General features: G+C 45.3%; 2 protein-coding genes across 2 annotated transcripts; both read left to right on the top strand.

Annotated features, from left to right (window-relative positions):
• Positions 1–28,993: 28,993 nt before the first annotated feature.
• Positions 28,994–32,281, top strand: LOC133899914 (probable serine/threonine-protein kinase PBL28). Its single transcript, XM_062340948.1, has 8 exons — positions 28,994–29,218; positions 29,996–30,019; positions 30,108–30,236; positions 30,378–30,719; positions 30,841–30,956; positions 31,068–31,328; positions 31,592–31,789; positions 32,048–32,281. The coding sequence occupies exons 1-8, from the start codon at positions 29,140–29,142 to the stop codon at positions 32,114–32,116; spliced, it is 1,218 nt and encodes a 405-aa protein (XP_062196932.1). The 5' UTR covers positions 28,994–29,139; the 3' UTR covers positions 32,117–32,281.
• Positions 32,282–35,990: 3,709 nt separating this feature from the next.
• LOC133900406 (RNA polymerase sigma factor sigB) lies at positions 35,991–40,295 on the top strand. Its single transcript, XM_062341534.1, has 6 exons — positions 35,991–36,311; positions 36,995–37,552; positions 38,528–38,758; positions 38,854–38,994; positions 39,562–39,759; positions 39,837–40,295. The coding sequence occupies exons 1-6, from the start codon at positions 36,111–36,113 to the stop codon at positions 40,128–40,130; spliced, it is 1,623 nt and encodes a 540-aa protein (XP_062197518.1). The 5' UTR covers positions 35,991–36,110; the 3' UTR covers positions 40,131–40,295.
• The last annotated feature ends 31,794 nt before the right edge of the window (positions 40,296–72,089 follow it).

Here is a 72,089-nt window from a genome sequence, read left to right as displayed (position 1 = left end):
ATGCAGCACGGTTTGGTAAAGTTGCTCCCGGGATCAAATCAATTTTATGCTCAATCAATTGAGTAGGTGGTAATCCTGTGGATATCTCAGTTGAAAATACATCCACGTACTTCTGCAATAGGTTAGTAACAACAGGAGGCAAAGAGCTAGATATATTCTCAAGTGAAATTAAGGCATCTTTGCATATCAAAGCATAGCATGATAGCTCATTTTCGTAAATTTCAGCAAGGTCAGATTTAGTAGAAAGCATGACACACCCTTTCAGTTTAATTCCATTAGACTTAGAAGTTGTTGTCACTTTCTCCTTTTTGGGTGGAAAAATATGTTTCGATACTTTCTGATTTTCAAATTCATGCTCATACTCTTTTCTCTTATTTTCAGCTATCTCTTTTTAACATTTCATAATTTCAGCAGGGGTTAAAAGTAGAAAAGTTATATTCTTTTCTTTATGCATAAGGGTGTAATTATTACTTCTACCATGATATGTTGCATCAGTATCAAACTCCCATGGTTGTCCTAACAAAAGTGAACATGCTTGTATGGGTACTACATTAAAATCAGCCATAGTTGTTTGCATTACCTTCACCTTACCGCTATTGTTGAACCATTGAATATGCTAAGAGTGAGGATGTGTTCTTGTTGGCAAGACAACCTTATTGATTAAATCTGAACTTACCAAGTTATTGCAGCTCCCTCCATCAATAATGACTCGAACAGGGTAATCCTTGATGTTGGAGCAAGAGTTTATCTTGCCCTAGCAAGTACGGCAAGAGTTTCTTCTAAGGAGGAGACTCAAGCTTGGAGACGAAGTTTAAGAGGAAGGAATGCGATGAATGTATTGATGGTAGAAAAAATAGATCGATCTGGGAGGAGTATCAAAGCGTGACTTGGTGTTTATTCATCTTTGTGTCTTTCTGCCATCTTGCTCGTGTGGCTAGCCCAGACGACCATGGCTCTTATTTATAGGGCCATGCATAGCTTGGTGTACAAGTTATCATAACGTACAAATATCTAGGATCAGATCGATTTACTAAGCCTTATCCCGGATAACTACTTTCTACCCTATCTGGGAGATAAATATCCACCGTAGTAATTATCGTGGTGCCTGCCCCCTGAAAGGGGCAAGCCGGTCGCCAACTGTGGCCCGTTGCCGCACTATCAGGGGTGTTAGGATAGCCTCCATTATGCCAGGGTGTCAGAGCGGTGTCCACCAGGCTAGGCATTTAATGCCGGTCACCTCCTTTAGGAAAAGTATGACTGGTGCTCCCCTTCTGGTAGATCTTTCTTGAGGCCTGATGACTCACCCTGTAGCCTCCAGGAAGTCGGCCTGAGCAGCTGGAGACGGGGCCCTCGGGAGGCGTGGCTCCGGGGACTGAAGACTTTGGAAGGCAGGACTCCGGACGGCTGGGGCTTCGAGAGGCCGAGGCTTCGGGAGACCGAGGCTTCAGGAGATCGAGGCTTAGGGAGACTGAGCCTTTGGGAGGCTGAGCCTTCGGGAGGTAGGACTCCAGAAGGCTAGGGCTTCGGGAGGCCAAGGCTTTAGGAGGCCGGGCTAGTTAAGCCAAGGGGCCGTCGGGGGTCCTTAACAACGACCCCCAACAGTAGCCCCTCACGAGGGCCGCTAGCGGAGCAGTCGGGCCTGTGGTTCCTTTGGAGTAGGGCCTCCGGCCGCCCCTGGCTTGTGGTTGATGGCTCGTGGTTCAAATATTGCTTGGATTATCTTGAAAGGTTTGACTCGGGTGACTGGAACGATACAGTGGATGACATCGGTGACAGGGGGCATTGAATGCGCCCTGGGGAAAGGCACGATCTTGCCCTGTCAGGCGGGCATGGGACGCGTGGTGTCTTGTCATTGGGGGGTCATGGGGGTCGGTTCTGCTCGCTCATGATTTTTTCCTGGCAGGCGAAAGGACTGGGTATGCGCCCGCCGCCTAGAGGGGCAAGTTGCTCCTTATTTTTAGAAGGAGAGGGATTCCCCAAAGCGACCCTTTCGCCAACTCCTCATTCTCATCTGCCTTTTGTCTTCAGCGTCTTTTGCTTTGTGTGAGTCGTCCTTTGATCCTTGCTCTTCCTCTCTCTTGTAATCCAGCGCCTTTTGACATCCTCCTGTGGTTCGTATGGCTGGCTCGAGTAACCCGGGTGGGGCTGAAACTTGGGTGGTGAGTGAGATCATCGTAGTAGCTGCGGCGGGGGACCCTCATGTGGCGCCGATTTTCCCGTTGTTGATGGGGCCGTCGCCAGGGGTGGAGCTCTGGTGTGCTAGCAAAAGTCACCCCCAGCAAACCACCACGCTTGGGGTGTCTATCATCTGTGACGAGGAGCTTGACCGGATGGTTAGGGAGGGGAAGATTCCCTCCAGAGCCGTCGCTTGGCCTCTGCTGGGCGAGGAGGTCCCGAAGCCTCTGGCCCATGAGGTCATGGTGTTTGAGGCCTTCTTCGAGGTGGGCCTGGGTTTTCCCTCAGTGCCGCTACTCGAGGAGGTGCTCTGCCACTTCTATGTGGAGCTTCCGTAGCTCCACACCAACGCGATTGCCCACCTGGCCACCTTCGAGTGGGCCATGCGGGCCGAGGGGTATGAAGGGAGGGCGGATTTCTTTGCGGCCCTCCACTTCGCCAGCTGCCAGCTGAAGTTGATGAAGGTCGAGGGGATGATGAGGCCCCTTAGCTTCGGGAGTGTCAACTTCCAGATACAGCCACAGTATTACGAAGGCTATTAATGGTCGGTGGTATACCGACTGGTTGCAGCAGTGGTTCTACTACAACGTCGGCCTTGCATCACCCCTTCGCTCCATAAACCAGGATATTGCGTATGTTCTGGAGCCAGAGACAGAGATTACGGATGACCAATTTGCCTCACGGCTGGCCCTTCTCTAGAGGGTGGCCGAAAAGATGAGCATACGTGACCTCGTGGAGGAGTTCACCATATTGCGCATTCGGCCCCCTCAAATGGGCTAGAACTGCATCTTTGAGCAAGGTGCGGAAGAGTGGTCGAAGGTGTACTCCGACCCGCCTGTCAGTACTGGTGAGTTCTCCTTGTAGTTTGTTTTTTGATCTGCCGATGTAAGCCATCTTTTTCTTCCAGAGAGGTACCTCCCGCTGGAGCACGCGGTGGAGATCGTAGGTGATCCTGGGCCCCCTACTTACACGGAGCGGGAGTGGCGGGTGGCCCTAGCACAGAGATGGGAGCGATACAACTGTGTTTGCTTTTATCTCGGAGTGGGGTCTCCGGCATGGTGGGATCCTCCAGAGCCTAAGACCACTGGAAAATGAGCGCGTGCAGCCAACCCCAATCCGTGCAAGGACAATCTAGGGCCGACGGCCTTCTATCTCCGGAGGCTCGCATACTAGTTCAACGGCTAAGTCGTTGGAGGTGCCCCTGGTTTGCAAGAATCGCCTGAGGCGGGTTGGGAGCGTAAGCGACTAGTCCAGAGGCGAGGGCCAGTTTGGCGGTGATGACTGGAGGAAGGGCCGGGTCTCCCTGGATATTGCGGGTCATGGCCAGAGCCGATGGAGAGGAGTGGCCTCCGTGGACTACGATTTTGGTATTGTCAGTTTAGACGTCGAGGATGTTACGGGCCCTCCTGTAAGAGGTTTGAAGGAACTAGGTGGGGCGTTGTTTGCTTCATTAGCCATATCCTGTTTCGGTCATGCACCAGGATCTTGATTTGTGTTTCCTGGATTTTTTTGTAGCGACCCTCGAGGTGGATGCATCCTTGACTTCACCCCCCGAGGCCCAGCAGGGATCGGGAACTCCTCTGGAGGTGTCTTAGAAGGCCATCCTGGGGGATGTGGCTTCATTTCTGCGGAGCCCTGTGCTAGCTGGTGACCTGTCCTTGGTGGTTGGTGGTGGAGACACCGTGCCCTCCAATGAGCCTCAGTTTGGAGCGGTCGAGGGGGCCTTGGCCTTGGGGTCTTAACCCCGGATGACTTTGTGCTGTGCTCGGAGGCGTCAAGGGCCCTCGCTATGGCCTCCTCTCTTCTCCGGAGTGGAGAGGTCGAGCGATCGTTGGCCCAACATCCTTTGGAGGAACTGGAGGTGCGGTTGGTAGCGGCGGCCCTTCAGGTTAGTAGTATTGGTTACGATTTGTCGGGTGCAGTGTTTGGTTCTGAGTAGCTCATTCTGTCCTTTTTCTTTCTTCTGTTATGACTTGTAGCAAGTAATTTTGATGAGGGCACTAGGAGGCGAGGGCACCAGACCTTTGACGTGGCCCATGACGAGGTTCGGAGCCTTCGTCAGGCCTTGGAAGAGGCCCAAAAGCGGGCAGAGTCTGTGGAGGGTCGTCTTCAGGAAGAGATGGCACTTCGCGAGCGTGCAGAGGCTGAGGCGTGGAAGGCTGTCGAAGACCTCCAGCATGCGAGGGAGTTTGCCGATGCAGCCAATGCAGCCCGTGTGTCCGCCAAAGGCGACATTGACACCCTTCGAGCGGCGGTGGGTAATATGCAGTGAGAGTTGGAGGAGGTTCAGGCATCAAGGGGGCACTGCGTTCGGAGTGCGAGCAGTTAATGATACTTGCGTCGGAGGTGGCCTGGATTACCTCTGATGCTTTGAACAGCCTTGGGGCTCGGTGCCCGTCACTGCTCTCCGACTCTGAGGCGTCAGTTATGCCGCTCTTCTAGCTTCGATCTGCTGCAAAGGTCATGGTTAGAGCCATGGAGGTCTATGCGAGGTCCAGCGCTCGTGTGGCCACTGTGCTTTAGCTGACCCTATTGAACCAAATGGGGGTTGGACCCCTCAAAACACTGGACCAGCAGGTAGTGGACTCTGTGGTCGAGGGCATTCAGCCAAAGGCACCTTCGGCGGAGATTCGCGCAGCCCAGGAGAGCATCCGCCGTGGTGTATGGTCGAACCATGGCTAGAGCGTGACATTGTGCTATATGGCCAGTCAGGGGACTCCGGGTGCCTCGGGGGGCCTTCGCCTGGGTTCTTTGTTAGGAGGTCCAGCCCTTCATCCGGAGCCTACGAGCGCACCGTGGCCCTCTGGAGGTTCTTTGTCTGGCGCTGTTGCCCTGCTGGAGCCGTGTGTGGATGCCCCGGAGGTGTAGCTTTGCCACGGGCTGTCTTTAGTTTTTTTTCTTTCCCAAGGGGGGTCAAGTTTTCGCATGTTGACTACCCCCTTATGCTTCACGTATATGATCTTTTCCTTATTTGATGGAACCATGCCTATCTTCCTATGGTTTTCCTGTGTTGTTTCTGGAATGTTTGTGCCTTTGAGTTTAACTGGAGTCCAATATGCATGTATAGGTATGGCGGCCCGAGGCCGGAGGAGGCCTCGTCCGTATCTTGGATAGTACCTCCGGGGAGGGATCGAGTGCGTCCGGAGCATCGGGGCTATTTCGTCCGTTCGACAGCGGATTCATTTCGCTATGCCCCGTGATTCCAAGGGGTGTATTGATCTGCAGGTGGCCACCGATGTCTTGGTCAAGGTCGAGTCGGAGGATGCCCTTGTGTCTGCTCCGGATGTATATTTGTTGCAAGGGACGACTGATGTGCAGCCTGAACAACCCGAGAGGTTACCGGCTCACACTTCCTATAACGCTTTGTCCTTCCCTGGGGTTTTGACGGAAGAGTGCCTTCAAAAATTCTTGAGCCTATCCTAGATGAGGTGAAGGTCTAGGAGGTACAGGCCGCGTAGGCCTCACCGGAGGGGTAGGAGGAGGAAGAGCAGGACTTCTCGGCCTTCAACTCGTATCCTTTCCCAGCGGAGTTAGGTCAGCTAGGCCTTAGAAATGATGGAGGGTGCTATGCCTGTCCGGTATGAAGGCACTACCTTCAAGATGCCGGAGCGGTCTTTGTCTATCTGCCATTTTAGGTTTTCTAGGCCCAAAGGATGACGAACGGAATGCTTGTCTAGCATGGAGACTTAGTTCTTCAAGATGCTAGAGCGGTCTTTGCCTATCCGCCATGTAGGTTAGCTAGACCTTAAAAATGGTGGACGGAATGCCTGTCCAGCACGGAGGCTTATGTCTTCAAGATGCTAGATCGGCCTTTGCCTATCCGCCACATAGGTTAGTGAGACCTTAAAGATGGCGGATGGAATGCCTGTCCAGCATGGAGGTTTATGCCTTCAAGATGCTGGAGCGGTCCTTACCTATCCGCCATGTAGGTTAGCGAGACCTTAAAGATGGTGGACGGAATGCATGTACAGCATGGAGACTTACACCTTCAAGATGCTGGAGGGTCTTTGTGGGTTTTTTTTGTTGTACCTTTAGAGAGGAATGAGCCTAGGGCCCCCTACACATAGTACTTGCAGAGGGTCTCCGCATTCCAACTGTGTTCGAGGGGGGTCCCTTCTGTATCGGCCAGGCGGTAGGAGCTAGGCCTGTTAGACTTGAGGACCAGGTATGGGCCTTCCCATTTGTTGCACAGCTTTCCCAGAGCTAGGGCACGTTGAAGTACTAGTTCGTGGGGTTTGAAGTTTCGTGGCACAACCCTTGGATCGTACCAAGCCTTAATTTTCTTGATGTAGTGATCGAGATTCTGAATGGCATGGAGCCACGTGCCTTTGGTGAGGTCGAGGGAGAGCTCCCTTTCTCCATCAGTTTGTGGAAGTTGTACCCTGAGTGACCAGCCCTTGACCTCTGTGGGGGTCATGGCCTCGTCTCCATACAGGAGGCAGAAGGGTGTGAACCCGGTGGCCCACGTTACAGTGGTGCGGAGGGACCACAAAACCTTGGGAAGTTCCTCGATTCATAGGCCTCACGCTAAGCCGACGAGGTGGCGATTTAGAGCGGAGATATGTTGTCGTTGGCCCTTTCGACAGCCCCATTGGACTGAGGGTGTCAAATTGCTACGAAAAATAATTCGATGTCGAGGTTGTCGTAAAATTGTTTGAAAGGCCCAGAGTCGAATTGTGTGCCGTTGTCCACTGTGAGCTGTCGTGGGACACCAAAGTAGCAGATTATGGTCTTCCAGAAGAATTTCTGGACATTTTTTGATGTGAGTGCAATGAGGGGTTCGGCCTTGACCCATTTGGAGAAGTACTCCAATGCCATCACTACATACTGAAGGTTGCCTTTGGCACGGGGAAATGGACCGATGAGGTTCATACCCCAACGAGCCAAGAGCCAGACGGGGGCGATTGGTTGCAAGGGAGTTGTGGGTCCTGGCTTCGGTGTCCCATCCATTGGCATCCTTGGCATGTGCAGACGGGGTCTTCTGTATCGAACATGATCATAGGCCAATGGAGCCCCTAGCGAAGTGCCTTACCGGCTAGGGCACGAGGAGAGAGATGATTGCCGCAAAGGCCTTAATCTATCTCACAAAGGAGGTTGGCTCCTTCTTGTTTAATAATGCAGGGAAGGAGGGGAGCGTAGATACCTGTTTTGTAAATGGCGCCATTTATGAGACGGTAGCCCTTGGCACGATGCTGGATGCGGTGGAGTGCAATTGGGTCATCCGGTTCTTCTATTCCTCTCAGGAAGGATAGGAGGGGAGCCCTCCAGTCCGTGACTTTGATGTGGAGGATGGCGACAAGCGTTTCTTCAAGAGTTCTGGCGGTCGGCTGGTGTAGGGTCTTGAGGAAGGTGCCTATCGGTGGGTCTTTGCCCATGGCTGTGGCATTTGCCAAGGCGTCTGCCTGACTGTTGTCCGCCCACGGTATGCTCCATATTGATATGCCGCAGAAGTGTGCCTCGGCCTTGCGAATGGCCTCGAGGTATGTTGTCATGTCCGGATGCCGAACTTGGAAGTTCTTGTTGACATGATCGGCGACGATCTAAGAGTTAGTAAAGATAATGACTCTGGCTGCCCCCAAGGCTCGGTCCTTTTGGAGGCCTAAGAGGACAACCTCATATTCAGCTATATTGTTGGTTGTGTTAAAATCCAGGCGATCAGCATATTGAACCTACTGGCCTGTGGGAGAGATGAGGATCACGCCGGCTCTGGCGCCCATGGAGCCGTATGCTCCGTCAGTGTAGATAGTCAAGATGTCTTGGGAGGATGTAGTGGTGGGTTCGGTGGGTGCCTCGTATTCGGCGATGAAGTCTACCAAGATTTGGGATTTGACGATGGTGCGGGCCACAAACCTTACCATGAAGGGGGCTAACTCTACCGCCCACTTGCCGATGTGTCTCGCTGCCTGCCTAACGAGGTACTCCTCTCAGAAGGTGGTGAGGGTTTAGGAGTTGTCGGTTTTATGTCCTCGTCCAGCGCCGTGTAGAGTGCACCAAAATTCTTCCTCGGAATACTAGTTTGGAGTGTGGCTTCGCTCTGGGAGGCCTCCGGAGCGTCCCAGGTCGCATCCCCTGGGGTGGCTTTTGTTCGGAGCCCCGCGGCCCGGGCTGATTTTGCTGATGTTTCAGCGTTGTCACTACCGCCCCCTTTAGGACCCGGCGGGAAGAGCCTCCTCGAAGCTCCTCTTTGCTAGAGGAGTAGGGGCTTGTGACGATCCGCCTGGGAGTGCGGCCTCTCGAAATTGGCACGGGAAGCCTCGCTAGCTTGTGAGCGCCTTCGGCGAAGTTTTTCCTCCTCCACCCGCGCATACTCCTCGAATTTACTCATGAGGACTTCTACCGTGCGTATTAGGAGTTGGTTCAACCGATCGTATGGGGGGCCTTCGGCCAGGCCTTGGGTCGCGGCGTCGATGATCGAAGAGTCTGATATGCCCCTAATCTAGGCCTTGGTCTGGGAGAACCTTCGAAAGTAGTCTCGGAGTGTTTCGTTTGGCTCCTGTCTGATAGTGAATAGGCTACCAGAGGTTACTCATTGGATGAAGGTGCCCTGGAAGTTGCTGCGGAAGAGGTCTCGGAGTTTGGACCAGGTGTGAATGGTGCCAGGGCCCAGCGCCCAAAACTAGAGTATGGCCATCCCTTCTAAAGCGAGAGGGAAGCATTTAGCCATGGTGGCCGGTCCACACCTGCTGGCCTCTATGGCTAGGGCGTAGGATCGGACGAACTCGTCAAGGTCCGAATCGCTTTAAAACTTGGGCAACTTCAAGGTTCGAAAACCCTATGGGAAGGGTGTGGCCTGCAGATCAGCCTGTAGAGAGTCATGGTCATGCAAGGGGTCCTCATGACGCCGGCTCCAAGGCTCCGGGGACCGAACGGGCTGGGTCCTTGTGCCGAGGGGTTCGTCTATTCATGGAGCTTGGGTCGGAACAGCGCCGGCCGTCCCGGGACCGGCACCGAAGGTGCGGGCAGCTTGCTGTTCGACACGTAGGTCTATCTGCAGTTCCTCCACCTGGGCCAGTAGTGCCGCCAAGCGTGATTGTCGCTCAGGCAGAACGGTGTTTTCAACGGTAACACCGGTCGCAGCCCCTAAGGGGCAGTGGGGGCCTCGCCTTGCTGCTGCTGGGTCTCCGGGGTAGAGAACCCTTCAGTGCCGTCTGCAGATGTGGTTATGGTTGGGTCAACGGTGGCCGTAAAGTTCTTGTCCCGCCCGGCTGGGGTGCCGTCGTTGGTGCCGCCTGCGTATAGCCTGTTGGACTACCACGCAGGCTTGATTGGGGGGTCAGCCACCATTGATGCGGCCTTAGTGGTCCTCTTCTTGGGTGGCATGCTACCCCTCTTAGCACTTCTGCGTTCGAAGTCCCCACGGACGGCGCGCTATTGGAGCAAGAGTTTGTCTTGCCCCAACAAGTACGGCGAGAGTTTCTTCTAACGAGGAGACTCAAGCTTGGAGACAAAGTTTAAGAGGAAGGAACTCCACGAATGTATTGATGGTAAAAAAAATAGATCGATCTGGGAGGAGTATCACAACGTGACTTGGTAATGTTTCACCTCTGTGTCTTTCTACCATCTCACTCGTGTGGCTAGCCCAGGTGACCATGGCTCCTATTTATAGGGCCGTGTGCAGCTTGGCATACAAGTTATCATAATGTACAAATATCTGAGATCTGACCAATTTACTAGGTCTTATCCCGACAACTACTTTCTACCCTATCTGAGAGATAAATATCCACCGTGGTAATTATCGTGGTGCCTGCCCCCTAAAGGGGGCGAGCCGATCGCCAACTGCGGCCCGGCACCACACTGTTAGGGGTGTCAGGATAGCCTCCATTATACCGGGGTGCTAGAGCAGTGTCCACCAGCCTAGGCATTTAATGCCAGTCACATTCTTACTGGCAAAGTATGACCGGTGCTCCCCTTCTTGCAGATCTTTCCTGAGAACTGATGACTCACCCTGTAGCCTCCGAGAAGCCGGCCCGAGCAGCTAGAAATGGGGGCCTCGGGAGGCGTGGCTCTAAGGAGCGAAGTCTTCGGGAGGCAGGACTCCGGAAGGCTATGGCTTCGGGAGGCAGGACTCCCGAAGGCTGGGGCTTCGGGAGGTAGGGCTGGTTAAACCAAGGGGCCATCGGGGGTCCTTAACAATGACCCCCAACACTTGACTATGAGGAACATCTGAAATAAATTATGGCATTATAGATTTTCCGCTTGCTTCATTTGAATGTTGAACACTTGCTGCACAATGAGGGTCCTATAATTTTCTGTGGCAGCGGCACTAAACACTTTCTCATTATCGATATTCATCTCATGTTCATCCTCATCACCTGTATGGTTAGCTGCAAGAGCATATTCATCCTCAACATCGCTAGTACTTACATATCCACCATCTTCTATTGCAATATACGCTTGCTGACTTGGGCAATCCTTTATGACGTGGCCCATTTCTTTGCATCAGTGGCAACCGAAGAAGAGCTCTTGCCTGTAGCCTGCACACTAGCAGATTTGCTTACCTCGGGAGCATGTGACGGTGTCGAAGGTGCTACTGAACGCACCCTACTTGAGAAGGGGGCAACATACCATATAGCTGAACCTGAGGCTATTTTGACTTGTCCCAGCATTGATTTTGAAATAGTCAAGCTTCCAAAATTGTTTCTTGGCCTCTATTGTCGTCCCTACAACTCTTTTTCTGCCAAATATGCAAGCTGGAACAATCTAGGAACACTATCGTACTCTTTGTAATCAACTATGTCCTGAATTTCACACCTTAACCCTCTATAAAAGTGTGCCATTGCAGCCTCTTCATCCTCAATAATATCACAACGCAACATACTAATTTGTAGCTCCTAATAATATTCTTCTAGTTTCTATCACCTTGGTTTAAGTGCTACCATTTCTTATGCAAATCACGTTTAAAAGAGGGTGGAACAAATCTGTTTGACATAGCAACTTTTAAAGTATTCAATGTAGTAGGCGCTAATCTGTCGGTACATACTCTATTCCACCAGTTGATTGCAAAATCTTTAAATTCACTAGTAGCTTGCCTAACTCCATGCACTTCAGGAATCAAATGAGCATTAAACTTTTGTTCGACCATCATCTCCCATTCTAAATACTTTTCAGCATCATAAGCACTCGCAAAAGATAGTATAGTAAACTTAACCTTAGCAAATGGGTCATCATTAACATGTGGGTTATGTTGCTAAAAAATATTACCTCTCATACTTTAACAGTTGAAGTTTAATCAGTTCTGTTGTCGTGCATCAAAGGCATCTTGTTCTTGCCTCAAAATTTTATCATCCGTGACGGACTCCTCTTGATCATGGGTTGCACCATGAGGATCCTCATGCCCATTGTTCGGTGGCTGATTAGCCAACCTATCAAAGCGTGTATTAAGCATTGCAATATTATTATTGGGTCATTGCAATGTAGTATTTGTTTCCACAAGATTCTTATCGATGTCGTCATTAATAGCATGGTGGTACTCATCCAACACTATTGTGAATTCTTCCCTCAAAACACACTCTTGCGCATCTGATGCTTCGCCTGTCATGGTTAGTAGTAAATAAGAGACAACAATATATTATCCTTATCAACTACTAGGTGGTTGAGGTGAAGGTGGAGTCATACACTCTCAAGCATCTTACCACGCTCCTGCAAGCGTTCTTACCAATCACAGCAGTTGGAACAACAGGTGGCTGGTTCGTGATACTTTATCGGGTGTGAATGAGGTAGTTGCAATGGCAGAACTGTTCTGACCAAGAGAAGGGGAGCTCAGACAAGCAATATTTAGTAGCAAGAAATAACAATAATTGAAATCAGATTAGCAAAGCTGAATAAAAATCCACAGTACTCGTCACAGTTGTTGGCCCAAACACGCTCCTAGAACTAGCTCAAGCAAGCTGAAAAATAGAATAGACACAAGCACAATGAAACAAAATTCTCAATGCAGACTAAATTCTCTTTCTTTCTGATTGTTTTTTTGGCACCCTTTGCTTCTTGCTTTCTTTTCTCTGTTTTTTCTTGCACTCTTTCCTTCTTGCTTCTTCTTTTTTTTTTTTTGCGAATGTGGCACATACTCAAAACTCTTCTACTACCTTTTCTAGGTCCAATGAGGTGAGTGGGACGCAAACTTTTTTTCGAAGAGTAGGGGTATAAAGGTAATAAAAAGATCTTCTCTCTTTTTGAACTTTGGCTTCCTCTGTTTCGGCTATGGAACTACTAGTCGACTTTGTTGGACAATGCTCGATATGAAGGGGGGGGGGTGTCCTACTAGGTGGAGTTGAACTTGAGTGGATGGCCGATTCCGACTAGGTAGTCGAACCCGAGTAGATGATCGCAATCGAACCCGGGTACGTGGTCAAAATGACTAGTGATCAAATCCGAGTAGGTGGTCAAAGAGACTTGTGGTCGAAAAAACTAGTGGTCAAAACCCGACTAGTGGTCACACTCAAATTGATGGTCGAACCTGACTAGTGATCGAAGCTGCTAGTGACAGGTTCTCGGCTATTGCAGACAAGGGAAAGCTGAGATACACAATGACTAAAACAGCAAAGACTCGACGCTAGAAACTAGAACACAATGACTCGGCCAGCAACAAAGACACCGATGATGGACTCAAACTCAACAACGCGAAAACTGAAATCAAAATTGCAAAAGGCAAACTGGTTTGGACAGTAGAAAAACTAAGATCTAAATCTGTCTGTGGGGCAATTTTTCGGACTCTAGGTAAAGGAACATGACCAAACAAAGGGGATAACTGAGATTACCTAACATGAAACATGGCTCTGATACCACTTGATGAGACTTTGTCCAATCTTCCAAAGGTAATATGATAAGTTGATTAGTGGAGTTTCGATATTGATGATCAAAAGGCTTCGACCCGAACAGATCAAGAACCCTTGCAACCATTACACCACTACTCTGTGGTTATCAACCATGCTACAACGTAGTTGACCTCGCCAAGAAGGTTTTTCCTGCAAGCGAATCGAGAACATAAGTAAGAATACGTAGATGCGATCTGAATATTATTGATTACCTATGATATACTCGAGTTCGGGTTCCACAAACCGAACAAGCGATGAAACTATATAAAACAAAATAATCTAAGCAAAACCTAAGCCTAAACTACGATGACTACCATATATATATAGAGGGGACATGAGGAAGTCAACCTAGGGTTGTGCATCCGTGGATAGAGGCTTACACAACCTGGACTCCAACCCCGACACGATTATAAGACCCAACAAGGCCCAAAATAGTGACATAGCACCTTATTTCACTGACTCTGACTAAGCTATAAGGAATATTGGATCAAACTAGATCCATTGGAAAGGGCTCATCATAAGCTTTCCACCAAGTCCAAGATCGCCTCAATCGGACTCCGTATGCGAGAGTTATGCCTAGGATGTCCTGGGACTCAACCTCGAGCTCTAGTAGACTTTAGAGTTCAACTAGGACTCGACTTGGAGTTTGAGTAGACTTGTCATTCGAGTGATGATGTCTAGGTGAACTTGTGGTTCTTCTCCCATATTCCTAAGCATTAAAACATCACAAGAATTTAGTAGTAATCCATCCAAGAAAGCATGAAAAGCGAGAAATAAGTTCACCTGGGGGTTTAATTATCATTCACGTGCTCTTGTAATTGGCCCTTATACGATTTGAGGATTATTAGTAGTGTTGCTCATATCCGAAGGAGTGATGCTCATATCCGAAGAAGTGATGCCCTCATTAGTAGGCCATCGGGATGAGGTGGCCCAGTACTAGCCCAGGAGGAAGACGGCAGGAGGATGCCATTAATGAGCCGCCCTCGTGTGTCAGCATTACACATAAGGAGAGAGATGAAAGTGGGATAGACGACATCGATGGCCGAAGAGGTACAGGCAATGTCACCGCTCTATTTTGGCCCCGCAGCGGTGAGCTCACTGGAATAGGGCATCCGGTTACCATTGGAGACGGCAAGAGCATCGGGAGGGAGGTGGTGTGGTGGCAAACTCGTTTTGCTAGAGAACAGAGTGAGGGTGGGGTGGAGGTAGGCTGGTGGCGGTGAGAGAGAGAAATAGTGGTGTGGGAAAGGGTGGCGGAGGTGGTAGGGAAGCTTTGGGTGGAATGGTGGCAGTGAATTTTGGCCTGCGAGAAATATTGAGGGGGAGGGTGGCTCGGCGGAAAACAGAGAAGGAGGGGTGGCTAGGTTGAGGATGAGGGATGGAGAGAGGTGTGGGAGTAGGTGGCGGGGGTGGCAAGGGGGCTCTAAGTAGCATTGTGGTGACGGAGCTTGGCCGAAGAGAGAGGTCGGGAAGAGGGGGCTCTTGACGGCAGCCAGAGGTCCAGCAAAGTCGGCGCTTCGGAGATCCAGCGGAGCCACGCTCTGGAGATCCATCAGAATTATGATCCGGATGGGTAGTGGAGCCCGTGCTCCAGAGTACCAGCCTTCGCACATATTTGCCTGAGCTTCGGAGGCCCAGCTGAACCACGCTGCAGAGCTCTAGCGGAGCCTATGCTCCGGAGGCCCAGGATCAGGAGGTCTAGCCTACGCATTGGACCCCTACACATGTGAGCAGGCTCCGAAGCTCACCGAACCCCTCCGCATGTGAAGGCCGAAGGCCCGCCCCGTTCTCTCTGCAAATATGTCTAGAGGCTATTCCTTCGGAGCACCGGCTCCGCTTACCATCCGAAGGGCGGCTCTGATGGGTCTCTAGAGGGTGGCTTCGCTGTATCTCCGGAGCGCTGACTCTTGGACCTCCGGTACACAGCTTCGATGGGCCTTTGGAGGGTGGCTCCACTGGGTATGCAAAGCAGAGCCTGCTCACAAGTGGGAAGGGTCGTGTATAAGGGCTTGCAATCCGGGCGTGCGAACGAAGGGCATGTCCATCCAGTCAGGTGAATGAATGAGTGAGGAAATTGACGAGCGTCCATTGGGTAGAGGAATTAGCACAGGAATTGGCAAAGGAATCTGCCGGGTGGATGGAACATGACTTACAGCTTTTTTAAGTAGGGAGATTAGAATAGAGAAAAATTAGGGTTTTGCGAGAAAACTTTTGGAGATGCTTTGAAGACTAATATTGTAACCCATCCATGCAATAAAGTACAATTTTTGTAAGTTTTCCTTTGTGCCTTTTGTGTTCATCATTTTGCGGTGATTTTTGGTAGATTGTTCATTCGTTGCGATTTGAATTGGTTTGATCGATCCAAAATCATCCTAAGGTATCAAGTTAACTCTATGAGAAATTTGGTTGGTCAAAATTTCGTAATTCTTGAGATATTTACGTTTGATCTATTTTCCTCACAATCTATCATAGTCTGCTTGCAAATTTTATATCTTTAGTTTTAGATTTCTGATCGACCTGATTCTTGTGGGAATAATTTTGTTTGATTGTCTAGTTTATACAAAAAAATTGAGGTCAATCCAATGGTTGGTTTTTTCTGTACATTGCTTTTAGTGACATGGTAGTTGTATGTCCCAAACTAAATTTCATGAATAAATTGAATATTTTATTAAGGTGATTTAAATTTTGAATTTAGTTTCCACAATCATTCAGCCCCCCCTGATTGGGTAATTTGCGCAAATTCGATCCTACAACAATTGCTATATATGTTTCCTGGGGGATAGAATATTTGCATAGAATGGCGCAAGAGACTTTCATCCATAGGGATTGGAGGCCTTCCAATATATTGCTGGACCAAGTTTCAAAACCAAGGTTTTAGACTTTGGGTTGGTCAAGCTAGCTAAAGATACAAATAAGCCCATGATGACAAGGGTTGCAGGGACATTTGGATATCACATGCCTGAATAGCTAGTATGTACACTTTTTTTTGAAAGAACAGGAGGGGAACGCCCCTACTGATTATATATATAAAGCGGAAAGAGAGTACAAAGAAAAGAAGAACAACAAGAAAGGAAAAAAGAAAAGAAGAAAAATGATTATGTCACACCCTGATTATCAAATTTCTCAAATATCTAAAATTTTCCGAGATTAGTTATAGATTAGAGATCATAGAATAAGAAAAATCCCTATTTTCTAAATTCAAATTTGAATTTGAATTAAGGATATTAATTGTTTGAATGCATTCATGTTGAAAATAGGAATATATGTTTTCTTGGGATTTTATTGGGTTTTATTTGAGCTCACTTGGAGTTTTATTTGAATTCTTTTGAGTTAAATTTTATTTTCAAAATATCAAAATGTTTTCATAAAGTTCAAAATATTTTATTTGGATTCTAGAGGTTTTCAAAAGTTTGGTTGAACTTCCTAGGATTAATAGGCTTCATTTGATGTTTTATTTGTATTTTATTTGCTTTCCCATCTCTTCTAGAAATTCCAAAACAACTGAGGAGAAAAAACCTAAAGCTAACCCTACACCAACCCAGTTCAAGCCTAGCCCAGCACCTTTCTCTCTCGCATGGGCCCAGCGCCAGCCCTCTCCCTCTAGCCCGCTCTACTCTCTCCCGCAAGGGCCGGCCAAAGGCTAGGCATAATCTCTTTCCCCGTTTTCCCTCACCTAGGCCGTGCGCACGCGCCATGCCAGTAGCCAGCATTCGAGCCGCTCACGCCCACTCGCTCTTCCGTTTTTCCTGCCAGAAGCGCCTCACTCCACTGCCACCTTCTCTTGGTCGCCGACAGGTAGGGCCCATCCCCTACCTTTCGCGTTCCTGAACAGAACTCTGTCTCCGCCGCCATCCGAATTCGGGACAAGCACGATGCCGCCACCCTAAATTGATTTCCAAGCCAAGCCACCACATATTTAAGCAACTGAAGATGCCCCTGTCTCTTGTCCCCATCGAGCCACCGTTTCCCGAGCTCGTTCTCGCCAAATCGCCGAGAGTCTACCGCCGCCGCAATTTGAGCCCGACCGACCTCGCCAATTCACCGCCTCCTCTTCGCTCTGCCACCACCGAGCCGCTCCAGAGCTTTGCTGTCGCCTCTGAAGTCCTTTGGTGCCTTTGTCTTCACTTCCCGGTCGAAGAACCCTTCCGCCGACGAGGTCCCATACGCCACCACCTCCCTCACCGCTGCTGGTCCCCTCCGGTGCCGTACCACTCGAGGTAAGACTCCAAATGGGTTCCTCTCCCCCTGTCCGCCGCACGCTGTTGAATTTTGAGGCGGGCGATGAGCTTTTTGCTCGGCTTCGACGACTCTCCACCGCATCCCGAGTCGGCGTCACCGTCTTTTATCTGTATCACCGTCGGTTTTCTCCCCAACTCTCCTCAGTCGCCCGATCCTTCATCAAAAGCCCAGATTAGATCTAACTTACCTCTTCAGCCAACCAACCAGATGTTGCCACGTGTCCATACATACTCTAGTAAGCCAACCTAGCCATCTCAGGTTGCCACATCAGCATATTTGCTGACATGTCAACTCAGTCACCATGCCACATCACCGATATGCCTAGTCATCATGCCCAGTCAGAATTCTTCTTTTCCACTACAAAAATAATTCTAAAAATTCCAGAGAATAACTCTTTTGCATTTAGGCCCTGCTCTTTTTTGTAATTACAGTTAAGCCCCTATTTTTTATTGATCAATCCCTAAACATTTCCATATTTACAAATAGGTCCCTCTATTTTTACAAAAAGGCCCCTAGATTTTCTGTTTTATTCAAATTAAGCCCTTCTCTTATGATATTAAAATAACATATTAATATGGTAGGTCACATATGTTAACGTTTCAGTTAATCTTTTCTATCATTTCATGTGAAACCCTAGTTCCTATAACTTTACCTTTCTTCGAGACAAGTCTAATCAATTATGTTCTCCTTGTCCAGCTCACAAGAAGATCCTAGTCTTTCATTTTATTCCTATTGTTTTTGCAATTTGGAGTTTATTTGGTGTTTATTCGATGTTTCTTTTGTTTTTCAATTGAATTCGCGATTAATCGATAAAGCTTCAGATCTGTTCGAGGGACTTCAAAACCAAGGTTTTGTCAATACTGAGCAGCATTGGGTAAAGGTAAGTGTCCTTGATCATCTTAAACCTATGTTTTAAATGTTTTGTTTTACAAATTGCATGCAATGTCTATGTTTTAAATGTTTTGTTTTACAAAATTGCATGCAATGTCTGTCAACTTGATGGGTAGTCACCAATGTTAGGGTTTACCTAGTTTTTCCTTTACATCCCTTGAAGCCTAAGTGGTAGTTGATATGAGTCTCTTGGGTAGAATTGCTTAGCCATGCTTTTGGGATGTTAGGAGGTAGAATTGCTTAGCCATGTTTTTGGGATGTTAGGAAGTGTCATATACATGTTTAGTGGACATATGCAATGGTGATGATGAACTTGTTTTAGTAACATGGAACCCTAGGACTTGGGCAAAGAGTTGGTTTGAATGGTGGTTCATGTGGTGGGCTTGTGGATACATTCCAAGAAAAGGTGTTAGGTTTTGTTGGTTATTTTCATGTTGGATAGTCTTTGCCCAAGTGTCACATATAAGGACCGGTTCGTGGAGCGACAACCCAAGAAATACCGTACCAACACGAGGCCGATATGGGTAAGGCTTAGCATATCAATTATAAACTTGGCTAGCATTCGTTGGAGTACTAGGACCTAATTGATGGACCATGCTTCGTAGTGATTCTTTTGGCGGCATACCATTGGCGTGTGTTAAGTGTTTCGCGAACACGGCAACAAGGAAATCACGACTCGTGGCTAAAAGTTGGACAACCTCTGCAAAGTGTAAAATTGCTATAACAGTTGTGCCCACGGTTATGGAAGACTTAGATCCTCACATGATTAGTTGGTCATGGTAATGGTTTGGCTAAAGGTTGGTGATACGGGTGATGGTTGGAGGGTTATGGTTTCTAAGGTGTTTAGCCTTGGGTACTGTCTTGTTATTGGGTTGTTGGGTTATATTTACTTAATAACTATTTAATGCTTTTGAATTATATTACTATTTTCTTTACTCACACTTATGCAAATATAAATGTGTTAGCCTATTCTTGTTGTAAGCCTACATATCATTATCTTTTCCATACTTGCAGAGCACGTCATGTGCTCACACTTGCTATTTTCCCTATGCCATGCGACATGTATGGTGCTGCTCAGTGAGTGAAGATATTGAAGACTATCAAGATGAGATTGTGACGTTCTAAGCACGTGTCCCTCGGTCGGTTGCCTGCGGTGTTGTTGGGCACTAGTGCTTCTGTTACGTTGTAGATATCTACATAGAATACAATATATGACAATTACCGTAAGAGTTTAACGTTTATTTTATAGAAGTATTCTTTTATTACTTTACCTGTGACGTCCTTATGTGTGTTGAATATCCTTGGCACACATAAGCCGCATATAGTTTTATTCGTTAAAATCGAATGTGACAAATTACAAGGAATCTATTCATTCCACAATACACGGGAAATAAGTCTTCTTTGCACAATGAACCACTAAGGCAATTTCATGCACAAATTTTGATCTGCAGGTTGTGACTGTGGGATCAGTATCATTGAATATCCAATCATTTCTCACCGTCCATATACTCCAAGCCAACAGAATGATAACCGCATAAAGAAAGGAATAGCTAGCTGCCTTCTAAACTTCTGAAAATTTACAGCGAACAACTAGCTGCCTTCTAAACTCCATATTCAGTCTATCTTTGAGAAGAAACCAGAAAAAAAACCTTGTGTTTCATTTGACATGAGGAGGACTAGAGCCAGCGAAAGACTGGATGAATTGTAGCATGTCCCATGAAAACTTTATAAGCTTTAGAAGATGAGAAATGGGGAGATCCCCAAATATATGTCCACACGTCAGTAGCGTTAGCTAAGTTTTGGTCACTGAGCATACTTTCCATCTCCTGAAATTGCTGGAAAGCTATGACAGACAGAGGAAGTTGGAAAATCTGGGACAGATAAGGAATTTCTCGTGCAACATTCCACGTGATACTTGGTCTCATTGAGAAGGAGAACAATTCTGGCCATTGAAGAGCAGGTAAGACCCATACACACATATCATGCCAAAGGAAGACTGATTTTCCATCACCAATACAAGTTGTGGCAATACTTTTGTATTCCAATAGTTTAGTGATGTCTCTCCACCAGAAAGAACCCTTTTTCGTGACTCCGAGAGTTGGCCCTGACTATAGTAATTTTGCCAAAGAAGATTGACCCAAGGAAGATCTGTCTTGTTAAAGAACTTATGCAAGGATTTGAGCAGCAAGGCTTCATTTTGAGTAGCTAGTTTAATCACACCAAGACCTCCTTCTAACTTTGGCCTACACACCATTTTCCATGCAGCAAGAGGTGGTTTCTTAGAGTTCACATCTGAACCCCTCCAAAGATAGTGCTTTCTATAGCTATCAATTTGTTTAATTACTCACTGGAAATTTTAAGGTACACATATAAAAGGTAGGCAGAGAGGAGAGAACTGAGTTAACCATTTTCAATTTTCCTGCCTATCCTAGGTAGATAGATGTACAAACCAATCTCCTTTCTATCCTTTGAACTAAAGGCAAGAAATCCTCAACTCTAGGTTTAGTAAGACCAAGAGGCAATCCCAAATAGACAAGGTGCGTGAGACATGAACCATTTTATCATGAGAAACATTAATGGGAACCATGATAGACTTCCTATAGTTCACTTTAACTCCAGTTGAATACGCAAAAGAATTGAGGAAGGCCTTGAGCACAGGCAGCTATTTTGAACAGGCCTCCATTATGAGTAAAGTATCATCCGCATATTGAATTACTGGAAAGTCCAACCCTGGCCCCAATGGTAATGGTAGATGTAAAAGACCTTGGTCCTTGGCACTATTAAGACTTTACTGAAGAAGATCTGCAGCTAGAACAAAAAAGAGAGGTGATAGGGGATCCCCTTGTCTTACACCTCTACGACAATGAAACACCTTGCCAGGCACACCGTGAAGAAGCACAGCTGATGTGCCAGATCCCAAAATCCCTTGAACCCAAGAGATCCATCTTTCCCCTAGTCCCTTATATCTCAGAATGTTAATAATCACTAAATGTTCAATCTTATCAAAGGCCTTTTCGAAATCCAACTTGAGAACAATAATTTATTTCTTTGACTTTTGGTGGAGATGTAGATACTCAAAAGACCAAGCCAGAATCTTGAATGGACCTAGATTTTATGAAAACATACTGATTATGATGAATTATCTTCAGAATAACCATCTGAAGTATGTCTACCAATAGCTTGGTAATTAACTTGATGCATGAATTGAGAAGAGAGATAGGTCTGAAGTCTCCCACTATCTCTGGGGAATCCTTTTTTGGCACCAGAGGAATATAAGAGCCATTGATGCATTGCCCTCATAGAAGACTTGATATAAATCATAAAAAGTCTTGAGCAATAATAGGCCAATGTTTTTTAATGAAGTCCCCATTGAAGCCATCTGGACCAGGAGATTTCTCTGAAGGAAGTGCTGAGATGACCTTGTCAACCTCTTCTTTAGAAAAAGGACTCTTCAACCAATCCAAATTTTCTTCTGCTACTAAAAGAGTATCTAGATCAAAGTACATTTGTTGAAAGTCTGACCTACCCAGCCTCTCCTTATAAGCTTCCCAAAGAAGAATAGCCTTGGCTTCATGATCAAACATAGATTGGTTCATGTCATTCTTAAGAGAGGTGATGGAATTTAATCTTTGTTTAATGGTTGCATTGCATGGAAGAACTTAGTGCAACCATCATCAAATTTTACCCAATTAATGGTACCTCGTTGCTTCCAATAAATGTGCTGTTGTTTAGGCAAGTATGTCAAGTGTTGTTGAAGGATATCTCTAAAATTCCACTCTTGTAGAGATAAGTCTCTGATCTCTTCCATCATGTCAAGCAAAAGAATAATGCTTTTGGTATTTGCAATGGTAGAAGCAAGATTAGGTAACTGTTTATGCTAGGCTCTAAAAACTCTTCTAAGATTCTTAAACTTCAGTCTCTTGGCTGGATCAATGTGCCTAGAAGGAAGATCCCAATCATGCTATAGAACACTATGAAAATCAGCATGCACCATCCAATAGTTCTCAAACCGAAACACCTTAGCTTTTGGGATTTTTGTCACAATGGAAACAACAAACGGAACATGATCTGAAGTGTCCCTAGACAAAGTAGTAACCTCAGTGCCAGGATAGTGGATAGTCTAGGAAGTAGAGGTAAAGAACTAGTCTAATCTGACAAGCAAAGGAATTTGTTGCTTGTTAGTCCAAGTGAAAGCCTACCCTTCCAATGGAAGCTCAACAATACCAAGATTACTGATGGCCTCATTAAGCGAAAATTTCATTAACATCCCCCCAGCTTGTTTCTATTATCAGGTGACCTGATCAAGTTATAATCTCCCAAGATCAGCCAATCAACATCTCCATGCATTTCAACATTTCTAAACCAGTCTAGAAACTCATATTTTCCATCTACTATACATGGAGCATAAATATTTGTCAAAATCCACTGGTCACCTGACATTAGGGAAGAAAATTCTAAAGACTGCGCATAAGCATTTTGGAAAACTACATTGCCCTGAAACCTATATCATTTCCATGCTACGAGACTCCCTCCAGATGCACACACAGAGGGAAGGAACTCAAAAGAATCAAACTGAGGAGGAAAAAAATTCTTAATGAAAGCTGCATCAAAATATTCTCTTTTGGTCTCCTGAATACAAAGAATATCACAGCTGGACTCCGTAATCTTGCTTTTTACTGCATTCCATTTCTTTTCAGCATTAATAGCTCTAATGTTCTAGGAAAGAATCTTCCAGTCTTTAGTTAAATTATTTGGTTGTGAAGCCATTGGAGAACATATACAAGAAATTTTCATGAACAACATATGAATACAATAGAGACAACAAGTACTGGAAAAGGACTAGATATCAGAGCTGGAACAGCACAAAGAGGAAACACACTAGAGAGGGACCAGATTCCAGAAGTATCGTAACACAGGATCACAAACAAGAGTAAAAACCATAATGGAGCCATTGGGGACCCATACATTACTATTAAAGGCAGAGTAGTTTTGATAAGCTGATACTGAAACTGGGAGAAGAACCCATAAAGAAGAAAAGGTCCAGCAAAAGCAAGCTAATGACACTAGGCAAAAGTGCCCCTCACTGAACTACTTGATCTTAATGAAAGTTTAATCTTCATTGAAGAGAATCTTGACGATGTTGGCCTTGTCCATCTTTATCTTTTTTACAATTGCTTTACCATCACCTACAACTCCTTTGATCTTTTTCTTGGACAAGGCCTCATCTGACAACACACTAGGCACCATCTTGCAGAAGGATTCTCCCGGTTTTTTTATGACTTTTAGAGAGAGTACTGGTGGCTCAATGTTGCAAGCAAAAAAAACTTCTGTCACCACAAGCGCTTCTTTTGAAACACTTATTTTGGTTCTGGAATCTTAGACTATGCCTTACTTCAGTTTCTACAATTAGAACCTTCTTTAAAATTCTCTTCTTAACATGAACCACATTTGTGCTAGAGGAAGCATCATCTTGAAGACAATTTGGCTTGATAGGAGTACCCACAACTGATTCTAGTTCATCACAAGTGGTAACCTCATAAGTACCCTTACTTTTTTGTAGCTAGACACAATTTGGGAAGAATCTCCTTAGGGCAAAGAGAGGGGATCATAAAATTTAGAAAGGAAGGCTGGTCAGTCTTGGAAAGAATGGTGCTCCAAGTTTTGGAAACGGGGAGACTTTTAGCCCAATCAAAGATACCTGGATTAAGGAGGATGATAGTGAAGAAAGAGGCCCAATCTAAAGGGATATCAACTGTCAGTTCAGGATTGCCCACCAGAGCAAAATGCTTAGCCTAAAGCCTATACATATCAGCATTGTCCTTTGCCCTACAAGCATCCTCAGAGCCTCCAGGAAGAGGTGAAAAGGCTGATAAAGCAGTATCTAGCCCAGACTATCAATGGCCTACATGAGACCCACTTACAAATTTAGATCAAATTCTTGTTTATGGGCATTCAGTTGAAGCCCATCAATAGCTTCCACACAATATGGGCCTCCATCCTGGGCTTCCACCAAAGTCTCTTCTTAAAAAGGTAGCACATCCATCCGAACTTCCTGTGAGAGGGAAACAGAATGCTGAGCCTGAAATGCAAGAGCAACTGGACTTTCTAGCAGTTCATTCAAATCTAGCAAAACTTGTACATTTTGAACAAAGACATCTAATGGATTTGAGGGGGCTGATTGCAATAGAGGAGAAACATGCATAATATCCACAACCATATCCACTGCATTTGTCCAAAACTACTTGATTGAGATCAGGAATATTAAGATCAGTATACACCTAAACCTGACTTGGCTCAATTCCATCGACTAACTGTGTTGCAGGAGCAACATGAGGATGCACTGCAAGTTTACCAAGAGCCCAATGGCCAAAATCCTGATGATTATGGTGTTGATTAGCACCCTCCTCAAGTTGATTTTGGGGATTGTGAGGCCCTGTCCCTGCTGCCCAAAACCAAAGAAGTCATAAGGAGGATTGTTCACATCTCTAAGGTCAGGAAAGGATCCTCATCAGCTGGCAAACCACCCAGAAGATCCTGCTACAGAACTTTGCACTACACTGTCCAAGATTGCCCCTGAAATCCTTCTCCCTCAGATAACACAATGAATTGAGGTATATCCTACAAATTAGTTATACGAGCCTTGATGATGAGTCTGGCAAGGTGAGAGTAATCCTTTTCCCAGGCCATCGGTCTTCCAAAAGAAGTTATAGCATTTTCTATATATTCTTGAGACCAGAAATCTAGAGGAAAACCCATCAACGTTAACCAACATTCCCTATTGAAATTCAAAGCCCGCCAGTTTCTCCCTTCATTATGCTTAACCAGAGAAAATTCAACATCCCCATAAGGGTGAGGGCTCGAGTGAACCAAACTATCCCGATCACGCATATGCTCAAACCTGACATTGGTCTGACCCAGAGAACATGGTTGTATCTCTTTCACAACCATCATGTGATGAACCAAGAACTCCTGGATAACTTCACAGATATTCACAAAAAGGACTTGTTGCTGAGACATTTGGTGAATAGTGACAATTGCGACATCTTCATTGCCCGGCGGCACTCTAATCACCACCGCTCTGACCATGGGTTCTCTATTCTGGATTGCAAGATGATTATAGTTTCACGGAACAAACGGAAGGGGGTCCGCACACTGATAAGCCATGGCCAACGACGGAGAGATTGGGAGTTGAGCACCGGTGCAAGGAGAGTTTGGGGCAAGGGAATTGGGGTTGGGGTTTTGTTGGCAGAGGCAAAGAGAAGTACTCGGGGAGGAGAACAAGGAAAGCAAAGGGCCTTGCCCCGATTCTTTCCAAGTTATTGTTAGCGGTTCCAAATCTGAGAATCTCTCATGAACACATGGCCATTAGAGTTGGCCCCTCTAGTCATTCTACACACCTTGATAAACCAAGAAACTACACCCTGACCACTCCATGAGGTCTCATTCAATTGCCTTGCAAAATTATTTGTTGGCGAGATTTTTGGAAAAAAATCCTGTGGAAGTTCTTTTTGGAATGGCAGAAAATCGCAATATGACCCAAGCGAGCACAAGTGTGGCAACTAATACGAGAGCGACAGTGTTGCCAAAGGTGCCTTGGAGAGAGACATCGACCACAAAAAACATTTCGGGCCAAGCCGTCCTATTGCAGATGGGCATGCCACTTGACATTGGGTTGCACCTCATTTGAATTTGAAAACCCAGAAATGTCTTCTCGCTGGAATATCACCTTGTTCATCGCTGTATCCAACTTTCCTTCATTCATAATATTCTGTACATCTTGTATATTGATACGATCAAAAACTGAAGCTCGTGGAAAAACAATGCAATCAAAAACTAATTTCTTCTGAGCCGGAGAAGCACACCGCAAGGGCACATCATTGGCACCAGACAAAGGGACATCACCATTCAAAGCAGGATGACTAATCTTGACAACCTCAGCATAGGTTGCCTTCTTCTTCCCCTTGTAAGTCACTAGATGCCAAGATGAGTCATCCTCATGAACAAAACAATTGAGTTCACTGCTCCAATGAACAACTTATATTGCTCACACTCGTCAGAGCGAAGATTGTATATGTGAAAGCCCAATGCCTTAGATGAAACCACAAAACGAAAAACACGATCATCCAATTGCTACACATCAAAATCTAAAGCAGAGCCCCCAATAGTGGCTTGTAAGAGAGAACCCACTGAATCCTCCGAAAGACGACATTTGCATCTCCCAAAAGATACAACCAAAAAGAACTCCTTGAGATTTTTGCCTTCAGAAAAGTTTATCGGGAGGCCCAACTTTCTCCAGACAACAGTTTGAAGATCAAGACTCGGTTGAAGATCCAGATCCGGGAGGTCCAAGGGAGAGGAGAGGGAGGAACATACCATCTTGTTGTAGATCGCGGAAGGTAGAGGAGAACGAGATCCTCATGGCTGATCAGCAGGACGGATAGCCAGAGCGGAGCAAGACACCAGAGAGGAGCCAAATGCCATCTAGTATGTACACTTCTCATATAGATATTGTATTCAGTTGGCTACCAATATTTTCTTGAACAAGTTTCACCCATCTAGTGCATAATTCTTCCAACTACCTTCTTAGTTCTACCAAATTCATGTTTAGTGCTCTGACAATTAAATTCTAAGGCGTCGGGCAGGGGGGGATGTGCTCATGTTTAACTAAAAGGTTTCCTAAGCCCCTGTTAAACGTACATGTTATCGACTTATTCGAGTAATTCATATGGTACGTTTTTGTCCTACGTCACTGTTGATTAATGTTATTCAAATATATGGTATTGTGGTCTTGGCTTTTATAAATAATGTATGTTTCTAGTCAATGTCATTCAAAGATATGGTATTGTAGTCTTGCTTTTTATAAATAATGTATACTTTCGTGATGATTTGGTTGCACAAAAGAAGTGAGAAATACTGAAACAGCATCTATTGAAGTTCATGGGGATCAATTGTATAGGTATTATAGATATAGATGTTTTTTGTATTTATCTCACTACTATAGAACTAGTCATAAGTACCGGCTCATCAGTATCGGTTCAATCAAAACCGACACTAGTAGGGTATTCATTCAGACAAAAATTGGCACTGATAAGTAGTATCAATGTTGGTTAGTATCTGTGACGGTTTTTAATACTAACCGGCACTGATACTACTCCCGGACCCGAAATTTGATTTCACTGCTGTTTTGGCTCACGAATCTCCTATTCACGTCTATCGATCTCTCTCCCCTATCTCTTCACTCTCTGCCAGCTCTCTCCATTATCTCTCTCACTCTTCGTCAGCTCTCTCCATTCTCTCTCTCGCCTCTCCCCATCGGACTCCTCCCCTCGCGACTCCCCACCGGCCTTCTCCTTCAGTTGCTCCCTCCCTTATCTCTTCAATTCTTCATTAGTTCCCTCAACAGAACACGTTGTGCTCACCATTTCCTCCCCCGCCAATCTATGTTGATTGCCACTAAGAAGCTCGGCACCGACGGCATGCTTCAGCGCTGCTCTGCCCAATATGCGGCCGAGTCCGAGCGGGAGCGGCGGGTAACCGGGAGCGGTGGCCAAGCGGGAGCGGCGGCCAAGTGGGATGTGCTATGCATGTGCTATGGTGGTGGCCTTCGAGCTGCCGCATTTGCAGGTGTGATGGCAGTGCCTGGCGGGAGCGCTGCCGCCAAATTTTCCCTTTATTATTATCTGAATATGGCAACTGTGTCAGGTGCACAACCGGCACTGATACTCGATCGGTACTGATGTGCCCTTTTGCAGTAGTGTCTATCTGCTTAATTAGTGTGAATGGTCATTCCAGGACACACATGTTGTAAGTGGGCAGAGCTTATAGAACTGAATTTACAATTGTTAATCAGCCTGCATACGACAACATTGGGGTTAGCCTCATTAGTCTTCTTTCCATCCTATTGAATATTGGAAAATGGTCATCCACATTAGGTTTGCTTGTCCACAAATTACCTATACTTTAGCAAATACTCACTCTAGTTTATACAATTGCGTCCTTAAATGACTACATGGCCGAATAGCAGCTCTCTCGAACAGTACACTGTCTACTGCAGTTCGCAGCACCACCATGTTGTTGATTTCGCGTAAGCTGTACATAAAAGTATAGAATTTCATGCACGGCATGTCGAATTGTAGCCTAACTCCTCAGAATTTGAATGAAGAGTGCGTGAGCACTAGGTAGCAATTATGTGCATGGCATTTGCCCCAGCCATGGCAGAGAGCGGACAGCGGAGAAGGGTTATACGAATGAGCTTAAAAGGTTGATCTTTTTTTCTTTTTTTTTAAAAGTTGATCTGGTTATGGACTGGTCGGCAGACGATGGACGGGGTTGGGACGAGGGTTCTACAGTCCAACATATTAGACTGTATAGGATGAAAGTGGGAAATGGGCAAGTGAGAGCGTGGAGAGTGTGCACCGCCGGCTTATGGTGGCATGGATAGTTACAAGCCATGGAGGAAGGAGGGCAGGGGACACGTTGTTGGCCAAATGTGCACTCGGGAGCTACTAGGTGCACCCGCGCTCTAGAGGCCCTCCTCTCCCATTTCTTTTAACCTGTTGTCCTTGACCTAAACGCACCAGGAATTAACTAACCATGTTTAACAGTGGCAAACCCAATCGAAACTCCCTGCACGTCTCAATCCTGCCAGCTTATGCTTCAACCCATGAATGCTACTCCAACAAAAGAATACAACACTTGCACCCTCATCTCTTATTATAACAGACGAAACTAGCTTTGCTAAGTCCCCTGAAAGAGACATATAGCACTTTATGAGTATATTCCCCTCCTCCCCAACACAAGCAACAGTTCAATAATCTACATACGCCAATATTGATGCATAAGAAATTTAGAACATATTAATCTAGTGGTGCACCAAATGCCTGTGAGGAATATCCAGCTCTCGTAGGCATGTCCAGCGAAGTTTACTAAGGAGATCAAGTGATATAAGATTGACTCCATGCGAAATGCTTTGCAGAGTTCATTTGCAACTCTCGCCTGATGAGCGCAAATAAAAAACTGGAGGATGGCAAAGGCGCTGGTTCAGGTGGTTCTGATTTCGGTGGCCGTACTTGGTTGCAAGGCTGACCGTGATTTTATCACAGGTTCATTTTCACTTGAGATATTCCCCCCAATTAGTCATTTGAACTGTAGTGTCGCATGCCATCTTGTTGTTTGGTCATTTGTTTCTGTAAAAAAAATTGTTTTTACTTGCATTAATATGAACTGCGCCTATCTTAGGAAGATCTGTATAGTTTTGATTTAAAAAATCATAGGAATACTAGTGAATGTTTCAAACATGAGGTATGTAACCGTGTTTCTATCGAAGTTCCATCCTGTTATGCCTAAGGGAAAATGAGTTACATACCTTAAAATCAGACAATCACAGTAAGTTATACTTAGCTTTTGAAAGATTGATATAAGTACGACTGAGTGCCTACATGTCGGACTTTACGAGATTCATACGTATGCAATTTTAAATTGGAGCAATCATCAAATTAAGTGATGAAATGACTGTTACGTGGCTGTTTCTGTTCGGATTAAATCTTTATGTTGCCAGCTGGTAATATGCTGATAAACAGATGGTTGCTATAAGCATAGTCAGCAAGATTGTACTGAAATGAGTAGGTAAGTACTGATTCCCGGCTGGTATGGGACGTACCGGCTTTGAAGCTTTAACCGTCTTGTTACCATCGGTTATTTTATCCCTGTTTCAAATTTGATCATAGACATACCATTCCGATTTACTTGTGATCACTTGTAATACTTAGACCATCTCATTTAACTGAACTAGAATGGTTAATTATGACAGAATTGTTGTTCGTATTAACAAGTGAAGTACAATAATGACATAACTAACGAGATCCTTTTGACAATTGCAGATGGTGAATACATCAAGGTCAAACGTAAGTCCAAGCCTTTCTTATGCGCAGACCCAACAGATCTAACACATGCTTCACTAATTCTTAACTTTACTGTCTCTGCAAATTTCAGGTAGCTCATTTCCAGTCCTGTTAGTGTTCACTTTCCTGATATTCTGTTTCACCTTCGCGATCATCAGATGCCTGAGAAACAATAACAAAGCCAATGAAACCAGCATCGATTCACTAAAATCATCTCAAGGTAGGTAGTTCAATACCTGCGCATCAAATTCCAACACTTGAACTGAAACCTTCAGATGCAGACACCAAAATGTTTAATGTTCATCCACGCAAAAAAAAAACACTTAAATGTTCATGTACTGTTCCATTCACCTCCCACAAGTCAACAAGGTGCATGGGGAGGTGATCAACAGGTGGTCAGGGCTGTACAAATTCACCAAGGCTGAGATCGAGAGGGCGATCAACTACGCGAACAGCAGGATCTACCTCGGGTCCGGTAGCGCCGGCCAGGTGTACCAAGGGGTGCTACCGAGCGGTCAGCTGGTCGCGATCAAGCACATCCACAAGACGGCGATGTCGGGGTCCTTCATGAGGGAGGTGGAGCAGCTGTCCAAGGTGAGGCACCCCAACCTGGTGTGCCTCTTTGGGTACTGTGATGAGGAGGGAGACCAGTACCTGGTGTATGAGTATTGTGCCAATGGCAACCTGGCTCAGAACTTACTGAGTGAGAACAATTATAGCTTTGAGATGAACAAGCAGTAATTCTTTGTTTGATTCTGATACTAGAAAATAGTATGTTAAACTAGCTGAAATATAGAATGCATTGTTTTGTTCTTGATTTACAGGAAGTGACTCTGTACTCCCATGGGAAACAAGAGTGAAGATCTTGAGGGACTGTGCATCTGTCCTGAGGTTTCTCCATACACATCCTGATGGATGCATTGTTCATAGAGACATCAAGGTGAGAATACCGATTAAAATTTGCATGAATAACAATGTGAAATTGTGAATGATAACATGTTCTTGATAGGTTATCATCTTATGTTCTGAAGTTCTGTTCTGAATTTTGCAGCTCACAAACATCTTGCTCACAGAGAACAAGGATCCTAAGCTATCCGATTTCGGGCTGGCGAAAATGCTGGAAATGGAGGAGACCAAGGTGTTCACAGATGTGAGGGGAACCATTGGGTACATGGATCCCGAGTACATCACACACTCGAAGCTCACTTGTGCCAGTGACATATACAGCTTCGGTGTGGTTGCACTGCAGCTTTTGTCAGGAAGGAAGGTCATAGAACTCGACATTGTTGCGCGTGATTCTCTTACGAAGAAGGTAGTTCAATCTGTTTTTCTGGACCATATAGCCATCATAAACCGGTATAACTTTGCTAAGTATGTGGAAATAATTTCACCACTTTATATATTTAAGATTACATTATTTTTGACACGAACTGTTTTTTCTTGTTTACTTAACTGGGACCGATAATTTTCATTTCTGGCATTATGTCACTCTTATTCTGTCAAAGGAGTTAAATGTTTAAATTCTTTCAAATTTATATTTTTACGAGCCACACATTTTTCCCTTTTTGTCTGAAGGCCAAGGATGTTGTGAGTGGGAAAAAAGCACTGGAAGAATTCATAGACCAACGGGTTAGAGATGAGGTTATCATAGAAGATTTCGTGTTGATACTGAAAATCGTAGTCCTTTGTGTGGCGAGCTCGAGTATTGGACGTCCGACTATAAAGGATGTGTTTGAGGAGATGGACAAAGCATGGAGAAATACAACCATAAAGGTTAGAATTCTTACATCTATCACAGAACTTTTTGAATTGCATAATATGTTATATTAATTTATTAGTTTACAGTCTGTGGTGGACCGATACGCTAACCCTACTGGGCGTCCGAGAAAATATGAAAGGAACTTCTTACGAAACAACATTTTTCTACCAGTTTGGAATGCAAGAATTTCACACGATTTCTGATGGAAATTACAGCTGTTTCCTACTAAATTCATGCATTCTAAAGATGACCTTAATATTCTCATTGTGCAGACTAGGGCAAGGAAGGAGATCAATGCATCAAACTTGGTCGTCCAATATGCAGAAGTGCTGGATGTGTAGGCCTCATTTTATATGCACAGTTACAACCATGGCATGGAATTTCCAATGGAGCACTTTTTTACATGGGTTGTGGAAGATGCTCTGTGGTGAGCTAATTTGCAAAGGAGCGATCGATGTACCTGCAACACTAGTTTTCTACAATAGTATCTGCCTATGGGTGCATGTTTCTACTTAAGGGTTCTGTAAATACTTGTAATAAAAAAATTGCGAAGAACCTAGATATAAAATGGAGTCAGAGTTTGGCTTTCCAGAGCTCTCCTTTCGGACACTCTGAATTTTGAACTCAACCTGAATTTTGAAACACGTCAGGGAGGAACCAATCAGACACTGAAGCACTTGCTCTAGTCTGTCGTGTGAGATCAGTTGTCATTTCTAGTTAAATAATATATATGTTCAAGTGACATTCTTTTGGGCCGGATGATAGGAAACCAGGTGACCATATTTTTGAGGTTGACTAATGGAAGTGAAAAATATTCTATTTTGATATGATACTTTTAACCCAAAGGATGGCTCCGAAATTATTTTGGGAGGGCATTTGGCTAGGCAACTTGAACTGAGAGTCCAATTTCTTTTACTATATAACATCGTGCAAAATAAACAAGCATCGGTAGCTAAGGTGATAAAGTCATTCCCCACAAATATTTTATCCAAACGGGACCGGACTGGCCCGAAGTTGGCCATGTGGAACGAATTGATAGCACGTCTCACCAACACCACTTTATCTAGGGGTGAGATAAATTTAAGTGGAGCTTAAATCAAGTTGGAAGGTTCACAATTAACTCTTTGTACCTGGCCCTTGTGCAAGAGGATGAACCAATTCAGAATAATCAAATATGGATATTAAAACTACTATTAAAAATTAAAATCTCCCTTTAGTATTTATACAAGAGTATTCTATTAACAAATGATAACCTACAGAAAAGACAATGGCCTCGTGATTAGAACTGTTGTTTCTGTCATAAATTTGAGACAATTAAGCACATCTTTCTTGATTGTCATTTCACATATTTTGCATGGTTATTAATCTATGTAGCATCAAATCTTTACCAACTACGAAGTGTTCAAAATATGTTTGGGAATTGGCTTTGGAGTCTTAGTAAAAATTTGAAAAACTATATACTAGTGGCAGCGGCCACATTTTGTTGGTGCCCTATGACTATACAGAAATAATATTATCTTTAATAAGAGAAAATATATTTCTCATTTATAAATTATTTTTATTTGTACACATAGGTACATTCATGATCTATGCTACATCAGCAAAAGCATCATGAGATGGTTACTATAGCATGTATGTGACTAGAGTTTATAGCTAGGGAGCTCTTCACCTGGTTTGGATGATAGTTTAGATTCCGTGTACAAGCCTAAGCAGAATAACTATAAATGAGGGGATACGATTTCATCTCGTTAGACTTTTTCTTATTTTCTATCGCATGTATTGGGTTGCTGATTATTAGATTGTGGCTATGTGCATTGTGTTATTCAGAGATTAGAAATAAACTCTTTTGCAGTTGTATCAGTTTAATGTAACAATGTGAGTTAATAAAACTCTATTTTTAATTTATTTTGGCAAATTCTGTATCTGGCTGCAATGTTGTTTGCTATTATTTTTCCTGGATTGCTTCGGGTCATTCGCATTTGCATGCACTGGGTTTACCTTTCCTTATGATGTTTTGAGCTTTCCATCTTTGCTTTTGTGCTGCGCTGGTTTGGTTCATCGCGTAAGTGTTTATATAAAAGTGATGGCACCTAAGCATCATCGCGTAAGTGTTTATATAGCATGACACAGCATGTTGATCTGTCATCAACATGGCGTAAAGCTCAAGGGCCCGAAAAGGAAAAATCTAGCCCCTTAACAGATGTCTAGCTGAGTAAAACTGCCAATTATTGATGAGGATCATATCCCATAATACCGTGTATATTCTTAGACAGATCTAATGTTTAGCTAGACCGATTATAATTTGGTCAAGCAGGTATGACAAAAAGTTAACTATCGATCAAATAATTGCGATTGGTAGTCAACTGACTGTGTATAAGTACATCACAAAGATGGATTGACACGACCAAATACCTTTGGTACACAATCAATCGGTGTACAGGATCATGTCACACCACAGGAGTGATTGGGAGACCTGCAACCGTTAAGGAATACTAGGCGAGGCACGCTTACTTCGCGTCTGTTTTGTTCATAGAACATAATAAAAAAAGACTAAAAGATTAGATTCACCAATTTTAAGTTTCTTAATATTTATTTATAAATTTATTAATATTTAATATATTTATTTAATTATAGGAAAAACAATACTATTTTTATGCATGTACATAATTTTAATATGTAGACGATAGTAATACAAACCTAACAAATTTGTTTCATATTTTTTGAGTTTTAAATATTTTTCTATACATTTTAGATTATTTCAACCGATTTATCAATATAACTATTATACCTTTCGCTATTTTTCTAGAATTTTAAAAAATTATATTATACATGCAAATATATGGATACATATATGTATACGTATACATGTATGGATACATACATATATACATGTACATATATGTATCCATATCCGTATATATACATATATACATACATATGATCTTACATAACAGTAGCTATATTGCATTGACCTTAGAATCGCTCCTATTCTTCCAGCTTTAATATATTGTATTGATTAGGCAATCGCCTCTCCACTCACAAAAATGAATCCTAACTGTCCAATTCCGGCAACATGGGATTCCCATCGGCCTAGAGTCACAAACAATAAACAGTGGCGAAGGGACACGAATAACCGTCATACCTGTCCCCCGGACCGGACATCACTGACCTTACAGGAAGTATATAAGCTGATCATGGCGGGATAGGAGATGGGCTCCCGCATTATATTCATCACGCACTCGACATTAGGCTTAGGAGACACAACATCCATTCTCTAGGCCAATTATAGATATTCTCTTTGAGGAGAACCATAAACCGGTCTTCTCAGCAACTGATGTGTGGTGTGGTGAGCATGCATGATAATTGTAGATGGATCAGCGTCAACCTACAAATTTTTATATAAGGATAATACGCAAAACTGATTTGTCTACCCTTTATTTGTCGGTGGCCCATATATGGACTGACAAGCTGCAAAAGAGTACTTGCCGGTCCAGCAGGTGGCCCACCAACATCTCCGCCCTCACACGAGCTTTTTTTTTTATATATATTTTTAATATTTATAAAAATATACTGTTATTTTAAAATATTACATATCTAGACTACCGTCGCCCGTTAGAAGTACGATAGTAAGTTGTCGTCCATCCAACTAGCGACATCTTGTGAGGCTCATGACGCAACAGGTCACAAATTAAATATTCTAACAAACATAGCGTCCATATTAACATAGCGCTCGACCAACAGACAAAAACTTTACTACCACCCATTAAACGGATGATACCTTTTCACATATACTTTTTCTAATTAAAAATAACTACATACATGTCCAAAAGTAACATCATGCATTGATATATGTGCGTGTGGAAAACATGTATGCATGTATGTGTATAAAATGATGTCGTCCTTTGAACTGGCGTAACATTTTCCAATAGGCCCAGCAAAATCATGTTGTGTGTCCAATAGTTATCTATTGGTTGGATGACATGTTGATATGGACGTTGCATCGATCAGTGTATTTAATTTCTAACCGTTGTAATATGAACACCTTGCTATCGGTCTTCCAACAAACGACGGTAACTTAGATATACAATATTTTAAAATAGCAGTTTATTTTTATTAATATGGAAAAATAAAAATATATAAATAAAAGAATTTCGCCCCGGCACCCAGCTGAGCCGAGTCCAATCTCCGCCCTTATCCGGAGAGACCAGACGAAACCCGAACTCTATCACCACCGTCCCCTACCCCATCCCCCCACTCCTTCCCCCACTGCCCGGCAATGGACACTTGCCCGAGGACGAGGTGAGCGTCCAGCAGCCAGCCCGGTGGGGCTCCCCAATGGCGTGCCTGGCGCCGCAGTTCAAGTGGGCCCCGTCGCCGTCCGCCCACGCGCCCTCCTCCTCGTCGTCGTCCAAGTGCTCCGCTCTCCGCGTCCATTGTGCGGTTACCTCCGCCGTCGTCGACGCCGACCGCGTGAACGGGGGCGGGGCGCCGCTGAGACTCGTGTACGCCTCACTGGACGTCGCGCCGGCTCTTCAGGTGAGCAGCTCTGCTCTGCTCCGCTCGATTGTGTATGAAGATTGCTGTGCTGCCCGTCCGTTCGTGGTGCTGGGATTCTTGTAGTCAAGCAACTGTTTTTATTTCTTTATTCAGTGTGTGAACAAATTGGGGGCGGGCCTCTCACTCCTTTGCTCGATCCTATGTTTGAATGAATATATGTAGCCCAAATCACCTCTCAAACAATGCCATGAGGTGCTGCTATTTCTAGGACAAAATATATGGGAGTGCCAGCCGATAGTCAACGTATTCCTAATTATAGGCACATTGATTAAAACTATTAACAGAGCAGGTGCTAAAGCGTTAATTGTAAAAATTAGGAGTATTGTCTAATGTATGATGTAGTTGATGTTTGCCTTCATGTTTATTATTGATTTCGTAATTGCAAGCAATACAGTTGATAACAAAATTTGCTCAAATCAACTGTAAGAATTTTGAACTGTTGAGAGAACTACTGCCATTAGTCAAGCTGCCTTGCTTAAATCGATAGGAGCATTTCTCTGAGAGTATTGGAAAAAAAAAATGAAACTTGATGTTTTAGTCTCTAGGTGGTAGAATGATGGCGCATAATCATATATCTTAATGGTTACTAAGTTTCTTTTTTGTCTTCAGTAATAACATGTTATCAAAATATTCATTGTTTATGTTGTAACGTCTGTCCACAGAGAAACTTTGAGTCAACTCTGGCATCGGAAGCACATCTAAATGAAGAGGCTGTAGTTGCAGCTGCAGCCACAGAGGCAGTTGCTCTTGCCAGAGCAGCAGCTGAAGCATCTCGAGAAGTTGTTCGGATGGTACAAAATAACAATGAGCAGCCTGTGGTCAGACAAAAGAAGGGCGTGGACAACTACTTGGCAAACGAGATCCTTCGCACAGAGATGGAATCGAGCATCCCTAATGAATATGTTAATGATGTTTTGCTAGAGGACATAGAAGCTTATAGCATCATGGGTGATGAAGGTGTACTAGACAATGATGCACAGCACACCGAGAACATAGCTGTCAAGTCTGCTCGTCAATCTGAAAGAAGAGCTAGGAGAACCAGAGCAGCAATAAAGGCTGCCACCACCGTTCGTGCTTCACAAAAATCTGCAACATCCTCAAAGAAGAAACGGTCCAAGGGTTCCTCATCTAGCATGAATCCTTTAGGTTCCTTGTGGAAGATGACTGGCAGGAGACTTCTTACAGCAAAGGAAGAGGTTGAGTTCTCAGAAGGTATTCAGGTGAGACTGGTGTAGTACAACTCAATAGTACCGTTCTTCCTTTCAGCTGTATATGTACTTATGGATCTTCTCAACTAAGAAGTTTGCTTGACAATTTATGCATTTTATCATGCTCCAATTTCTACCTTGGCAATTGAAAAACTAATGTGGGACAAACCAAAAAAAAATATATATATCTCAGGCCAAAGATGTTAAGGCTTTGCATCAAATCACTTGTACGAGCTAAGGCCTTTCTAGATTTGATATGTATGGTTGTACATAAAGTGAAGTCCTAATGTTATTTCTAAATCCAGCCAGTGGGTCAGTTAATGTAATTTTGATCATTAATTTCTATTGGAATTTATTAAAGGAAAGTAGCAATTTTTTAATATTATGAATTCACTTAAGAAAAATCTACTAACATCATTTGCAAATGTTCATTCTCAATATTAAAAATACGATGGCCAAAGTTTCAATTGTTTGACCACACACAACCCAAAAGGCCAGAATGTCACTTTTTTTTGTGACTGAGAAGTATGATAGTTGAACTAGGTTGACTGCTCTATATGACCATAAATATTCTGAAGCTTAAGCTGTATAGGTTTGCATGGTGCATTTGACGGTTCCAGATTAACTAGGGTGAAACCTGGTTAGTTGTTACACTAAGATGTGAACTTGTGTCTCTTTCTGGTTTGTCATTTGTCATGTGAAGAGGCAGAGATTTTGCAGGACAGGATAATCTTTTTGAGGAGGAGAACAGGAAAATCTTGACAAATCACAAGTAATTTTGGAAAAATCTGTTGTCTTGCATCAGGATTTTGTGGTGTCATGCATGATACAAGACTTTTGAATCTTGCAATAGTATTGCTATGCAGCTTTTTCTTTTTATATCTATCATAAGAACTAAGTAATTAAAGGTTCCTGGAAACAATTAATTGGTGTTCTCATGTTGCAGAGTTTTTTTGGAGTTAATTATGGAAATTGTAATTGGTGCAGGATCTTTTGAAGCTTGAGGCAATCCAATCTGAGCTTACAGAGTACAATGGTGGCCAGCCAACCTTCTCGCAGTGGGCTGCAGCAGCTGGAATTGATGAGAAAACTTTGCGGAAGCGTCTGGATCATGGTATCTATTGCAAGAACAGAATGGTAACATCTAATGTGCGACTTGTCATTTCTATTGCTAGAGAGTTTGAAGGCCCTGGAATGGACCTTTATGATCTTATTCAGGTAATTTGGTGTATGATGTACTTTTTTATTGATAAGGATAGTATCTGCAGTGCTGTATTTAGCATCGGCATTTATTTTTTAGGTTTTTATTCCAGGAAGGAATGCAGGGCCTTATAAGGGGAGCTGAGAAATTTGATGCATCAAAAGGTTTTAGGTTCTCTACATATTCTCACTGGTGGATCAAACAAGCAATGCGTAAATCTGTATCGGAGCAGTCCCAAATATTTCGCTTGCCAGTACACCCTCTTCCACTCGGATCCTTTCCTTTTTCCTGATTCAATATGTTTTGTCTATGCACCAACTGTACTCACGCTGATAGTGAGTTAGTCATGCATAGGTGTGACCCATATTAAATTAGCAAGTTTCTCAGAGAGCACGTATAGTTGGGGTGCAGCCGTTTCCAAATTTTGTGAAACTGCTAGTCAGTCCACAAATTTGAGATAACTATTAATTTTCTAGTCTAAAGCATAGATGCCAATTTGTTGATATAGTAGGATTAATAGTTTGTTTTGTGTTTCTCTCCTCAAGTCTTGATAAAGCGCTTGCATTCTGCTACTATATATCTCCTTTTGATTGACTTTCTTGTTTAATATCGTTGGTGTCCGTTGAGTGTTCATTTTAAGTAGGATTTACATTTGATACCATCTCAGTTCATTTGGTTCATTTATTTAGACTTTGGCCATCATGAGGTAGCTTTCAGAACTGTTTCTAGATGGATGAACTGTTTCTTGTTTCTTATCAAAACTATTTATCTCAGATGCAATATTAATTACACTGGTTTATTACTTTATTCTGGATACCAGGCTCACATGGTTGAAGCAAGTTACCGTGTGAAGGAGTGCACGAGAAGACTTCGTTGTAAGCTGAAAAGACGACCCACTAATGAAGAAATAGCAGTGGACACTGGTATGCCAGTCAAACGAGTAGAGGCAGCAGTAAACCTCCCAAAGTACAGTGTATCCCTTGATAGCAAAATTGGTTCCACTGATATGACTTATCAGGTATGGCCGTTCTACTCTTGTATTTCACATGTGCCTTAAGTCATAGAGCTCAGATAAGATCTCGCCTCCATTTTCAGGAAGTCACAGCCGATCCCAGCATTGAGACAGCAGAAGAGATGCTGAACAGAATGTCAATTAAGAAGGATGTGCACAAGGCACTGGACACTCTGACCGCGCGCGAGAAGCAAGTTGTCGTGCTGAGATTTGGGCTCGAGGATGGTAGGATAAGGACCTTGCAGGAGATCGGCAACATCATGGGTGTGAGCAGGGAGAGGATTCGGCAAATCGAGTCAGGCGCGTTTCGGAAACTAAGGAGCAAGAAGAGACTCACAGCTTTGAAGGATTATCTGGTGCCAGTAGGCAATTGGTGAACTGTTTGTCAACATAAATTTTTTTCTTTCGAATTCCTCAGTTTTGTTTTTGAGGATTCTTTACCTGTACCATTTACCCAGGTCCTCATGTATAACACCTTATCAGAACATTTGTTTTACAAGAGAATACATAGTTTAGTTCCTTTCAAATGAAGGAATCGACCAGTGTTGAGCTGTTCATTATATCACTGAAACTTCAGAAATTAGTAATGTGCCGGTACAGAAATGTGAAATACCATACGTTTAGGAGCTTCTGATGATTGCAATACAGTTTATTTCTTTTCTTTTTGACTTCTCCACAGCTGTGGGGACTGGGGACACTTTGCCCGAGGGGATGTGCTAGGGCTTACTGTTGACCTGTGGTCGCTCGGGCGCCTCAATCTTTTATTGTGGAAATGGAAGCGGAGTCGTCGACAAATTTAGCTGCTTGCTTGGCCCTGGTGGTGGAGCTGGCATTCTGGAGGAAGGAGAGCCAGCCCTTTGTGTCAAATTGGGCAGCATCGCTCTTCCTAGGATCCGGTTGCTTCGTCGATGCTGAGCCTGTTGGACGACAGGTTGCCGGTGCACCTAGGAGGTAATGTTTTCGGCCTGTCGCAGGTAATGTTTTCGGCCTGCTGACAGCGGGTTGCCTCTTGCAATATGACTTGGTGAAGGGTCAGAGGGTTTCCTTTTTACAAGTAAAAGGTTCAAAGTTATTCGAATTTTGGTAAGAACTGTGAGATACAACAAAGTTGTAGTGGTAAAGGATGATATCGATCGGGTAAGGATAGAAACCATATGAATGAATATACTTAAGAAAAAGAATTTTGAGCTCTTTAGAAAAATGTTACGGCCATTGGATATAGCTAAGACACAACTATTAACACATGAAATTATTTCTAGCTCGTTTCATCATTATGCAATTTTGGTTAAATAAAATCATTATGTGATTCTTGTACTTGTGTGCCTATAATTAAATAACTTTGAGTGATAAAATGATTTGGCAGAAAAATTTTTGACACTAAAGCATCGGTGCTTCATCATAAAGCGTGGCAATCTTGATAAGTTCGAGTCGCGTTCTTCTGATAGCATTTTTTTAAAGTATTCTCTTCATGGTCATTCTTACAGGGTCTTTAATCTTGACACTAACAATATCATGGATCCTGTGATGTGACATTTGATGAATCAACCCATTGTGCTAGTCCTGTCTTTGAGTGTGCAGGTGATCAAGAGATGAGCGAAAGCATTTTCGTAGACAGCGACCTTCCAGCTTTCGAAGAAGACGAGGATGATTCACTACTTCCTACTACTACATTCGTTCTTGAGCTGGTCCCTGCCTCCTCGACACCGGCAGAGGGTCCTGCAGCCTCTACTTCCACTTCAGCTACTTTCGAGCCTGCACTAGCAGTGTTTGATGGGGAGCTCATCTCGCAACGCGAAGCCCCTCAACACATTCAGCGGCGACAATCCCCCACAGCAGATGACAGGTGACCTTGGTGAGAGGGTAACGAGGTCCAAATCTGTTTCTTATGCTTATTCCACTGATTTTGCATTTATTGCTTCTTTTGAGTCCCATGATGTTGGACATGATTTATCTGATTCGAGTTGGGTCAATGAAGAGCTTGAAAACTTTAAGAGAAACCAAGTTTGAGTCCTAATAGAGCCACCCCCAAATATTCACACCATAGGCACTAAATGGATTTTTAAAAAACAGGGGAAGGATGGGTTTGTAGTAAGAAATAAGGTTAGACTAGTAGCTCAGGGTTTTACTCAGGTAGAAGGGGATAAACTTTGGAGAGACATTTGCACCAATAGCTAGGCTAGAATCTATTAGGATCCTCCTTACATTTGCGGCACCTCGATGTTTCAAGTTATATCAAATGGATGTCAAGAGTGCTTTCCTAAATGATTTCATAGAGGAAGAGGTCTATGTCAAGCAACCACAAGGCTTTGAGCATCCCAAATACCCTTATAGAGTATACAAGCTTTAGAAAATTTTGTATGGGCTTAAGCAGATACCTAGGGCTTGGTATGATAGGCTTAGGTCTTTCTTGCTAGGGCATGGGTATATGATGGGGTCAGCTAATAAAACTTTGTTCACTCTCAAGTATGGCAATGATTTCTTACTTATTCAGATATACATAGATGATATCATTTTTTGGTGGCTCTTCTCATGCACTTGTGGCCAAGTTTGCAGAAACTATGAGTAGGGAGTTCGAGATGTTGATGATGTGCGAGCTCAACTTTTTCATTGGGCTGCAAATCAAGCAATGCAAGCAAGATACATTCATCCACCAAATGAAGTACACCAAGGATTTGCTGAAGAGGTTCGACATGAGCGATGCAAAGCCATTGGCGATAATGATGGCTACCTCGACCGTGCTTGATCCATATGAAGATGGCGAGGAGGTGGACCAGTGGGAGTACAGGAGCATGATCAGCTCCCTCCTGTACGTGACGGCGACAAGACTCAACATCCCCTTCACCATCTACTTGTGTGCTCACTTCCAAGCTTCACCAAGGACATCTCACCGCCAAGCGGTGAAACGCATTATGAGGTATGTCAAGCATACTCTCGTGTATGACCTTTGATTTTCTGCATCCTCTTCGCTTTCTCTTCATGGCTTTTCAGATGTGAATTTTGCTGGGTGTAGAATTGATAGGAAGAGTACTTCTGGTACTTGTTATTTCTTGGGTACTTCTCTTGTGTGTTGGTCCTCTCGCAAGCAATCTAGCGTTGCGCAGTCTACTGCTGAAGCAGAATATATAGCTACTTGTCGAAGATTAGTTCCTGACAATATGTCCTTAAATTGACTGGGTACCTTTGAGTGTAGGGAGAAATCATGAGACGAGACAATCGATGTATACAGGTTTGAGCCTCCGATTGGAGTAATACCCTATATCCTGTGGGGGTGTTGTTGCCATATATTGATGATCTCGAGTACAAGCAATGTGGCTAAAACTATTACATAGAGTAGATTGGATCTAATCTAACTTGAGGCTAAAATGGCTAAATATCTTCTCTTCTAGGGTCTTGATGCTTGCCTCGAGTTCTCTCGCGTGTTTCATGTTTTTTTGTCTCTCTTCTCTTTCTTTCTTCCCCAGCCTTTCCGCCTTATATAGGGGTGAGGTACCGACTCCTATCCAGCTGTAGTCGATAGGGAGTTGTCTTCCTTGATGTCCAAATAGATAAATCTATTTTGAATAATGATCGTATCGGGTTGGGTAATCAATCTAAACCTTCCTAATATATACTTTCTTGATTCCGGGTATATCAGGTATATTCGGTTCCGTGATATCTAAAACTTCCTAATTTGTGTTGTACATACCCTGTCTGTGTGTGATATACTCTTTATGCACATATACCCTATAGTTAGATATTCCACAGTAACCCCCTAACTCTACTGCGTAGGAGAGGTTTCCATAAGCACATACTCGAGTACTAGTAAGTTTAAGCTTGGTCAAGTAAAGTAGTTCAAACTTATGGTCGAAAGAATTGAGTATGGACGAATCCTTTCCCGAGTATCGAGTGGAAGCTAAGTCGAGTCGAGCGCCCTGTGGCTAACCGCAATTGAGACTTTAAAGATTTAAAGAACTCAACTAATCGACACACGATTCCGAGTAGAGTTAAAAAACCTTTCAAAATTTGAAATGACGGGTATGGGTGCATTTAATGAGGGCAGAAGGGCGTGCAGAGATTTGCACATCATCGTCATTCCTTTTTTCACGCCGATCGAGACGTTGCAAAGGCAGGAGTGGTTGAAACTTTTTGGTTTTTTTTACCCGTATGACTAGGACTTGTGGTGGCCATTCCTCATTTTTGCCATCAGTCTTCCTGCACAAGCCTTTCAACTTTCTTCATTCTAGCACACACCACCACCAGAAAGAACTTCTAGATCCATGGATCCCAACTCTTCCTCCTTACCAGAGAAGCAGTCGGATGCAGCAGTTGCCGGTACCTCGCCCAATCGGTATGATGAGGCGAGGTTTATGATCGAGCCTGGACACCCTCGACAATGCAAGAATCTCAGTTGGCAGAGCTTGAAGTGAAGAAGTGGTGCCACCATGCAGCTTGGTTGGATGGAGGACCATCCGGTGAGAGATTCCCTTCCTGCAAGATCGAGTACGAGTTTGTAGTTTTTGAGTCCTTCTTCCGTTGTGGTTTTAACATTCCACCTTCCAAGTTTCTTCTCAACATGCTTGATCGGTATCAGATTGAGCTTCACCACTTGAACCCCAACTCTGTCACCATGCTTAGTATTTTTGTCCATCTATGTGATGCTTTCCTTGGCATCGAGCCAAGTTTAAATTTTTTTTAGTACTTTTATAAATTGAAAAGGATCACTGAGAATAAATGTGTCGAGGGGGTGTGGTTTCCAATTGAGGAGTGGAATGAAAAACTCCTACATCTTGGTTCCCCTAACCTCTTCTTGGTTGAAGGATTGGAAAAAACTTTGGTTTTACGTCTCCAATCCTGAACCGATTGGTTTTCCTTTAGTGTATAAGGTCTTTTTCCCATCCAAAATCCTTCTTGGACAAAAGAGCACCGAGAATCCGACCACACCACCTATTTCGCCAACAAGATTGGCATGCTGAGGCAATTTGGCCTAACCGGGTGGTATGTGACTAAAGACTTTATTAATAAGAGATTAAGTCCCTTGAAGGCATGAACACGCTTGGCTTGGGAATACAGTGGGGATGAGGATGCTTCTAGGGATGCAGCCGGATGTAAGACTTAGTTAGTATTTTTTCCCTTTCTGTTTTGCTATGAATTTAGAGCTTTGTCGAGTAATCCTTTCTTTTATTTCTTAGCTCTGTGACCTCAGGATGTCACTGCCCGGTTGAGCAAGCTTTTCTCTTCCGGTGCACCAGAATGCGACATTCTGCCTTATTCCCTTGAGAATCCTCGACTAGATGTGAGGATTTTTGTCACGTCCTGAAATCCGTAATTGTGTGTTTTAATCCTAAAACATGCAATTTCAGCCTCATGTTCCAGTTTGGGTCACTGGAGCACTTCACTTTGAATCAATGAGGTGGGAGAAGGAAAACTAAGAGAAATAAAGGAGCTAGAAGTAAGTCTGGACTTTCCTCTAGGTAAATGGGGCCCACTTGGGTGGAAAATATCTCTCAATAGCTGGGCAACAACACTCTCTCTCCCCCTAAAAAGAAGAAACTTGCCGATGTACTACTCACCCACTCCACCAGATAAGGCTTTTTGAGGAAGCAAGTTGGAGTTGGCTGTCTCTCACTCTCTCTCTTAGGCTCCCTTTTTTTTCCCCTTTTGGATCCCTACCTCTGGGAGCAAGATCAAGGTACGTATGTGGTACTCACGTGACCACCAGCTCAAGGACTACTCGTCCATCCAATTCATTTTCAGTTTCCCCGAAGGAATTCGAGCTGGTTCTAAACTTGTTTGGTGTTCTTTGGGTGAAGCAAGGAAGCAGCAGTTTTTCCACTCTTCTCCAAGCCATTTTCCGTCGTTTCCTCCTTCAACTGGCGGTCACCAATCTCAGCAAAGGACCTTGGGTGAGTCTGCTAGGCTCCCATGGCAAGTATGCTCATTTTTGGTTGGATAGATCTTGAATCTGGAACTAGGGTTGCAAAGTTCTTCAGTCTGGGAACAAATGAGGATTTATGTGGATTTGAGTTAGGAATCATGTTGCTAGACGGTTGAGCAAAGTCTAGACCCTGTACACCCTTTTAGGCATTTTTACCTTTAATTTAGAGAGACTCCCAGGTTAGTTTAGCCTAATTTTTCCCTTCGTAATAGCTGCTATTCTGGAGCTGCACGAGACTGATTTAACTGTAGCGCCCAAGTACTGTTCACCCGAGCACCCCGGATACTGTTTACCCGAGCACCCGGGTGCAGTTCACCCCAGCACCCTCGGGACTGTTCACCCGAGCACCACGGGTACTGTTCGCCGAGCACCCGGGGGTACTGTTCACCGAGCACCCACTGTTCACCCTAGCACCCGGGTACTGTTCACCCCGAGCACCCGAGCACTCTTCACCTCGAGCACCCGAGCACGGTTCACCCCCGAGCACTCCCGGGTACTGTTCACCCGAGCACCCGGGTACTGTTTACCGAGCATCCCGAGCACTCCCGGGTACTGTTCACCGAGCACCCCCGGTTACCGTTCACCCGAGCACCCCGGGTACCGTTCACCCCGAGCACCCCCGGTACTGTTCACCAGAGCACTCCGGGTACCGTTTATCCCGAGTACCCCGCGAGTACTGTTCATCCGGGGCACCCCGAGCACGGTTTATCAGGCTTTCCTGATTGCTGATAGCTTGTAAAATTCGTAGTTAATTCGTACGAATTCCAAACTTTATGAGACCACTTGGAAAATTCTGGTTTGGACAGTACGATCTTGGAATAATGTTGTCATGTGTTGTGGAGCATATTTTTCTTACATGGTCGCATTTCATACATGCTCATTACATTGCACGCGTTGCTCTCTATAGTGAACGCCGATCCGTCGATCCCGGAGGCCGTGGGCGAGCGTGAGGCGCCCCACCTTTCTGATCCAGGGCAGCAAGGCAAGCATCGTTCATATTGCACCGTGTCTACTTGAAAATTTAATATGTTATCTACGCTTATGTATACATTGCATGTGTCGGGTACTGAGTTTGGTAGAACCTATGCCGATGCATTATCCCATTTCGGTCACGTGTCATGTGTTGTTCCAAGGAGCCTAGTGGTGTCATCGAGGTCTAATTTTAGTTCGCTATGCTTAGTGGTACTTAGGCTTTCCGGTAGAAGTCGACGACGGCGTCCACCGTTGTCGCGAGTCTAGGACTTATTACTTGTTCACACTTATGGTTGTGTTGATGATGAGTCGGTTTGGTGAGTGGTGAGTTGAGACGAGGTGTGGGCGGTGTTAGGGGTGTCATCTGCTCACGAGGAGTCCTCAGGCAGTTCGGGGAGGGAATCCGGACACCGTAGACCGCTTGCACCGGTTAAGCACCGATCATCGGTGTAGTCGGCTTTAGCACATACCTTACTCACCACATGCTGATATAATGGTAGGCGAGCTGATTACCTTCGCAGACGTGGTCATGTGGGCCTCGTCATAGACGGTGTGAGTCCGGTTTGAGTCCGGGCTTTTAGCGGTATTAGTTTGCTCGGGGAGTAGTTCTAATACCGCCGTGCCGAGCTTTGGTTGATCCACATGGTTGGGCCTGGTTGGAAAAGGTTGTCACGGGTACCCCTTGTGCGCATCTTAGCGGGTGGCACAAGCCGTATGGTCCCTGTGTCGTGTGGGTCCAGGAGTATCCCCCTGCAGGGTGTATAATCAGTTCGAACTGCCGCGCTCTCGGTCATGAGCATCGCTATCGCTTATCTCCACCGAGCGACCATGTTTTGGTCGTAGAGTTTCGATGTGGGTTGTGGCATGGTTGGATTGGGGTGGTTTGGTCGGTATGTGGTTGGTGGTTTGGTGGGAAGGGTTTGCTTTTATACACTTGTTGTTCATATATCTGTTCTGATCAGTTGGTTGGCAGGGTTTGAGTCGGTGGTTGGTTAAGTCAGTTGCTTACACTTAGAGTCTAGGTTGCTTACCGCTTAATGAACTTAAACATGTCTTAATCCTTGCTATAGCTTTAAATGCATGATCCTTGGAGTCGAGAATACATATACTCATACTGTGTAAGACTTGCTAGTACCTTCGTACTAAGGGGTGCTGCCCTTAAGTTGCTTTCAGGTTCGCAGGTTGGCGAGGAAGAGGCAGTGTTCGGCTACTTTGTGCCTGCCGATCAGGGTGGCGGGCAGGAGTAGCACCTTCTACTCCGAACTCCGACGCTTGTGGTATGGAGCCTAAGGGCATACGGCTCCATATTCTTTTGTTGTATAGGTTTATCTTCCGCTGCGTAGTTGTTGTTGTTCCTCTTTTGTTGTAAATTGTGGAAGCAGTTGCATGTTTAATAATGGTAATCCAGTTTAATTATTTGCTCTCTATTAAACTGTGTTGTGATGTTTGAGTTGGAAGGCATGTGTTCCGATCCTGGGTACAAAACACGTGCCGGGACTACCGGAATGGTATTCTGGTTAATCGTCGAGGTTGTGATTATGAATAATGATCCTCCGGATGATTAATTAGAATACTATTTGGACAGTTCCTCACAGCTTGGTATCAGAGCCTGGTTTAATTTAGTAGCCTAAACATAATTAGTGCGTTGTTTAGTAAGTCGACAACTTCACCTAAACAACCCATAATTTATGTTTATGCCTCTTCATGTTTAATATGTATTAAACTGCTATCGTTTATGCCCCTAAGTTAAATGCGTATTATGAGTGACGTTTATATGTCTTATACCACATTGTTTTGCTTTCGGCCCTGCATCGATTCATGTTGAGCATTGCATCTTCGGCTTTGCATCGTCGGAAGGTAAGGTACGACGCTTGGTGGCGGTTAATCACCGAGGGCTCAGCCGGATGCGAGGCAGGGGCCCGGCATGTTCCGTACGGTGATCCGTACAGGAAGTGAATACGCTAGCAATAGCGTATGAACATCCACCATGCGATGGGAGACATGGTCGTCTACTCGTGTGGCGTTTACACGAGATGTCCCGTAGGGTCTACGGGAAGTGAATACGTCGTTGTCGACGTATGGATTGTCGCTTGTACGGCATGTGGTACAAGGGCCGTTCGCGCTCTTACTTTTTCTAGCGCGAAGGGTACGTTCTTGATGTTATAAACTGCCTGTGATTTTGATGCTTGCAGGTGCGGTTCTTATTTTGAGAAAGAAGCGGTAGCTAGGTTCGAGCATGCATCATTTCATGGCATTCATGCATGCATTCATGTTTGTACATGTATTACGGGATTCTAACAATATATCCGGCGAATGCATTGTGCTGAGTCGGAATTTGACGTTTCCCCTTTTAGTTTTACATTTCAGAATGGTTGTCACTCGGCGTGGTGGGGAGGTTCCGGAGGGTTCCGGTTAGAACAACCCTCCTCCACCGCCGACCATGGCGGAAGTGCTCATTCAAATCGAGCAGAACCGCCAAGCGAATCACGCTCTCCTCCAGACGAACCAAGCGCTCCTGGAGGCTCTCGTGCGCAACGCGGCTCCTCATGGAGGAGGTGGGGCCGTGCGCCGAGACGACTTCTCGGACTTTTTGCGGACTCAGCCGCCGGTCTTCTCGCGAGCTGAGGATCCTCTCGATGCTGATCACTGGCTCCGGACGATTGAGCAGAAGCTCGCCCTTCTTCACTGTGAGGATCACGAGAAGGCGCTCTTCGCCGCCCATCAGCTTCAGGGCCCGGCGGGTGCGTGGTGGTCCGGCTTTCTGGCCATGCACCCCGCCGATCACCGCGTGTCATGGGCGGAGTTTCGCGAGGCCTTCCGCTCGTTTCACATATCGAGTGGCCTCATGGAGGCTAAGAGGCGGGAGTTTGAGGACCTCAAGCAAGGAGGTCGGGTGGTGATGGAGTACGTGCAGGTGTTCAACCACCTTGCACAATACGCTACCGAGGAGGTCAGCACGGATGCGCGCAGGTAGCGCCGCTTCGTGAATGGCCTGAACTCGAAGATGCAGGACCGGTTGTCCGCGCATAAGTTCGCCGACTTCAACAAGTTGGTGAGCACGTCGATCACGGTGGAGCTCAAGTATAAGAGCCACAAGAGGAGAAGAGGCGGAAGAGGGGTTCCTCATCTTCTGTGGGCGGAAGCTCGCAACGCGCCCTCTCTGAGAGTCAGCCTCCACAGTCTCAGGTGCCATCGGTTGGCTACCCACGACCGATGTGGTTTGTACCACGTCCTGCGTTCTCTGCTCCACAGGGGCAGGCTGCACGACCAGCCGGCTCCCAAGTGAGCGTGACCGGTGGCTCAGGCGGTCCGTGCTTCAACTGCGGTCGCGTCGGCCATTTCTCGAGGGAGTGCCTGTATCCGAGGCCGGGAGCCGCGGTGAGTGCCCCGCGACCACCGCCGGCTCAGTCAGCACCGCAGTCTTCGCAGGCGACTCACGTTCCCAAGCGTGGTCGAGCTCGCCACACTACCGCCGACGAGGTTCAGGAGGGTGACACCGTCCTAATGGGTACGTTGGATATGAGTTTCAACTCTGACATCTTTTCTGCAGTGGTTTTGTTTGATTCAGGAGCCTCTCACTCCTTTATATCTTCGGGTTATGTTTGGAAAAGTGGGTTGAGAGTCAGTGCTACCCACACACCGTACCTTATAGACGCCCCAGGGGCCAAAGTTTTAATCAACCAGTGTGTGAATAAAGCGACGGTAATTGTCAACGGAGTTCCCTTCTTTGTCAATCTGTTAGTGATGAACTCGAAGGGAATTGATATTATTCTGGGAATGAATTGGCTCTCCAAGAACAAGGCTGTGTTGGACTGTGCTCGGCGGACCGTCACCCTCAATGGTCTGTCAGGTACTCGGGTCCAGTTAAAGCTAGAGGATGTCAAGTCCTGCCTGTTCGCCGTAAAGGCTGTCCCCACCAGGATTATGGAGACCATTCCTGTGGTGTGGGAATTTCCGGATGTCTTTCCGGATGAGTTGCCTGGAATGCCGCCTGGTAGGGCAGTAGAGTTCTCTATTGATCTCGTGCCCGGTGCGGCCCCGGTTTCGAAGAAGATGTATAAGATGTCGCCAGTTGAGCTAGTTGAGCTGAAGAAGCAGATCCAGGAGCTGCTGGCGAAGGGTTTCATTCGTCCTAGTTCCTCACCTTGGGGATGCTCGGCTCTATTCGTGAAGAAGAAGGACGACACTCTCCGGATGTGTGTTGATTACCGTCCGCTGAATGCAGTCACTGTGAAAAATGTGTATCCGCTTCCTAGGATTGACATCTTGTTTGATCAGTTGACTGGAGCCCGAGTCTTCTCAAAGATTGACTTGAGGCTGGGCTATCACCAGATCAAGGTCCGACCAGAGGATATTCCAAAGACAGCATTCTCTACTAGATACGGCTTGTATGAGTTCACCGTTATGTCGTTTGGCTTGACTAATGCGCCGGCTTTCTTTATGTACCTCATGAACTCGGTATTCATGGAGGAGTTGGACAAGTTTGTCATTGTTTTCATCGACGACATTCTGATATACTCCAAGACTGAACAAGAGCACATTGGGCACCTCCGTATTGTTCTGGGCAGGCTCCGAGAGCATCAGTTGTATGCCAAGTTCAGCAAGTGTGAGTTTTGGCTCAGGGAGGTGGCTTTTCTGGGACATGTTCTATCAGAGAACGGAGTGGCAGTTGACCCGAGCAAGGTGCAGGATGTGCTCGACTGGGTTCAGCCCCAGAATGTTAGTGAGATCCGGAGTTTTCTTGGACTTGCAGGCTATTACCGTCGGTTCATCGAGAACTTCTCCAAGGTTGCGAAGCCGATGACTCAGTTGTTGAAGCAAGGCAGCGTGTTTGAGTGGTCAGATGCCTGTGAGTCTGCCTTCGAGACATTGAAGGAGCTGCTCACGACCGCTCCAGTGCTTGCTCAGCCTGATGTGACCAGAGGATTTGATGTGTATTGCGACGTGTCCGGCATCGGTCTCGGCTGTGTTTTGATGCAGGAGGACCGAGTCATTGCATATGCATCCCGACAGCTGAAGCGTCACGAGGAGAACTATCCGACACATGATCTTGAACTTGCAGCTGTCGTGCACGCTCTGAAGATGTGGCGCCACTACTTGATGGGCAACTTGTGCCGTATCTACACGGATCACAAGAGCCTGAAGTACATCTTCACGCAGTCATATTTGAACATGAGGCAGCGCAGGTGGCTTGAGTTGATCAAAGACTACGAACTGGAGGTTCACTACCATCCTGGCAAGGCGAATGTGGTCGCCGATGCTTTGAGTCGAAGGGCTCATTGTCACTGTCTTGTAGCCTCGCCGATGGATTCCACGTTATGCGACGATTTCCGGCGTCTTGGGCTTGATATGGTGCTGGATGGTTTTATTGCCAATCTCGAAATCAAGTCCACGCTCATTGATGAGATTAAGGCTGCACAGAGGGATGATAAGGGTATGACCCAAATTCGAGAGAAGAGGAAGATCGGGCAGGCCTTGTGCTTTACTGAGGATGATCAAGGCGTTATCTGGTTTGGGGACCGTCTAGTGGTTCCGAGGGTCGAGGCGCTGAGGAAGAAGATCCTTGATGAGGCTCATGATTCGTTGCTGTCCATTCACCCTGGCAGTACGAAGATGTATCAGGATTTGAAACCCCGTTTCTGGTGGACTCGCATGAAGCGGGAGATTGCTAGGTATGTGTCTGAGTGCGACGTCTGCCGAAGGGTGAAGGCTGAACACATCAAGCCTGCCGGCACACTCCAGCCTTTGCCCATTCCATCTTGGAAGTGGGAAGAAGTTGGGATGGATTTCATTACAGGCTTACCGAAGACTTCGAGTGGGTATGACTCTATTTGGGTCATCGTGGACCGGTTGACAAAGTCCGCGCATTTCCTTCCTGTCAGGACGACTTACTCTGCTAAGCAGTATGCGGAGTTGTACCTCACTAGAATTGTTTGTCTCTATGGAGTGCCGAAGAAGATCGTTTCTGATCGGGGTACACAATTTACTTCTCATTTCTGGAGAAATTTCCAGGAGGCTATGGAAACCGAGTTGTTCCACAGCACGGCATATCACCCGTAGATGGATGGTCAGACGGAGAGGGTAAATCAGATTCTCGAAGATATGCTCCGTGCTTGTGTGCTCACTTATGGGAAGAAGTGGGACATATGCCTGCCGTTTGCGGAATTTTCGTATAACAACAGTTTCCAGGCTAGTATTGAGATGGCGCCATTCGAGGCCCTTTATGGTCGGAGGTGCCGTACGCCGCTGAATTGGTCTGAATCCGGTGAGCGGGCTTTTCTGGGTCCGGATTTGGTCAAGGAGGCAGAAGACCATGTCCAGAATATCCGCAAGAGTATTCTCACGGCCCAGTCTAGGCAGAAGAGCTATGCGGATCGACGTCGCCGAGAGCTCACATTTGAGGTGGGGGATCACGTGTACCTGAAGGTCTCACCTCTCAAAGGCGTTCGTCGATTCCAAGTCCGAGGCAAATTGGCGCCTCGGTATGTTGGCCCATTTCATATTCTTGCTCGGCGTGGAGAGGTCGCGTACCAGTTGGACTTGCCTCCGTCTCTCTCCGCCGTACACAATGTGTTCCATGTGTCACAATTGAAGAAGTGTCTCCGAGTCCCGACGGAAGTCGTTGATGTTGCACCCCAAGAGTTGCAACCGGATTTGACATATTGTGAGCGACCAATTTGTATCTTGGATGAAGCCGAGCGCAAGACACGGCGCCATTCTATCAAATTCCTGAAAGTCCAATGGAGCAACCATACAGAAGCCGAAGCGACATGGGAGCGGGAAGATAAGCTCCGCTCCGAGTATCCTGAGTTCTTTGAGGACTTGTGAAAGATGTCGCAATATGGTATATTTGGAATCTCTCACATGAGTGTGCTCATCGTTCTCTCCCCGACTCGTACTGAATCTCGGGACGAGATTCTTTTTAGGGGGGGAGGTTTGTCACGTCCTGAAATCCGTAATTGTGTGTTTTAATCCTAAAACATGCAATTTCAGCCTCATGTTCCAGTTTGGGTCACTGGAGCACTTCACTTTGAATCAATGAGGTGGGAGAAGGAAAACTAAGAGAAATAAAGGAGCTAGAAGTAAGTCTGAACTTTCCTCTAGGTAAATGGGGCCCACTTGGGTGGAAAATATCTCTCAATAGCTGGGCAACAACACTCTCCCTCCCCCTAAAAAGAAGAAACTTGCCGATGTACTACTCACCCACTCCACCAGATAAGGCTTTTTGAGGAAGCAAGTTGGAGTTGGCTGTCTCTCACTCTCTCTCTTAGGCTCCCTTTTTTTTCCCCTTTTGGATCCCTACCTCTGGGAGCAAGATCAAGGTACGTATGTGGTACTCACGTGACCACCAGCTCAAGGACTACTCATCCATCCAATTCATTTTCAGTTTCCCCGAAGGAATTCGAGCTGGTTCTGAACTTGTTTGGTGTTCTTTGGGTGAAGCAAGGAAGCAGCAGTTTTTCCACTCTTCTCCAAGCCATTTTCCGTCGTTTCCTCCTTCAACTGGCGGTCACCAATCTCAGCAAAGGACCTTGGGTGAGTCTGCTAGGCTCCCATGGCAAGTATGCTCATTTTTGGTTGGATAGATCTTGAATCTGGAACTAGGGTTGCAAAGTTCTTCAGTCTGGGAACAAATGAGGATTTATGTGGATTTGAGTTAGGAATCATGTTGCTAGACGGTTGAGCAAAGTCTAGACCCTGTACACCCTTTTAGGCATTTTTACCTTTAATTTAGAGAGACTCCCAGGTTAGTTTAGTCTAATTTTTCCCTTCGTAATAGCTGCTATTCTGGAGCTGCACGAGACTGATTTAACTGTAGCGCCCAAGTACTGTTCAACCGAGCACCCCGGATACTGTTTACCCGAGCACCCGGGTGCAGTTCACCCCAGCACCCTCGGGACTGTTCACCCGAGCACCCCGGTACTGTTCACCGAGCACCCGGGGGTACTGTTCACCGAGCACCCACTGTCACCCCCGAGCACTCCCTGTACTGTTCACCCGAGCACCCGGGTACTGTTTACCGAGCATCCCGAGCACTCCTGGGTACTGTTCACCGAGCCCCTCGGGTACTGTTCACCGAGCACCCCCGGTTACCGTTCACCCGAGCACCCCGGGTACCGTTCACCCCGAGCACCCCCGGTACTGTTCACCCGAGCACTCCGGGTACCGTTTATCCTGAGTACCCCGCGAGTACTGTTCATCCGGGGCACCCCGAGCACGGTTTATCAGGCTTTCCTGATTGCTGATAGCTTGTAAAATTCGTAGTTAATTCGTACGAATTCCAAACTTTATGAGACCACTTGGAAAATTCTGGTTTGGACAGTACGATCTTGGAATAATGTTGTCATGTGTTGTGGAGCATATTTTTCTTACATGGTCGCATTTCATACATGCTCATTACATTGCACGCGTTGCTCTCTATAGTGAACGCCGATCCGTCGATCCCGGAGGCCGTGGGCGAGCGTGAGGCGCCCCACCTTTCTGATCCAGGGCAGCAAGGCAAGCATCGTTCATATTGCACCGTGTCTACTTGAAAATTTAATATGTTATCTACGCTTATGTATACATTGCATGTGTCGGGTACTGAGTTTGGTAGAACCTATGCCGATGCATTATCCCATTTCGGTCACGTGTCATGTGTTGTTCCAAGGAGCCTAGTGGTGTCATCGAGGTCTAATTTTAGTTCGCTATGCTTAGTGGTACTTAGGCTTTCCGGTAGAAGTCGACGACGGCGTCCACCGTTGTCGCGAGTCTAGGACTTATTACTTGTTCACACTTATGGTTGTGTTGATGATGAGTCGGTTTGGTGAGTGGTGAGTTGAGACGAGGTGTGGGCGGTGTTAGGGGTGTCATCTGCTCACGAGGAGTCCTCAGGCAGTTCGGGGAGGGAATCCGGACACCGTAGACCGCTTGCACCGGTTAAGCACCGATCATCGGTGTAGTCGGCTTTAGCACATACCTTACTCACCACATGCTGATATAATGGTAGGCGAGCTGATTACCTTCGCAGACGTGGTCATGTGGGCCTCGTCATAGACGGTGTGAGTCCGGTTTGAGTCCGGGCTTTTAGCGGTATTAGTTTGCTCGGGGAGTAGTTCTAATACCGCCGTGCCGAGCTTTGGTTGATCCACATGGTTGGGCCTGGTTGGAAAAGGTTGTCACGGGTACCCCTTGTGCGCATCTTAGCGGGTGGCACAAGCCGTATGGTCCCTGTGTCGTGTGGGTCCAGGAGTATCCCCCTGCAGGGTGTATAATCAGTTCGAACTGCCGCGCTCTCGGTCATGAGCATCGCTATCGCTTATCTCCACCGAGCGACCATGTTTTGGTCGTAGAGTTTCGATGTGGGTTGTGGCATGGTTGGATTGGGGTGGTTTGGTCGGTATGTGGTTGGTGGTTTGGTGGGAAGGGTTTGCTTTTATACACTTGTTGTTCATATATCTGTTCTGATCAGTTGGTTGGCAGGGTTTGAGTCGGTGGTTGGTTAAGTCAGTTGCTTACACTTAGAGTCTAGGTTGCTTACCGCTTAATGAACTTAAACATGTCTTAATCCTTGCTACAGCTTTAAATGCATGATCCTTGGAGTCGAGAATACATATACTCATACTGTGTAAGACTTGCTAGTACCTTCGTACTAAGGGGTGCTGCCCTTAAGTTGCTTTCAGGTTCGCAGGTTGGCGAGGAAGAGGCAGTGTTCGGCTACTTTGTGCCTGCCGATCAGGGTGGCGGGCAGGAGTAGCACCTTCTACTCCGAACTCCGACGCTTGTGGTATGGAGCCTAAGGGCATACGGCTCCATATTCTTTTGTTGTATAGGTTTATCTTCCGCTGCGTAGTTGTTGTTGTTCCTCTTTTGTTGTAAATTGTGGAAGCAGTTGCATGTTTAATAATGGTAATCCAGTTTAATTATTTGCTCTCTATTAAACTGTGTTGTGATGTTTGAGTTGGAAGGCATGTGTTCCGATCCTGGGTACAAAACACGTGCCGGGACTACCGGAATGGTATTCTGGTTAATCGTCGAGGTTGTGATTATGAATAATGATCCTCCTGATGATTAATTAGAATACTATTTGGACGGTTCCTCACAATTTTCTTAAAAATGTAGAACTGGTGACTTGTTTGTATGACCGTAGGCTCCAATCTTCCACCAAGAACACATCCTTTCGAGCGAGATCTTTGATCTCGGTGGCACTTCTTCCACTAATGCTGTTGATAAGGGGAGGGGATCAGCCAATGAGGAGGCTGAGGGGTCTCTTCAATCGAAGAGATCGTCCCCGTCTTCTCAACTGCTGCCAGATCTGAGCCCTCTCAAGTGCAAGCGAAGGAGTCCTTGGGTATTGAAATAGAAGTCATTATGATCTTTCCTTATTCGGTTGATTGCAGACTATCGACCGAGGTGCAAACCAATGCTACTGGTGCCTTGACCAGTCATCTGGGTCTAACTCCTCCGATCAAAGATCCTGCCTCGAGTACGCCCCAAGAAGACCTGTAGCTCAAGGGAAAAGAAACCTTAATATCGATCCCAACCAATGACCCATGGGCAGCGATAAAGGTTCTTCTCCAAGTCATAGGTACCCAGGTAGCCGCCGCTGAGGCCAACCACCATAAAAAGCTTGAAGCCAAGAGGGAGAAAATCGAACGTAAGTCTTTCCCTGATCACAAGCGTGTGATTCGATTACTGGGTGATTAACAAAAATTACTTTTTTGGTTTACTTTTTTCAGGCCTTGAGTCCTCCTGTAACAACAAGGAAAAACTTCTTAATGATGCAATGAAAAAGATTGATGATAACGTCAAGTATCGGGAGAGACTCAGGAACCAGGTGAACACCTCGTGAGCCAAAAAGAAAGCCATGATGATCGAAAGGGATGCTGCTGTCTTGGCTTTTAATGAGCTGAAGGAGCAAACACTCGATTGCATGACCCAATCAGCCTCTATAAGCGCCGCTACATTGCTCGGTATCCTCAAGAGTTACAATTCCGTGCTTGATACTTCGTTGGTGACAGTCGGGTTTAATTGTACTAGCGAGGAGGCCGTAAAACTTGTTGAAAGTGTCCAACCGGTGTTTCCAGCCTTTGTCGAGTCTGTAAGGATTAGTTTGCCTAGTAATGATGGTGAGGACAGTCCACCAAACTGATGGTCCATTCTGTTCTGGCACTTGCAAAATACATTTTATGATCTGAGAATGCCCACAACAATGCAACATTTTGTCATTCTATTATGCTTTTGTCTGCTATTTCCTTGTCCATGAAATAGGATTAGCATAAGTAGATACAATAACTGATAGAGGCATGTTGTTATTGTTCTCAAGACCATACGATTATGTATCTGTAAACCTGAAATCTTAACTGGATAAGCTATTAGATGCGCGAGTACTCGAGAAGACCATAATAATAAGGAAAAGATTAATATAGAGCTAAAAAAAGAAAGATCATATCGATTTTTTTGCAAACTTTTATCAACGTGCGCATTCGATCAGCATACAAATATGAACTCGATAGAGAGCACACACAAGGTAGACTAGGACTTCAGAACCCTTTTGACCATTAGACGTAATATGTCTGACAATCTCTGTGCCGTTTTGCCTCCTGAGGTATAAATGTCCGTCATCGACCCAACACATGCCTTAGTTGATCCTATTCAATGTGACCGACACATAGCTAGATAAAATTTTGCAAAAAAGATATAACAAACATATGGTATTACGATGTAGCCCCCTACTCTATCGTCAAGGAAGAAATTACCCGATCGGAGAGTAGAAGGACATACCTATACTATTGATCAGAAAGTAGTTTTATAGCTTAGAACTCTGTACTCGATCGAATCTCGCTCTCGACCATGTACTCGATAACAGAGTCGATCGAAGGGTGAGGCTTGTTCTCGACTGAATACTCTAGAATACAAGCCCCCGAGCGTTATGGTTTTGACTGCAATATGATTATCGAGTGAACTTGAACCAGTGGGCAGGTGGGCATTAAAAGACCCCACTCCCATTTGTACTCTTTTTCACTGCAATATTGATCTGACGCGTCATAATGGCCACCCATCCCTCTTTGCAGAGACGAGACAAGCCATAACACCATCATGACTTCCACCAAACGCTCTACACGCTTGAGGCGACACCATCGTTTCAGATCTTGATGGCCACATTTACATATTACAACCCGTTTCCCCCACTATAAATAGAGGAAACTCAAAGCCGTTTGTCCGTCGTCTCCTTTGTTTACCCATTCCCTCCTAGGACTCGTATAGCTTGAAGCCATGGCCTCCACTCAATCTCTTCTCTTGAACTGATCCCAGAGGTCCTTTCCCCTAGGCCTCTCTCCATGATACCTCCTGAGGTCGCCGTTATCACGTCTTTCGATGATGAGGACTCGAGGAGAAGGCCTCAAAAGGAGAGGGAAGAAACATCCATCTTGGACTGTCGCCATCCCATCACTCAGCGCGTTCGCCGTTACATCAAGACCTATGCTTCAGTGTAGTGCTCTGCACCGGAGTGGAATGAAGGTGGTGGCGATCTTGACCGGATCATCGACCAAGCTACCATTGAGGTCTTCGGTGGTGGAGCCCCCCAAGTCATCGCCGATGAAGGAGGCACATTCGCCTTCTCCATTGACAACCGCCAGATCACCTTTGAACCAGGCAGAAGACCACTCAGCATCATCGGCGCCGATCATTAGCTCCAGTAGGACCTTCGTCTCGGCCACTTTTCCTGGCCTGTATGCTGGTCAGCGGCCAATTCCTGGGGTGATCAGCTGCCACCTGAGGGAGGAGTATAGAAGGTTTCTTGACTCGTTCAGGGGCGAATGAGGTTCCATACGCTTCCAAACTTTCAGAGGTGGTGGATCTTCACTATTTGCCAGAGCTAGGTGGATCCTTTCTGTAACCTATCTTATGAATAAAACTTTCAGAATTGGTTGATGTTCCACAAGTGCTCGAGCATCTCATCGTTCGGAGTAGATAGCCGTACTGACCCAAGTCGGGTGACCTCGACTCCTATGTTAGGTTCTTCCCACTTAGGCAGTAACTTATGGCGCTGGGCCTGTTTCTGTACCTTTCCAAGACGAGGTCCCCTGCAGCGAGTTGCCTGGGCTGAATTCTCTCGCTTTGATATCTACACAACGCATGCTGATACTTAACTACTTGAATAGATGCTCGATCTTGGTACTCGAGTAAATTTATGCCATCCGCTCATAAGTGCTCATGCCCTTCTTCTGAGTAACTTTCCACTCAAGGTGATCCGAAATGTAACTCGGTCGCGAGCACCGCTTCCGCTCCAGAAACCAAGAAGAACGGAGTTTCACCAGTGGCCCTATTAGTCGACATACGAACGGCCCATAGTACTGAGGGAAGCTCTTTTACCCAGCGTTTCGAGTAGGCTTTTAGCCTGTCGAAGACATGAGTTTTGAGTTTTGATACCCTGCAAGACTATACCATTAACCCGCTCAACTTGACCATTACTCTGAGGGTGAGCCACTGAGGCGAAACAAGTCTTGATGCCGAATTCTGCTTCTGTACTGGCAACCATTATCCGTAATTATCCAATGCAAAATGTTGAACCGAGTACTTATGCTCCTCATGAACTTCTTAGCAACTTCTGCGGTTATTTTTCCTACTGGTTCAGCCTCTATCCACTTGGTGAATGTGTTGATAGCCACGAAAAGGAACTTGTAACCACCTTGGGCCCTTGGGAACAGTCCTAGGATATCCATGCCCCAGACAGAGAAAGGCCAAGAAAGAGGAATGGTTTGCAGAGCTTGGGCTGGTCGAGTGGTCTACCTTCCAAAAAATTGGCAGCTCTCACACTTATTGACCAGCTCAGAAGCATCTTGGAGGGCAGTGGGCCAATAGAATCCCTGGTGGAAATTTTTCAGACCAAGGTGCGAGAAGACGCATGGTTGCCACATGTGCCTCCATGGATATCAAGCAATATTTTATTGCCCTCTTCTTGAGTGATGCACTTCATCAAGATTACGTTACTCCCCTTTTGGTAGAGCTTACCATTTACCAAAACGTAGAGTTTTGATTTACGAGCAATTTTCTCTGCAGAGATGTCATCATCAGGGATTTCTCGACCCTCGAGATCGGCTTGGTACGGAATCATCCAAGTCGGGTTGCGTTCGAGTAGTGCAGCATCCGTGTCTGCGGGTTCTGCCTCGCTGACCTGGCCAGACTGTTGATCGGGTTGGGCAGCAACCGTTCACCGAACTGTCATGACAAATGGTTTAAAGAGTTTCTCAATGAAGACCCCTGTGGGTACCGGTGCTCGAGAAGAAGCGAGTCTAGCAAGTTCATTCGCACCAGAGTTATCACTCCTTCTGATATGCGTCACTTCTAGCACTTCAAACTTTTTCTTGAGCTTTTGTACCTTGAGTAAGTAAGCCATCATGTTATCGTCCAAGTACTAGTACTCCTTTTGAACTTGGTTTACGACTAGCTGTGAGTCCCCTTTCACAAGAAGTCATTTAATTCCAAGCGATGTAGCTATGGAGCGCGTTTACCAGTCCTTGATATTCTGCAATATTATTAGAATCTTTAAAGTCTAATTGAAAAACGTACCTAAGTTTGTCGCCCGTTGGATATTTGAGTATAATGCCAGCCCCCAAGCCCTGAAGCATGAGCGATCCATCAAAGAATAGTGTCCAGTGGTCTTCAACCATGTTTGGCCTTGTCTCTTCAACGCTTGTCCATTCGGCAATGAAATCTGCTAACACTTAGGATTTCATGCTTGTGCGTGGTGCGTAGCTTACGTCGAACTCATTCAGTTCTACCACCCATTGCGCGATTCATCCAGTAGCTTCCCAATTGTGTATTACATCCTTCAGTGGATACGTCGTTATGATGGTGATCCTGTGTGCTTGAATGTAGTGCCATAATTTCCGGCAAGACATTAATACTGCATATATCAGCTTATGTACTTGCGGATATCATAGCTTAGCGTCATGTAGAACCTCGCTCACGTAATAAACAGGCTTCTGGACCTTGGCCTTTTTTCTCGGGACATTCTCATTCGACCACTAGTACCATGCTTACAACTTGTGGGGTAGCTGCAATATACAAAAAGAGCTCCTCTTTCTCGTTAGGCGGTGTAAGAATTAATGGAGAAGATAAGTACTTTTTTTAAGTCCTGAAAGGTGCGCTCCGCTTCTTCTGTCCATTCAAATCGGTCTTGTTTCATCAACAACTTGAAGAAAGACATTCCTCACTCGTCCATCCTGGAAATGAATCAACTAAGAGCATAAATGCAACCTGTTAGTTTCTGAACCTCCTTCATTGTTCGAGGTGACCACATCTAGTCTAGAGCCTCAATTTTGCGTGGGTTGGCCTCAATACCATGACTTGACACTAGGAAGCCGAGAAGCTTGCCGGACAGCACACCAAACGTGCACTTTTTGGGGTTGAGCATCATGTGATACTTCATGAAGTTGTCGAATGTTTCTATGAGATCATCAGCCAATGCACTTCTAGTTTTTGATTTGACTACGACATCATCAACGTATGCTTTTACATTGTGCCCAATTTGAGGTTGTAGACAATTTTGAATACACCTTTGATACGTAGCACCCGTGTTTTTTGAACTAAAAGGCATCTTTGTATAGCAAAATACACCGAAGGGAGTAGTAAAAGCCATTTTCTCCTCATCCTCTAATCACATGCTAATTTGGTGATACCTTGAATAGGCATCTAGAAAACATAGCAATTCACAGCCTACTGTATAGTCGACGATCTGGTCGATGCACGGGAGAGGAAAAAGATCCTTGAGGCAAGCCTTGTTGAGGTCAGTGAAGTTGACGCACATTCTCCATCTGCCATTGGCCTTCTTGAAGAGGATGGGATTCGCGAGCCACGTAGGATGATGCACTTCTCAGATGAAACCCGCCTTTAGGAGCTTATCGACCTCCTCCTGGATGGCCCATTTCCTGTCTTCTGCAAACCTTTGTTGCTTCTGCACCACAGGCTTGGCATCGGGTTTAACAGCTACTCAATGCTCGATCACCTCCCTAGGGACCCTAGGCATATTGGACTGTTGCTATGCGAACATGTCTTGGTTTACCTAGAGGAGGGTGATGAGCTCGAGTTCCTATCTAGGGTCAAGGTTGGCCCCAATCTTAACCGTCTTAGATGGTTCAGACGGGTTGAGGGGCACTGTCTTGACACAACCATCGGTCTTTTTGTTGTTGACGCCATCGTTGTTCTTGCTTTTGGTGTCCTCGGACTCAGAAGTGCCAGCAAGACTTACGAGCCTGGAGTCTTTGGCCTCGACGACACCTTGGCACCTTTCACGCTTAGATTTTGCGTCCTTAGGAGTGATGGCCACTCGACTGAAGTGTTCGACCATATCTAGGATTTGCTTGTATTTAACCGCTACGTGCTAATCCCCTTTAACGATAATGGCTCCCTTAGGACCGGCATCTTTAGTGTTTGATAGGTGTAGTGACCACCGCCATGAACTTTCCTAGCATTGGGTGACCTAGGATCACATTGTACGCCGTCTTGAAGTCCGGGACATCGAAGGTCAACTTTTATGTGCGGAAGTTGTCGGATGTGCCAAATGTGACCGGTAGCTCGATCTGGCCGAGAGGCATGGTTGATGAGATGGGAGTTATGTTGTGGAAAGGCTCGACTCCCGTATTAAGCTCTGACCTCTGAATTCCCATCTTGTCCAAGGTTTTGGAGAAAATGAGGTTGAGTGAACTACCAGTAGGGATCGGTGACGTCCTAAGAGGGGGGTGAATTAGGACACTTAAAACTATTTTGGCTCCAAAAACAACACAAGATAAACCTATATTAATTTCTATCTAAATGTGCTCTAGGTTTATCTACTGTGTCTTCTCTACTGATCAAAGTGCTTACAACCTATCTAAGGAGGTAAATTGTAAGTAAGTAAATGGAGAAACGTAAATAAGGTAGACAGCAAACTCAGCACAAGGATTTTTTCTTGTGGTATTGATGGCATGAATAACACCGCTAGTCTACGTTGGAGCTCCACAAAGGATATGCTCCCGGTCGGCACCCAGTCATGACCTTTGAGCCACCAAGTTACAAAGACAAGGCCTCCGTCCGGATGAGCCACCAAGCCACCAAGGCAAGGTCTCACCGCTAGCCTCTCTTCCGGTTCCTCACCTCCATGATCACTTTGGAGCTTAAGCCACAAAGGCAAGGGTCTTCGCATCCCCACAAAATCACCTTGCCACCGCTCTACACCAAGTTGGAGGGTTAACAAGCTTGCCAGCGAGTCACCAAGACTCCAAGGTGCTGGCGTACCAAGAGGTACACTGTTGGATCACTCTCTAGGCAGCAATCACCTAGCAACTCACTCTCTAGGCCTATAAGCACTAATCACTCACTAATCTTGGGCTTAATCGCCTTGGATGATCACTTTGAGCATTTGGTGGCTTGGATGTCTTCTCAGGTGTATATGAATTTCTCTGGACTCCAGTACCCTCAAATGACTGAGTGGAGGGGTATTTATAGCCTCAAACCCGCGCACTAGCCGTTAACCCAATGACTATAAAAAGCTGTTAACACCGGATGATCCGGTGAGAATAGTAGTATAAACACCGGATCATCAGGTGAGTACACTCTCACAAACTAGCAGTTGGAACCCCACTCAAACCTCTATGAACACCGGATACTATGGTGTATACTCCACCTTCATCACTGGACTTTCTGGTGAGTATACCTTAGCTATCCGAGCCAATATCTTTTTTGTGTAAATTGCTCCGGTACACATCACTTCATTACCAAACCATCTGGTGCGTTATTGTCCGCTAGCCAAGCCAATGCAACCCTCTTTGGAAAATATGCTCTAGTGTACAAATCTTTACAACACCGGACCTTCCGGTGAGGTCACTGCATTCTCCCATTTGTCAATAATGCTTCGGTGCATTCCTTTGGTGTGTTCAAATGAATCACTGGACTATCCGATGGGGTCTTCTTCTTTATCTTTGCACTGCTCATTGTCTGGTGTATTGTCCTGTGCACTTCTCTTCATCACCAGACCTTCCGGTGTGTTGACCTTTGATCTTCAACAGCTGCAACCTTCTCTAGTGAAAATGCTCTGGCGTGTATCCTCCTCTGAGCATCGGATCATCCGATGAGGTTAAATTCCTCTGGACACAATGCTCCAGTGTGTTTAACCATGTGAACACCGGACCATCCGGTGAAGTCATTTCTCTTGAGACTTTTTCCAATTCAATCAAACTTTGTTCCGGCTTTGGTGGCTTCTTCATGTATTGCATCCATGAGACTTACTGACATATATTCCTGACAAACATGTTATTCCCAATGACTATGTTGTCATTAATCACCAAAATCACAAACATGGCCTAATAGGGTCATTTTCGCTACACTACCACCATCTACCTGAGTTCTAGAGACTTTGATGTTGAGTATGGTCGGTTGAACCACGACCGGGTATCGACAAGGATGTGGTATTGTGACTGATTGATTGGTGATCAAAGGTGATCGACTATTCCGACCACTTGAGATATCGAGTGGGCCCAGTTAGGGTCAAGTTGACTTCTCGCTCGACAGCCTTGTACTGCATGACTCATACGTGTTGGATCCTCCGAAGATGTGTGCTAAGTTGTGGTCAGCCTCATGGAACTGGGGCTCGTTACCCTCCACGTTTGACTTAGCTTGCTTATTGCCACGCTCAGCGTTTGCCTTGATCTTTTCATCAAGCTTCTTCTTGAACACAAAGCACTCATAAAAGTTGTGCTGGTTGCTTCGATGGATGGGGCACCACTTTCCACCACCTCGACTAAGACCTTTATTGTCCCCAGTGTTGCGCGATTTTCTCCTGTCGACCGCGATTATAGTTGTATCGGGACCCTTGCGCTTGTCACCGGGTTTGTTCTTCTTTCCTCGATTATTCGAGGATTCAGGTCTGTCCTTACCAGATTGGAGGTTTTTAGCATGTGCCATCACTTCCGCTCATTTTGCACACTTGTCAGCTAACTCAAAAAGCTCTTTGACCATACGGATCTTCCGAGTAGCCATGTTTCCACGCAAGTCTCTGTCTTGAACACCTAGTTCGAAGGCGATAATTACCGACTCATCTGAGATGTCCAGGATCGTGTTACGCTTGTCGTTGAACCTACAGATTAAATCTTGAAGAGATTCGTTGTCGCCTTGGTGCAGCTGGTGGTGGTCGTTCTTCGTTCCTGGGCGCTCGAATGTTCATTGGAAATTGGCTATGAATACAGCCTTAAGTTCTGCCCATGAACTAATCGAGTTGGGTGGCAAGTTTAGCAACCAGGACCTTGCGGGTCCATCAAGGGAGGTTAACAGGTAATTGGCCATTACTCAATTATCACCACCGGCTGCTCGAATAATAGTGGTGTAGATCTACAACCACTCACTAGGATTGATTTTCCTATCATATTTCTAGATCGGGCCCGCCTTGAACTTCTCGGGCTACCAAATTGATCGAAGTTTGTGCATGAAAGCCTCACAGCCCCCGTCGAACTCTTCACGAGGAAGTGGTGGGGGACTATCACGCCTGGCTCTTCGAGCAGGAGAGTCATGTCGACCATCTCGTCCTATAGATCTACGATCATAGTGGCGGAGATCATCTTCACGACGTTCTTCACGATGGTTTTCAATCACCATCCATAGATCATGCTGATGGTAAGGACTACAATTCCTTAGGTCTTCCTGATTTCTATACCTATGGATGGGACAACTATAGTTTGACTACAGTGTCCTGTTCTGGCTCGATCACCTAAGCTTCCCGTCTGAGATTCCTCTACTCGAGGGCGTTCTCACTTGTGGCTCCTCGAGCTGGGACTGTACCGATTGGGGGCCTGGAATTGCTAGGATTGTTTGGTCGAGCAACTTAGATTTGGGTTGCATCAAGTAGGACCTTGACTTGATTGAGCATAGGAGTTAGTGGATTTGCCGGATCCAACTCTGGAAGAGATCTAAGAATCATATGAGCTCCTTGTATGTTAGCGTCCAGAGTACTGAATACGTCGCTACTGAGGCTCGGTGGCGGTCGAGCCGATGAAGCCTCATGGTGACTATTCGGAGGGAGCTTCTCCCTTGAACCGTGGGTCATCACGGGCGGAGGCGCATCCACCATAAGTCATCGAGAGAGGCCAGGAGGCATCTGCACTCCCATGGTTTGCCAGTGGAGGGTCATGTCAGGTGCACTTGGTGCTGGTACCATTGGTAGCGGCAGCTGTTGCTGGATCTTTGGGAATTTCCGCGCCATTGTCGACCATGGCCTTTGGATCTATCGCAATTAGGTCAGCCGATGGGGGGTCATTGCTTCTAGCCATATACACGAATTGATCTGTTCGATTGCTCTGGCTAGCGTTAGAACCATCATTGCCACCCTTGTCACTGTCAGTGTCCATGCAGTGGAGAACATTAGGCTTCGCGGGATCCCACTCGAGATGTCCCACCTCACGATACGCATCCACTAGTCTGGATTCGTGGGTACTGGTGTGGATCAGTCCACCTTGACCATCCCAATGGATAACCGTAGTTCTGAAGAAAATTTCCATGTCGATGAGAGGGGACTCGAAACTATCCTTTGTCGACTTGAAGTGGTCGTAGAAGACATTATCAGAGAATTCGATGTAAACGTGAGCCTGAGACATGATTAATCCTATGAAATAGAAGAAGGCCCCTACCTGGCACGCCAACTGTTGAAGATTAGTTCCTGATAATATGTTCGTAAATTGACTGTGTACCTTCGAGTGCAGGGCTTAATCATGAGATGAGACAATCGATGTATACAGGTTCAGGCCTTCGATTGAAGTAATAACCTATATCCTGTGGGGGTGTTGTTGTCGTATATTGATGATCTCGAGTACAAGCAATGTGGCTAAAACTATTACAGAGATTAGATCGGATCTAATCTAACTTAAGGCTAAAGTCACCGAATATCTTCTCTACTAGGGTCTTGATGCTTGCCTCGTGTTCTCTCGTGTGTTTCATGTTTTTGTCTCTCTTCTTTTTCTTTCCTCCCCAGCCTTTCCGCCTTATATAAGGGTGAGGTACCGACTCCTATCCAGCTGTAGTCGATAGGGAGTTGTCTTCCTTGATGTCTAAATAGATAAATCTGTTTTTAATAATGATCTTATCAGGTTGGGTAATCAGTCTAAACCTTCCTGATATGTACTTCCTTGATTCTGGGTATATTAGGTTCTGCTGATTCGGTTCCGCGATATCTAAGACTTCCTAATGTGTGTTGTACATACCCTGTCTGTGTGTGATATACTCCTTATGTTCATATACCCCATAGTTAGATATTCGACCCTGCTGCTAGCTGTTGCTCACAGATTTTGTGGATGGTTGCTACCTTGAGGGATTTTGGGTTAGATTTCAAGAGTGTGCCAGTTTTGTGTGACAACATCAGTGCCATAAGCTTATCCAATAACCCAGTTCAACACTCTAGAACCAAACACATAGATGTGAGATTCCACTTCTTAAGAGACCACAATGAGAAGAGAGACATTGAGTTGAGATACATAGATACCTAATACCAGCTAGCCGACATCTTTACCATGCCTCTATATGCAACAAGGTTTGCCTTTCAGAGAGGAGAGCTTGGTATGTGTCATCCCTATGGCATTGTGTGAGGGGGAGTTGCCTTTCTACATACTCTATTTAACTTTTGTTGCGTTTGCATTGCATAGTACTTTTGTAAGATAATCATGTTAGCAAGCTTCACTTATATGTTCTTTGCACTTTTTTTACTAGTTGTAAATTTGTGCTAAGTGTAGTGGATGTATAACAATTTGTGCAAACATTGGCTCTTATTGAAACATGACATAAAATCTGTTGAGCAAGCTTATCTTTTCTAAGAATGAACTTGAAATATGAACATAATCTCTTATCACCCTTTAGTGTTTGCTTTAGCTTGATCATGGCTTAAATTAGAGCTAGTTCTGTGAAAAGCTTGTGCTAGTCTGCTTTATCCAGTTCAACGGATTGTGAGTCTTTGACATTTATCTATGTAAATATTTAGCCCATGATTAACCCTTGGAAGAGCGTATGCTCTTTTTTGTCGTAAAGGCACAACTTGTTTTAGCTTTGTGAAAAATTGCATATCTTAAATCCTATGTTGAGTTAATAAAATGAATGATCAGGTTTTGAGCTAAAATTAAATCCAATATGGTGACTTAATGCTTCATGTGGTTTGTCAAAGAAGTGAACCTATGGTTGCTTAAAACTCACTTGAGAATAGTTAAATGATCAAATGAGAAAGTTAACTTGTGCCTTTTATTATGCTAAGAATGTTGTTTTTCATGTTGTCAAACTAACACTTGGATTGATATGTGGGTGTTTGCATAGCCGGTCGGATTGAACTTGACATAGTACTAGTTTCTCTAATCTTTGCACTGATCATGAAACTGTGGATGCTTTTGTGGTGACAACTTTTGGATAATTGAACAACATGATCAAAACTTGCTTCACTCTCGGTGCTTGTGATATGAACTCACTTCGAGACTTTGTGCGCCTTTGAGTTATATTTTTTACTCCTCCTAGTGCTTTGACATCTCTAGTCCTTGCAAGTGCTTTGAAATCTATATGTGAAGCTTTGTAGGCTTGCATTTCATTTGCACATCTTTTGCATAGTCTTGTATCCTTGATGTTTGCATTTCCAAAGGGGAGAAATTATGTCCAAAGATATTATGCACAAATATTCAACAAAGGGGGAGAAAATTGCATTTATCTAGAAATGAGAGAAAAAAAAGGAATATGTACAATCATCAAGGAGGAGCAAGTGTTCTTGGGTTTTTGAGTTTTTCTTGCTCTTTTGAGGTTTTTGACTCGTCTTTGCCTTTCTTAGGGCTTTTGCAACCTCTTATGCCAAGTGACACATTTTGCTCTTTCTCGAGTCTTTGGTTACTTGATGAGATTATCTTAATTTCTTCAAACCAAATATTTGTTCTTTAAGGGTTGTCAATGCACTTATCAAAGGGGAGATTGAGAAACGAAGTTAAAATGTACATTGGCTTACTTGTGATGAGTGATTGATATTCGTATTTATTTGGCTTGATGATCTTCGGTTTTGTATGAGCTTTGATATAATTTGAATTAATTTGGGATTTCATTTGAGCATATTGATTGTGGACTAAGTATAATTGGAGTTGGAGATATGTGTTTGTTTGTCTAATGGTGTGCAGATGATGGATGCAACTTGGTGGTCGATGGCGGGATGATCAGGGCCAAGCAAAGTGCTTGGTGCTAGACGATCAAGGAGGCTGGACGGAGTCAAGGGTGATTCTAGATTAACACGTGGAGGTCAAGCAAATCATTGAAGGTGGATGGAGACGGGGTATTGACAAAGTCAAGCGAAGGGGATGCCGGTGCAAGTGACAAGGTGGTCCGAGGGATCGGGAGTGGGAGAGACTTGCCGGCGGTCAGGATCGTATGACGGCGTACACGCGTCAATATCGAAGCGCTTGCTTAAGGTGTAAGCAAGGTGGCGAGTCATGCTTTGAGAAGCATGCATACGGTTTCACAGTTTGGCCTCAAAACCATGGGAGGACTGGAGGAGTACGTGGTACCATCATGAAGCTTGCATCGAGGCGAAGCTAAGTTGTGAAGGTGGCGCAGCCGTCCGATGAATGGAGAAGAAAATTAACTAAAATACCCTCGGTTATAGGTAGGAGTGTACTACAAGAGAGGGGTATTTTGGGAAAAAACTAGAAAATTTAGGGGTTAAGTTTCCTAGACCTATAAATAGAGGGTAGGGCTATGTAAGAGTTATAACCAGCCACTTGAGCCCCCTTATGTCACCCATTTGAGAGCTTAGAGGTAGGGTTTTAGAGAAGAGAATGATGATTACTTAGCCTATGTAATAGGTGAGAGTTTTGAGAGAAAAATCTTTATAATCTGCCTAAAATAGGGTAGACCTCTTTGAGTAATGAAGTTTATATTTTTGTATATGCTTGAATTCCCCTCCTTCTAGTTTCCCTCTAGTGGTTCCCTTGCAAGCTTTTTGGTTTTTGGTTTTTATTTTCGTTTTGGTTATTAGGCTAAAATTTCATCACCTTCTGAGGTCATTCTTCTTGTTGCTAGAGGCATAAAATTCGCATACACACGCTTATGTGATGGGGTCTTGAATTCTTTAGTCGCTAGACAATCAACTTGGAGAGTTTTGTTGCTCGGTGGTCATCTTTTCTTGCTCCTTTGCAAGTTTTGATCTTTCAAGTGCTAAGATACATGGATTGATCTTAAATGGAACATATAGTTCATATACTATCCGTGAAATCGTGTTGCCTCGATTTTCTCCTGTTAAAACGTCTCTCTATTTTTACTTTCTCTTGAGTTTTGAGGTGTTAATGAGGACATCACTCTTTCGGATACACACACACCGAGTATTCCTCCAACAATAGGTCAATTGACACGAGCTCGTGCACGTCAGCTAAATCATGAGGTGAGCTCGTTCCTTAGTGTTCCTTTATATTTTGATAAGGATGGGATGCTACTGAATAATTGTGATGTATTGTTACTTAGGAACACGGGAGAAGAACAGCAAGGGCGCCCAAGCCAAGGTGGAGGTCCAATTAAGTTCGAGTCCGTTTCGGAGTCCAGGACCAGCCTGCACTAAAATCATCGCCTAGGACGCATACGGACTCCGTTTTTGACGTTCTACACATGGTTGGAAAGCTAAGGAGATAAGCTTTCCAACGGGACTAGTCCCATGTCCAAATTCTTTCTGAGTCAACGGAAATCGTCGAAACAAGTGGACATCCAGAATCTGTCAGGGTGCTGCGCCACCATCTTTTGGGCCGTTGGGCCGTGTAACGTGTTGGAGTCCATTAGGGACGTGTCCAGGGGTCTTTGGCCGACCCTAGTCTTTTATATACAGTAGCCGTCGCCCTAATTAGGGTTGGGTTTTGCTTAGATATTGATCTACACACGAATTGTGAGATTTTCGCTCTTGTTTCGGACTGACTAGGCCGCTGCAAGTGTTTGTGGAACCCCAACTTCGAGTGCTTGAATTCTATTCGCAATATTTCAGATTGCATCTTCTACGTTCTTGCTTATGTTCTCGGTACGCTTGCAGGGATTGAGCCTTCTTGGCGAGGTCAACCGCGCGACACGGTTGATAATCAACGGAGTTGTGGTGTAGTGATTGCAAGGGAGACGATCTGTTCGGGTCAAAGCCTTTGGATCATCAACGTCGAGTTCTCCACCCACCGACTTATCGCTACCTATCGAAAGATCAGGCCAACATTGTTCATCAGGTGTGTTGAGTGATCCAAATAGGAGAAGACCATCGATTTCGCAAGAAATTTGTTGAGGCGTCTATCCACCTCCCTCTCATCGCTAATCTCATTCCTACGTTGTTACAGTAGTAAGGCAAAGTAACGTGGACTATGTTGTTGGGTTGGATGATTGCCAGGAGGGGCTCCATTCACTATGTTGTTGGGGGCCAAAGCCTAATATAACGACAGGTTACATCTGCGTATCAAAGGGGCTAGTT

Source organism: Phragmites australis, chromosome 19, assembly GCF_958298935.1.
Source record: "Phragmites australis chromosome 19, lpPhrAust1.1, whole genome shotgun sequence".
NCBI lineage: Eukaryota > Viridiplantae > Streptophyta > Magnoliopsida > Poales > Poaceae > Phragmites > Phragmites australis.
This window is presented reverse-complemented; position numbering and strand designations above follow the sequence as displayed.

Bases quoted from the DNA above. Each gene is read 5' to 3' on its own strand.
- LOC133899914 (XM_062340948.1), top strand. From the start codon at position 29,140: ATGGCAAAGGCGCTGGTTCAGGTGGTTCTGATTTCGGTGGCCGTACTT. The intron at 30,020-30,107 runs GTAAGTCCAAGC...TGCAAATTTCAG, and splicing joins TGAATACATCAAGGTCAAAC to GTAGCTCATTTCCAGTCCTG. The intron at 30,720-30,840 runs GTGAGAACAATT...CTTGATTTACAG, and splicing joins CCTGGCTCAGAACTTACTGA to GAAGTGACTCTGTACTCCCA.
- LOC133900406 (XM_062341534.1), top strand. From the start codon at position 36,111: ATGGCGTGCCTGGCGCCGCAGTTCAAGTGGGCCCCGTCGCCGTCCGCC. The intron at 36,312-36,994 runs GTGAGCAGCTCT...GTCTGTCCACAG, and splicing joins ACGTCGCGCCGGCTCTTCAG to AGAAACTTTGAGTCAACTCT. The intron at 39,760-39,836 runs GTATGGCCGTTC...CTCCATTTTCAG, and splicing joins CCACTGATATGACTTATCAG to GAAGTCACAGCCGATCCCAG.